The sequence below is a fragment of the Sciurus vulgaris genome (genome assembly GCF_902686455.1).
Source record: "Sciurus vulgaris genome assembly, chromosome: 16".
Taxonomy (NCBI): Eukaryota; Metazoa; Chordata; class Mammalia; order Rodentia; family Sciuridae; genus Sciurus; species Sciurus vulgaris.
In genome coordinates this window covers 25,290,838-25,362,926 of record NC_136477.1, presented here as the reverse complement: position 1 = coordinate 25,362,926, position 72,089 = coordinate 25,290,838, and the positions used below count along the sequence as shown (strand labels likewise).

The 72,089-nt window shown below is 41.2% G+C and overlaps 1 protein-coding gene across 3 annotated transcripts; it reads left to right on the top strand.

Moving 5' to 3' along the window:
* Window positions 1-23,525: 23,525 nt before the first annotated feature.
* Window positions 23,526-59,455, top strand: ENTPD3 (ectonucleoside triphosphate diphosphohydrolase 3). 3 transcript variants are annotated; one of them, XM_079115807.1, is made up of 11 exons: window positions 23,526-24,046; window positions 24,787-24,839; window positions 27,689-27,816; window positions 34,686-34,803; window positions 47,981-48,131; window positions 49,816-49,975; window positions 51,134-51,367; window positions 54,599-54,871; window positions 55,040-55,150; window positions 55,804-55,941; window positions 58,168-59,455. In XM_079115807.1, the coding sequence occupies exons 2-11, from the start codon at window positions 24,800-24,802 to the stop codon at window positions 58,402-58,404; spliced, it is 1,590 nt and encodes a 529-aa protein (XP_078971933.1). In that variant the 5' UTR covers window positions 23,526-24,046; window positions 24,787-24,799; the 3' UTR covers window positions 58,405-59,455. The 3 variants fall into 3 exon arrangements, with proteins under 3 accessions (XP_078971933.1, XP_078971932.1, XP_078971931.1); XM_079115806.1 differs by having other exon boundaries at window positions 23,529-23,988; window positions 24,713-24,839; XM_079115805.1 differs by having other exon boundaries at window positions 23,529-24,046; window positions 24,713-24,839.
* Window positions 59,456-72,089: the final 12,634 nt, after the last annotated feature.

Sequence of the window (72,089 nt, the reverse complement as noted above, 5' to 3'; positions counted from 1 at the left end):
GTAGCTGCCGTGTGGTCACCAGTTGGGCTATATTTGTTTTTTGTTTTTTTGTTTTTTTTTTTTTTGGTGCTGGGGATCAAACCCAGGAACCCAGGACCCTGTGCTTGTAAGGCAAGCACTTTACCAACTGAGCTATATCCCCAGCCCCTATATTTGTCTCTGAATCCTGCAACAATCTGGTATTGTCAAGTGCTCTGAATGGCTCTCTGCAGGTAATGGTCTCTGGATTCAAAACTTATTTTTAACTTTCTATCTTTAAATATATATAACATATATTTAAAAGTTAAGTGACCTGAGAGAAAAAAAAAAATGAGTAAATGATGAGCATCTTCTGTTCACCAAAACAAACAAAAACAGCAAATGGCTGATAAAATATGAGAAGACGATTTCAAAATACTGTTCATTTTTTGATATGCTTATATCATTCTATCTTTGTTATAAGAGTTAAAAATTGTGCATGCTGGCAAAGATGTGGAGAAAAAGGAACTCCTGTACATTGTTAGAAGGAATGTAAATTAGCACAACCACTGTGGAGAACAGTATGGTGGTTTCCCCCCAAAACTAAAAAGAGTCAGGTGTGATGGCCCATGCCTATAATCCCAGGAACTCAGGAGGCTGAGGCAGGAGGATTGCAAGTTTGAGGCCAGCCTCAGCAACTTAGCAAGACCTTGTCTCAAAATAAGAAATAAAAAGGGCTGGGGATGTGTCTCAATGGTTGAGTGCTGGAAGAGAGGAGATTGAAGGCTTCAAACACAAAGTAATGATAAGGAGATGGAAACATTCATTACCCTGATTTGATCAGTACCCACCATATACATGCATCAGGTTATCGCACTGTATCCCATAAGTATTTACAATTAAAATAAGAGTCCAATTTAAAAAATAAATAATTAAACAATATTTTGATTTTTTAAATTTCTTCAGGTCCCATATTTTCATTGATTTTTCTAAAGTCAAGAAATGCATCTCTCATGGCCCATCATATTATCTTCTATGGGAAGAGCAAGGTAGGCACATAACTTCAAAGTAAAGACCAACTCCAAGAAAGAAAAGTCAACATACATCGACTTCTTTAGTCTCTGCCTGTTTTCTTTGATTCCCATTAACCACAGTCTGAGTTATTTTAGGTATTGAGTTCATGCTAATATCTGCAGCTGTCAGTATAATTACCAATGTCATCTCACTGTGATGGTTTTAGAACTTGAAATTTCTATATTTAAAAACAACATAATACCTCACATGAAAATTAAAAATTTAAGTTAAAAGTAGTGTCTAGCAGGCTACCCAACAATCTCCTGACTTTGCTCTGGAGTAATTTTTAAATTATTTGAAGGAGCTCATTTTGTTCTATCCTCTTCTCTAAAGAGACAGGAATTTTAAAATGGAAGAACATGAGCAAGGCCTTGAGGATGAAATGTGATTGGTTGATCCACTTCTGAAATTTTCTTCCTTCATTTCATGATTTGGACTCTAGAAGGGACCCCAAAGAACCGGAGGCACAACACACCCAGCATCTGAGCTACATTAAGACCTTTGCAGGCCCTGAATATCTTATTTTTGAAAGTCCCACTCACAGTCCCACTCAACTCTTTTGTTCTGGGAGCATCGTTTTTGGAGTTTTGCATACATTAGTGAACCAAAAACAGACCCCTACTTTTGTGGAGCCTTGATATCCAACTAAGGAAGAATCAGGCTGAACTGAAGGTAATTGAATGGCTGTCTTGTCATGTAGACACCTACATTAGTCATGTTGGTCTAGACTATGCTGAGGTAACACACAATCCCGAAAACCTCAGTGGCTCAAGACAAGTTTAATTTCAACTCAAGACATGCGCAGCCTCCGTATCATCCTTGGGGAACCCAGACACCAGAGGCATTGTGGCTGCATCGGTGAAAACAGATGACCTCTTTGGTTTCCTTAACTGGGAAGGAGGGAGCTGGAGGGTCACACGCTGACTCTTGAATGATTCCTACTAATAGTGGCGAAGGCCACTTCCAGTCACACCCAATGGCCAGAACTAGCCACAGGCCCTGCCTAACTGCAAGAGGACTAGAAAATTCGGGAAAGCCCAGGGATGTTGCAGTAAACGTCCCTGCAACAAAAGTTACTTAATATTTAATGATTTTATTTTGAAATTTACCTTTTGTATTTAAAACCCAATAAATGTTTTCTCAAGTGTCAAAGACTTGCATGAAGATCTCATAGGCCTACATACTGTTCTAGCACCACAGAAGCTTGTATTTCCTAAAAGTTCATTGTGTGCCAGGCATTGCTTTGGGTAATTTTGCAATGTACATACATGTGCTGCCCATTTACTCTTTGCAACAACACTGTAACACAGGCACTATGCCTGGTTCCATCCCTGAACAGAGGAAATGAGCACAGAAAGTCACACAGCCAGTGAACGGCAAGGTCTGTGTGTGTGCCACCTACGAACACTCCCTTTAAGACACGTAGGAGAAACAGCCTGTGGGACATGCAGTGTTTGTTCTTTCTGTCTCTACCAACACTTATGGTAACAATAATGAGAGAGGAGAGAAAAGAAAGAGGAAAAATCAAGACTTCTCCTGCCTAATTCAAGACCTGTAGTGAGGGGTTCTCATTCTCTCTTGGGTGTGTTTCTGCCCAGAACAGTGCTATAAAGAGATGGGAGAAACAGGCAATGACCTTCATTCATTATAACTGTGAGCCTACAATACCCACTGTGCTCTGTCTTCTGAAATGGGAATAAGCTACTCAACAGCGCTGCCCTAATGCAGTTTATTTTGTCTCCAAATAAGCATCTAATGTGATTAAAGAAGGGAAGTTATTAAACAAAGTTTGCCAAGGCATTGATTTTCACTTTTGTCCCTGAAAGAAATATAAATGTAGCCAAGTCACTCGAGATGCTGCCTTACCCCAAACCTGGCAATTAGAGATGTGCAGAACATTCATGACTCAGCACATCCATTCACAGTGCCTGCTGTTTATTTAAGGGTTTGTATCCAATGTGTCACCAAGAAGGGCAAACAAGACTCGGCAGCATCCAAGCGTGCACTAACTTGTACACACCCATTACCCGGAGTCAAAAGCCACACTCGAGAGCACATACCATGTGATCCCCATTTATAGGAGATTTAAGAACAGGCAGAGCTTGCTGATGGGTTTGGACATCAGCATAGAGGTGAACTATGCGAGGGAGTATCAGACAAGACTCTGGAGTAAAGGAAACACCCTGCATCTTGAACGAGGCAGCGTTTCACATCACAAAGTCATCAAACTAAGCACTTCGGATTTATGCACTTTACTATATATAAAGTATACCTCAATGAACTTACTCTCCTCCTCCCAACACACACACACACACACACACACACACACACACACACACGAAATCACTAAGCAGATAATGGGATTAGACAACAAGGATTAGACAACAAGGATTTACCTTTACCATTCAGCTGGTACAGACGGCATCAGGTGGATGAGGTTGGGCAAATCATTCAACATCTCTAAGCCCTAATTTCCACATCTGTAAAAGGGGGCTGGTCATTGTGTCTCTTCCAGATGTTCCTGCCTGTGCCCCCTTTCGTCCTAGTCACAAAAAACTCTATGCTATACAATCTAAAATATACAGCACATCCATATATGCACGCATTTTGTTAGTGTTTTAAATACAACAAGCTTGATGGCCTATTACTATTGCTATTAGAGACAGAATCCTTAGCATTCAACAACCGGTTCATAGTTCCTAAAGGCAAGAAGAATTTAATCTCCAAACAGATCTAAAGACTAGTGGAGAAGGACTCAGGGAGGTGGACACACCTGGGCCTCAACTTTGACAGCTGCTCCTGTAGAAGTTATGAAGACAAAAAGACGCAAAGAGGGGAGGGAGGGGAGTCTCCCTGGCCAGAAGCCTGTGCACCTGGCCGGGACCAGGCCCTGTGTTTGGCTGGATAGGTGGCCCACCGCACAGCTCCAGGGCTGCAGTCCACAGGGAGGGTTCTGCCACGTGAAGCCGTGATGTGAAGATCACCATGAGCACTGGGGGGCAGAGGTCTCTCCAGATGAAGACCCGGCCTTCTCCAAAGGAAGGCCTCTCAAGTCAGAGCCCTATCCTGGCTGCATCAGCTCTTTACCTGGTGATTTCTCAAAGGAGCAGATCCCGGTGCTGCAATGACTTGGTTCCATCACGTCTGCATGCCCCTTTCAATTCCTCCCATGAATATCCCAGGAAAACCTAGGCCCAGTGATGCCCTGAAACCCTGTAATTATACTCAGGGCATGCGGTCTCCTGAGCTAAGTCATGTTAGTGACACACACCACTCCCCTTTGTGACCACTGATAGTATTACTATCGTCAGAACCTGCAACTGTGGCTCATGTGCTCTGACATGGCAAAATGCATGTGGACAGGACTGAAGACTTATACCGGAACTCATCAATATTTGCATTTTTTAGATTCATAAGACTTCAGAAAACATAATCCTTTGTGCAAACTTTTTTTTTTTTTTTGCGGTACTGGGGATCGAACTCAGGGCCTTGTGCTTGTGCAGCAAGCACTCTACCAGCTGAGCTATCTCCCCAGCCCTGTGCAAACTTTTTACATATGTCCCTGTCTCCTCATCACTCAGTGAAGTGCAAACTAAAATAGACCTTAAATCCAAAGCATTAAAAAATGGAAAATAAAAATAAAAACGACAAGCATTTTATCTAAAGGGGCAACGCTGAATTTTATGGTCTGTCTTTTCATGCCCGGAGCAGGGAACACTTACAAGGACGTACAAACCTCCTGGGGAGGGGCCCTAGATCTTTAGGCCTTAGGAGGTGGGGGCAGGCCTTCCTTCTCTGAAAATCTTGCTTTCTTCTCTGTAGAAACATGCTAATTTCAGAAAGAGAAATGAAGAATGACTGCCCAGCTGCAAGAAATAAAATCATCCATTTCTCTCGCTCTCCTATTTTTTTCTTTTGTCTGTACATTCTTTTATAAAACTCTTGAATTTGGTATCAAAATCAATTGCTGAAACAATTTTTTAAAATTGCCTGAGAGGGGTTGGCTCAAATTTTCATAACTGTCTACATGGATCCTAGATGTGCCCTAGGAAAACTAGAGTCAGATGTATCTGTGAACGTGACGGAAGGAGAGTTAGTGGTAAAAAATTCCTACTTGGCAAGTTCTGTTTTTGTATCTCTCAAAGTGTGTGTGTGGGAATATGAGTGTGTTTGCTTTATTGTTGTTACTTGGGGGGTATTTGATGGAATCAAAACTCTCAATGGAGTTGTTCACTGCAATCATTAAAACATCTTTCAGTTCTTTTTAAATGTTCATTTGCCACATGATAAACCCCCTTTAATTTGTTATCACAGCACTGAAACCAATATTCATTGAACCCGTATTATGTTTTAAGTCACAAGTTAAGTGCTTCACATTGTTTGGTTATTCAATTGTCCCAGAATTCTAAGCATTATACATAATCTTCAAAAAGATCACTCTTTGTAAACTCTATGTATTATATAATCCTTAGGAAATCATTTTTAAAGGGCAATTTATAAGGAATTTACAAAGAAACCAAAGTGCGAAGGAATCAGATAATTGATTTAATGTCATTCTGCAGGTACAGGATGTAGCATTAACTCACAGGCAGGCAACCTGTCCTCAGAGCACAGTTCTGACCCAAGACATTAGCTAGACTGGTTCACGGCTCCATCGTGAGGCCAATCACAATGACAGTTTCCTATCTGGGACTCTCACAGAGGGTGAGAACCAAATGCCCAGGGATTCGACTCAGTTCAAATTAGTGTTCACTCTGCTCTGTGCTATGAACTGAGACTAAGGAGCTGTCAAGGAGTTCACAGTCTGATGGAGGGAAAAAAGACATTCACAAATCACCGTAACACTAGACTGCACTGCATAAGTAACAGAAGAGAACAAAAAATTGAGTTAGGTCTTCTATCAACACGGCAGGCTGAGTTGCCACAGATGATTCTATCCTCCAGACAAACACACAGAAACACTCCACAAAACATGATGCAAGCAAATGGTTAATATACAGCTAGCTGAAGTCAAACTAAAGAAGGGTCATTCCCAGATGCCATAAACAAAGAGAGACTCAGGGGCCATTGGAATAAACATGACCTAAAACCTACTTAGCCCAAAGGGATTTTAGGCCCCAGTATAGAGTTCAGAAGCTGGTGGATGGAATTCCAAAAGACACAGGGGCAAGGCAGCTGGCAATGGAGTGACACAGTTTGTAGGCCTGCAGGCAAAAGGAGTGTAGAAAATGTGTAGCAGTATTTATGACTGATGCAAAGGAATTTAAAGCCAAAAACATCACTGGGAGTAAAGAAGAGCACTGCTTAGTGATAAAAGGAACAAGTGATTGGGAATAGACAACAGTCTTACCAACATGGATCCAACAGGGCTTCAGCATGTGAAGAAAACATAACAAGTGTTACTAGGAGACAACAAATATTCTCTCATAGTGAATGCTTATACATCTCCCAGAAAAGGATAGATTCAATTTTTAAGCTATAGAAAATATAAGCAACTCAATATTCTTCATATAATAGATGAATATCAGATTTTACTCCCAATAATTTAAAACAGTGCTACAGGAAAACATCCTAATGTCTTTTAGCTGGTGAGTATATAGACATACTGTGGTATATCCATACAATGGAATATTATTCAGCAGTGTAAAATAAATGAATTGCTGATATTTGCTACAAAGCAGAGGAATCTCAAATGCCTTATACTGAGTTAAGGAAGCCAGATTCAAAAGGTCACATACTATATGATTCCATTTAGATGACAAAACAAAGGAATAGAAAATAGATCAGTGGTTGCCAGGGGCTGTGGGTAGACAGGGCTGAGAGTGACAACAAATAATTAATAAAGGGGAATTTTGGGGTGGGGTGATAGAAATGTGCTTTATCTTGATCATGGTGATGATTGCAAGACTCTTGGCATCTTCTAAAACTCAGAACTGTACACCAAAAACTGGGAAATTTACTGTATGTAAACAAATTTTAATTGAATTTTCAAGTCTTTACAAGCTCAATAAAATATCTATGAAATTAACCAAGTACATATTGCACAGGAAGCCTTAAGAACTGCCAAAGATCAACATCGTACACCCCACATTTTCTAACTATAGTGCAGTAAAACTTTAAGGAAGTCATAAAAACTTAGCTCTCAAACCTCACATTTTTGGAAACTAAGACAATACTTTTTAAGTACTTTTGAATAATCAAAGAAGTTCCGATGGCCATCACCACCTATTTAACATAGAATAAAAACAGAAGCATTAAATATGAAAATTTGTGGAGCACAGCTAAAGTGGCATTGGAAGTAATGAGTACAGCCTGAGATAGATGGAGAGGAGACAGGTGTTTCTTTTTAAAATTAATAAGCTGACCATTGTGCGCAAGAAGTTAGAAAAAGGACAAAACGTTTTTAAAGTTGAAAGGAGAAAATGGTACACATGAAAACAAAAGGAGCATGCAAAGGCACAATAGAGAACCATTAGCAAAATGATATTAGAGTTGTGGCTGAGCGCCAGACAAGAAAACTATGAAAAGAATGCAGAATCCAATCAGGTGGAAAAGAGATAAACCGAAGCCAGTCGAGTGAAGCAAACTGGGTGTATTCCAACTAGGAGAGCACAATTTTGTTTCCCCAGATCAGATGATATAACTTGGAAAGAGATTACAGTTAAAATTGGTGACCGGGAGACAAGGGAGGCATTTATTTGTAAATAGTCCCACTGAAAGTCTTGGTCTGAATCTATCATGCCAGTCTGACCCCTGGCATAGACAGAGCCCAATTCTAAAAAAGACCTTAGTGTGTGCTAATCTGTGACTTGGGCAGAGCTGTCTTAGCACAGAATTTTCTATCATTTCAATTATTGAGGTCATTTTTAATCCTAGTGCATTAAATATTGACCTAGCTACATGCACTAGGATTTAAGGTTGGGAAGTAAAAAATGTATATATTTGTTTATTTGTTTAAAAATAATAATAACAAAACCAGTAGGTATAACATTGTTTGCAAGAAACGCAAAAAATGAGGGAAAAGTATGATTAAACCATAGTTTATTATACAATAGAATAACACACAGTTTATTTTTAAATAGATCTGTCAATATCAACATGGATAAATTGGGGAGGGCGTTTGAGAGAAAAAGACAAGTGGCAAAAGGAATAAAACTATACAATACTATTTATATAAACTATTTTGGACTTTTTAAATTTTTTTGATTCATTGTACACATCCGGGGTACAACTTTTCATTTCTCTGGTTGTACACAGAGTACAGTCACACCCTTTGTGTAATCACACATGTACATAGGGTGATGATGCTTGTCTCATTCCATTATTTTTCCTTCCCCCACCCCAAACTTTTAAAAAGTAGAAAAGAATAAATAGGTTGAAGAGGATCTTTGAATGCCAGGTTGAATTTGAATTTATTCCAGTAAACAGTAAGAACTCATTATTAAAAGAAAAAGTTGTAGAAGGAATTTGATCAGTAAATCCACACGACTTGACCTCTGCCATGAGGAGATCAGTCTAGCGTGGTTCTTAATCTGAGGTCTACGGGAAGAGTTCAGACTAGAACATGAAGTTACACCATTAGTTGTCTTGATTTTCAGAACTTTGAACTAAAGCTAGAACTGTATCGTTGATTTTCCTGGGTCTTGAATTTGTTAACAACAGACCCTGGGATTCTTCAAACACATGAGCCAATCACATAAAGTAAATCTTTTTGTGTTTGTGTGTGTGTGTGTGTGTGTGTGTGTGTTCTGCTTCTCTGCACTAACATAGATTTTTGGAAATAGTAGATAATACATACCTCTAGCCTTGAGCTTCCAAAAATGGTCGGGGGCAGGGGATAGAGCTTAGTAGTAGAACATTTGTCTAGCATGCATGAAGCACTGGGTTTACTACACACACACACACACACACACACACACACACACACACACACACACAGAGAATCAGGCTATTTGATTCTACCCAAGGCCTTCATTTCACAGGTAAAAAAGCAAAAAACAAAAAACTGAGGTCCAGGTGTGATGGTACACACCTGTAATCTCTGTGAATCAAGAGGCTGAGGCAGAAGGATCTCAAACTCGAGTCCAGTCTGGAAAACTTAGCTAGTCAATGTCTCAGAATAAAAAATAAAAAGGGCTGGGGAGGGCTGTGGCTATAGCTCAGTGGTAGAGCACTTGCCTAGCACATGTGAGGCACTGGACTTGATTTTCAGCACCACATAAAAATAAGTAAATAAAATAAGGGTATTGTGTCCATCTACAACTGAAAAAAAAATTTTTTTAAAAGGGCTGGAGATGTAGCTCAGCAGTAGAGTGCCCTGGATTGAATTCCCAGTGCCACAAAAAAGAAAGGAAGAAAGAGGGGAGGGAGGGAGAGAGAAAGAGAGAACTAAGGATTCTGCAAGTCCAGAGGTGTGTCCAGGGTCACACCTCAGCTGGTAACAAGTTGAGATCAGAAGTGAGGTTTCCTAATTACTAACAGAGTATTCTCTCTGATAAACTGACTGTCCCTCTGGCCTATATTCTAATTAGCTATGAACTATCTTCAATTATATAAATTAGGTATCTTCTGTTCTCGTCACATACTACAAGCTTAAGGAACATTCAGAGAGACAGCTGTCTGTCACTTGTAAAAGTGGCAAGTCTTAAGTGAAAACCTGGAGGAAAGCATCATATGAAGTAGTCAAAGGGTTAATATGCCTGATTCATAAAAGAGCATCCTACTCATTCAACACGTATTTATTGAGAATTGCTAAGTACGTGACTATGCTAGGCATTGAGAATACGAAAGTGGTGTCAGAACAACACGATTTCTACTAGCACGGGGTTTTCTGTCTAGTGTGCTGAGAAAGACTAATCAGAGAATCACTGCTGTGAAAGCTTTCTTGTCCCCTGCTTTGGGCTTAGAACATTTCGTTGCAGAGGAATAGTCTATTGCAGTCTCACAGTCTGTACTAGGCATCTCTTTGTTTGGAATATCTTTTCCTGTGCTGGGCTTGACGTGTTCTTAGTTCTGCTTTAGTCATGGATAGGGTTTTCAGGCACATCCCCAGATTTCTGTATTTCAGACCCCTTGGGGACAGGTGGGGGACCTGCAGCTTAAGAAGGGAGTGTTCTGCAACAGGTGAGGAGTGAGACCTGCTGCCTTGGGGGCCGATGCTCAGTACTGGAGTTGATCTTGCTCTCTTTCCAATGTGAGTAAATTGTTCTGGCCACTGCCTGTGTGAATTTTTCTTGACAACCCCAACACCTGCAAACCAGGCATTGTGTTGACATGCTTGGATGGCTGCTTCTGACCGTAAGCAGCAGGTGACACTCATTTGACAGTTTGGCTCAGCAATCATGGTTGTCTACAGAGCATGCCATGGTGTGGTGGATGCACAGGTGTTCTTGAGTTCAGTCCCCCCAGGGTAGAGCAGGCTTCCCAGGGGCAACAGGCTGATGGAAGTACTGGATCCACACCCACCACACAAGAACGGAGATGTCAACAATCTCTCTGTTGACAAGGATAAACTGAAACAATGAGTGAGGGTGGAGATGGAGAAAGTGGATCCTAGAAAAAATAGGAAGACCATACCCTGGATCTTGGCTGCTTACCCCTTCCCATGCCACCTGCCATCTCCCACTGTATCACAGATAAGATCGATTTTACAGATCAACTTGACCGAGCTACAGGATGTACCGGTAACTGGTTAAACTTTATTTCTGGGTGTGTCTGGAAGGGTGTTTCCAGACAAGAGTAGCATTTGAATCAGTAAAATGAGTAAAGCAGGTGATCCTCCCCAATTTGGATGGGTAGCATCGTTCCACTAAGGGCCCGAATACAGCAGAAAGGTGGAGGAAAAAGGGAGGGTTCGCCTGCTCTAGTGGACTGCCTGAGCTGGAACCTTGGTCTTCTGCCCTTAGCTTGAGACTTACTAAACCTGAATGGCCCTCATTCTCAGGCTTCAGACATGGAATGAAGTTATACCATTGACTCTTCTGGGGCTCCAGCTTTTATAGACTGCAGATCGTGGGACTTCTCAGCCTCCATGTTCATGTAAACCAAAAACCTCATAATAAATAGATAAATATTAATAAGTGTGTATGTGCACACACATGCATTCACCTGTGTGTGTATCCTGTTTCTTGGAGACTCTGACTCATTCATCAGGTGCAGTAAATGATGACCAAAGGAAGTCAGGGACCCTGTATGGGGAGCTCTACCCAAACCTGGTCACTCATGGGCTTTAAGTAAGACCTGCTTTCACCCAATACAGCATCACCACAATCTGGCTATGGTGACTTGAGCAGCTATGAACATTGATGTGGCTGTTTCTCTGTAGTATGCTGATTTTAAGTCCTTTGGATATAGGCCAAGGAGTGGGATAGCTGGGTCAAATGGTGGGTACATTCCAAGTTTTCTAAGGAATCTCCACACTACTTTCCAGAGTGGCTGCACTAATTTGCAGCCCCACCAGCAATGTATGAGTGTACCTTTTTCCCCACATCCTCTCCAACACCTATTGTTGTTTGTATTCTTGATGATTGCCATTCTAATTGGGGTGAGATGGAATCTTAGGGTAGTTTTGATTTGCATTTCTCTTATTACTAAAGATGTTGAACATTTTTTCATATGTTGTTGATTGCTTGTAGATCTTCTTCTGTGAAGTGTCTGTTCATATCCTTAGCCCATTTGTTGATTAGGTTATTTGTATTCTTTGTGTAGAGTTTTTTGAGTTCTGTATATATTCTGGAAATTGGTGTTCTATCTGACGTATGAGTGGCAAAGATTTTCTCCCACTCTGTAGGCTCTCTCTTCACATTGTTGATAGTTTCCTTTGCTGAGAGAAAGCTATTTAGTTTGACTCTATCCCAGTTATTGATTCTTGCTTTTATTTCTTATGCAATGGGAGTCCTTTTAAGGAAGTCTGATCCTAAGCCGACATGTTGAAGATTTGGACCTACTTTTTCTTCTGTAAGATGCAGGGTCTCTGGTCTGATTTCAAGGTCCTTGATCCATTGTGAGTTGATTTTTGTGCAGGGTGAGAGATAGGGGTTTATTTTCCCCTCAATTGATGAATGGATAAAGAAACTGTGGTATATATATACAATGGAATATTACTCAGCATAAAGGATAATAAAATTATGGCATTTGCAGGCAAATGGATGCAGTTGGAGAAAACCATGCTAAGTGAGATAAGCCAATGGTAAAAAACCAAAGACGAATGATCTCGCTGATAAGCGGATGATGACACATATAGGGGTTGGGAAGAGGGCAAGAATGGAGGAAGGAGGGACTCTATAGAGGGATAAGAGGGGTGGGAAGGGTGGGGGGAGAAAAAATAATAACAGAATGAATCAAACACCATTACCCTATGTAAATGTATGATTACACAAATGGTATGCCTCCACTTCATGTACAAACAGAGAAACAAGATGTATCCCATTTGTTTACAATAAAAATGAATTTAAAAAAATACAACATCACCAATGCTGTTGCTGAAGATGAAATTACTGAAATAATGTCCTTTTCTAAGAATGAAATACAAAAAATTGAAGTATACATTCAGGCAGAAGACATAGGAGTCCTAAGAGAGCGAAACTTTTGGATGAAAAGTTTCACCCAGAATTCTCAGGTTCCATGGCATCATCTGGGGACACTAACCACTGATCTTTGTTGCAGGACATTTTTGCCCACGTTGCACAGGACAACTGTTTTAGTCAGTTTTGCTGCTGTGACCGAAAGACCAGACGGGAACAACTTAGAGGGGGAACAGTTTATTTTGGTTACAGTTTCACAGGTTCAGTCCATAGCTGGCCAATTCCATATCTCTGGGCCCAAGGTGAGGCAGAACATCATGGCAGAATGGCATTGTGGAGGAAGCAGCTCAGGACCTGGCAACTAGGAAGCAGAAATAGAGCTCTTCTCACCAGGACAAACTATAAACTGCAAAGTCACACCCCTAGTGATCTATTTCCTCCAGCCATATCCTACCTGCCTATAGTTACCACCTAGTAAATTCAGTGGATTAATCCACTGATGAGGTTATATATCTCATAATATAATCATTTCACCTCTAAACCTGATAATAAGAAGCCACTCCAAAGGTCCAAACTTGGAGGATGATGGAAAGAAGAGAAAGGAGGAGCAGGACCTACCCTCTCAGCCATGTGGCTCTACTGCTGACATGCAAGAGACAAAACGGAAGTTGACAGGATTCCCACAGAAGATCTCCACCAGGATCCACCTAAGTTAAAAGTAAGGCCCTGTTTGGAACCACAGAGGAGCAAGACGAGGAGGGCCTACAGGGCTGGAAAGATCTCCAGTCCCACATAATGACCCTTTATGCCCTGGAACATGGTCCAGGAAAGGGGCAGATACAAATTGCCATAGTTTCTCTGCACTCTGACAGGGACAGTGAAGAACATGACTTTAACTGAGAGCATGATGAATTAGATAAGAAGAATGACCATCCTCACATCTACCCTCACCCCCTTCCACAGGAACAGTGAGAGCGGGGTCAAGTTCTGAGTGGGAACCAGCAACCCTACGCTCCTAAGAGGGTAAAAGGAGAGAAAGGACAGGTTCAGACTTTTATGGGGCTCATGGATTCCGGTGCTCACATGACAATAATCCCAGGCCCTTCCAGGTACAGAAGTAAATGGTGCCATTGGCAGGCTTTGGGATTAACGGTGAGGCCATGGCAGGCATGGTGTGTTTATAGGTAGGTCCTTCGGTACATTTCAAGTGCTGGTGATCGTGGTTCCCACTGCTAAGTACATTTTAGGTATTGATATTTTTGGCTGCCTTGTGGTGCAGAACATCACCACCACATCAAGGAATCTACTCATTCACAACCAAGGATTCAAGCAACGACAGCAGGGCACGTCCATTCCCACCTACCATTTAAGTTACCCGATCTTCAATGGCTTCTTCAGAAAAACAAAACAAAACAACAACAACAACAACAACAACAAAAACCTAGGTGGAAGAGAAGACATTACTCTGTAAGGAAGAGCCAGGAGCAATACTGGAGGCTGCCCCACCCTCTACCTAAGTGAGGCCCATGACTCAAAGATGTTCTGGCTGATGGTGTGATTTGGTTCACTGAGGCATCTGAGAAAATCAAAGCTGATGGAGTCTAGGGGGCCACTGTGGCCATCCACCCAAAGGATGGTCATATTTTGACTGAGACAGACAAAGATGCTCTACCCAGTGGTCCAAACTCCATGCAATACTCATGGCTGTGCAGGCTGCCCTAACAGCAATTCCCTGTTATATATTTACAGACACATGGACTGTTGCAAATGGACTTATGATATAGTTCAATGATAAATTAATGATTGAACCATTAAGGGCTCCTCTGTGTGAGGACAGGGACTGTGATAACACTTGAATATTTGGAAAGAGATCAAATTATTATCTATGTTGATCCCATAGGGGAAAAAAAAAGTTGAAATGGAGCTTGACTGGAACTCACAGCTGCCCCAGAATGTGCTCATTCAATTGCTATTATTGTCCTTTGAGTTAACACTGAATAGGGCATGAAGTCCACCTCAGATGCAATGATTTGCCAAATCATAAGACCTCACCCTAAAAGAAACAGAAATCAAAGATACAGCATAGTCCTCTGATGCCTGCCACTAACCAGGCCATGTACTCTGGAAAGCAAGGTCAGATCAACCAAGGAAATTTGCCCCATACCAATGTGTCAAATCAATCACAATGGATTGTTAGTTCCCAGACATGAATTCCAGCAATGCCTCACTACCATGGACACATCTGGAGATGGGACCATCATTCCAGGGCACCACAGAGCTGCAGAAACCACTATTAAACATCTCTTCTGCCAGGTGCAGTGGTGCACATTCATAATCCCAGCAACTCAGGAGACTGAGGCAGGAGGATTGCAAGTTCCAGGTCAACCTCAGCAACTTAGCAAAACTCTCAGCAACTTAGTGAGACCCTATATCGAAATAAAAATAAAAAGGAATGGGGATATAGCTCAGTGGTAAAGAACCCCTGGTTTCAATCCCAGTCCCAAAAAGAAAAAAGAAAAGAAAAAACACCTCTTTCATGTGTTTGGATATCCGGAATGATTTCAACCCATCAAAGTACCACATCTACTGTTAAGACCTACACAATAATAATGGCATGCTCCCGTAGCATAAGATGGACCCTTTATCTTCCTATCACTCCCAGGCAAGTGGGATGATAGAGTCATGGAGTGGAAGAATCAAGTAAACACTATGCAAAGGCCATCAGAAGGGATGGCTTACCAGGTATTACAAATCCGTTGGACACTACATACTGCACTCCAATGGAAGAGAAGCAGTGTTGCAATGCCTGTTGGGAAATGTTGAGCTTGGAGAGAGTAGAGGACCAAGCGGTCACCTGACTAGACTGTGCCTGTGAAATCCCAGTCCCAGTATTGCCAATCATTCTCTCTCTCTTCCTTCTTCTCACTGAAACGTGCTACCCAGGGTGATCTGTGATCTGGCTGCAGCAGCACTACCATTGGACCTTCTGATTCAAAGCTGAAGTGAATGATACCTTCAGGAACCTCCTTCTTGTGGGACTTCACAGGAACAAGAGAAGAATTGACAGAATATAGGGATCCTCTGTTCCTTCATGGGATTCCCGATCCCTTGATACAGCTAGAGAATATTAGGATATGCCAAATTTGTTCAAGATGTGACTTCCTTTCCTAGGTTGGACTACCAAGGGCAGAAAAGTTTAGGCCGTAGGAAGTAGTGGGACCCAAAAGAAATTGTAACCGCAGGACTCAGACCCCTAGTCTAGGTAGCTGTCCCAGGCAGCCCTCAACCCAGGTCATTAGACAAGAGCATCTCCAGCCTCCGGAGTTTCCTCTGCCATGCTTGGCACAATCCCTGACAAGAATCAACAGCACTGACTGTCCTGTGAGCTGGAACAATGCTGAATTTGTCACTGGGACTAGAGTCTCTTGGGTTCCACACTTCTGCTTTAGTGCTCTGCCCAGGACATAACAACTCACACCTTCCTCAAGCCAAGATTAACTGAACTTGCTGACCTCTAACCACGGTGGTGATGGATAGCTGAGTAGCCTGCAATTTTGTGCAGGGGGAAGAAGTAGCATTTGTGTTATTGCCCACACCTGAGTCTGTGTACAGTAACAATTCAGGGAAGAGGAACACTGAGATGGAAAATATATGCTCAGTTAGATGCTTATCATCTGTATACCCACAGCAACCCTAGACTGACTTTTTACCTCATTAGTTGACTCAGTCCAGGAAGTTGGAATTCCTGATTGAGACCATCCTCCTTAGTCTGATTCTCCTAGTGACTTTAATAAAGTGCTGTCTCAAAAAGAGAGGCGCCCTGCCAGAAGTAAACCACATCCACATGGATTGTTTAGGGGCTCCATGGACTCAACTCTACCTTCACCACCACCTGAGAATTCTGGGATATTGATGTCCCACTAGATTTGATAGACTTTGTCGGCCACTGGAGTAAACTATCAGGAAGGCAGTATGCACAGCTTTTCTCCCTGCATGGTGCATAGACCTGGAACATTTGCTTGCAAAGAAATAAAGTGTCCTTATATCCTGTACTAGGCATGTCTCTGCTTTGTGATATCTTTCCCTGTTCCGGGTTAGATGTGTTCTTCTTTGTTCTGCCTACGTGTGTGGGCCAGGGGCCCTCAGGCACATGCCCAGCTTTCTGTATTTCAGATTCCCCTGGAGGATGGATTGAGGACCTTAACCTACAGCAAAAGAGGGGTGTATGCAGACCACCTGCCTGCATCAACGGGAAGGAAGGTGAGCCCTGCTGACCGTGGGGGACCCACGCCTAGTATTGCGGCTGATCTTGCTCTGTCCCTCTGTGTGTGTGAGGAAAGGGTTTCCCGTCCAGTTCCTGCCTGAGTGCTATCTGCCTTGGCCAACTGACACCTGCAAACCATTCAGTGGGTTGACATCCTGGGGCTGCTGCTCCTGGTGGTAGAGAGCAGGTATCGTTTGCTTGACTATTGCCATGTTGAAACTCCGGCTGGAAGCAAGGAATGCCTGCTAAGAGAGTGCACAACTCCAGGACCTGGCCCAGAAGGCTGTGTGATCCAGACTGGGGAGTGCCAGTGAGGTGACAATGGCTCAAGTGAGAGAAGAATAAAACAGAGCTCATTGGAGGAGGATGAAAGAATGGGAAGGCACAACAGGCAAAGGAAATAGGGGCAAAGGCCCTGTGGCAGAAGCAAACCTGGTACATTTGAAAAACTCAAAGAAGGTTGGTTTGCCCTCAGGACACAGATGAGAAGTGTCATGGGACTTACAGGCTGTAAAGGGAGATAGATCTTTGAGGTCACAAGGAAGATTGATTCTGTATCCAATAAGAAATGGGCAGCAGAGAAGAGGTTTACAGGGAGGATTTTGGCATGGTGAGATGCAGCTGTATAAAAAATTGCTCAACATCACAAATCATCAGGGAAATGCAAATCCAAACCACAATGAGATAGCACTTCAGTCCCATTGAAATGGCTGTTATCAAAAAGACAAAAATAAATAGAGCTGTCAAGGATATGGAGAAAAGGGAATCCTTGTACACTGTTGGTGGGAATGTAAATTAGAACAGCCATTATGGAAAACAGTATGGAGGTTCCTCAAAAAATTAAAGCTAGAACTACCCTATGATCCAGCAATCCCATGACTGAGTATTTATCCAAAGGAAGTGAGAGCAGTACAATACAAAGATGTCTTTTCTTTGTTTATTGCAGCACTATTCACAAGAAATGGAAACAATCTAAGTGTACATCAATTGATGAATGAATAAAGAAAATGTGGTACATTACAGTGGAATACTATTCAGCCATAAACAAATTATGAAATCCCATCATTTTCTGCAAATGGATGAGCCTGAGGATATTATGTTAAGTCAAATAAACCAGGCACAAAAAGACAAATACCACATGACCTTACTCATTTATGGAATTTAAAACAAAGCTGATCTCATAGAAGTACCACATAAAGTATTGGCTGCAAGGGTCTGGGGAGGGTAACAGAAAGAGAGGATAGAGAGAGATTGGTCAATAGGTACAAAATTACAATGGGTACAAAATTAGAAGAAATAAGTTCTGGTGTTACATTGCACAGTTGGGTGATTATAGTTAATATTCTATCATATACTTCAAGATCTCTAGTATCTCTCTACAATTTATGTTTGTTTGGATATCTTTCAATACAGTGATTTTCCATTTTTAAATTTTTTTTGTTTTATTTGTTCTAATTAGTTGCACATGACAGTAGAATGCATTTATACATTTTGATAGATCTTATGTAAATAGAGTATAATCTCTCATTTTTCTGATTATACATATTGCAGGATCACATCAGTCAACCAACCTAGATGCTCTTCAACAGATGAATGGATAAAAAATATATACATATATATATATATCATGGAATATTATTCAGCTTTAAAGAAGAATGAAATCTGGCATTTGCTGTAAATGGATGGAGTTAGAGAATATCATGCTAAGTGAAATAAGCTAAAGTAAAAAAAAAAGGTCAAATGTTTTCTCTGATTTTTCATTTTTAAGGATTCAAACAAGTTGACTGTTCCTTTCCAAGTATCATAAAAATTTTCTTTACAGGATTTTGATAAGTTCTAACCACAAGAAATGAAAAATGTCTCAGGTGATGCATATGCTAATTACCCAGATTTGATCATTACACAATGTATATGTGTACATATATGGGAACATTTCACTGCACCCATAAAACATATAACTATTCCAAAAGGCAAAATAAAATAATGAATAAATAAAGAGATGGGGCTGGCAGCAGTGAGAAAAAATGGATCAGAAAGGAAAAAAATGGTCACAGAGAGATTAGTTACAAGAGGAGACCTCTGGGAGAGAGTGTACAGTAGCTTAGATCAGGGGTTCTCACCAGGAAAATTTTATTACTCAGAAGACACTTAACAATATCTAGAGACATTTTTGTTTGTCATGCTGGGGGCAGAGGCAGGGAATGGCATTACTGGTATCAAATGGGTAAAGATCTGAGATGCTACTAAGTAACATCCTATAATCCATAGTACTTTTTTTATTGACCAAGAACATACTAATCTGTGTGTGTGTGTTGAGAACACTGAAAATTTACTCTTAACAATTTTGAATTATTTACATTATTTTAACTATAGTAACCATGCTGTGAAATAGCTCCCCAAAACTTATTAACAGTTGCTAACTGAAACATTTTACTTTTGACAATACCTCTCCAATCTCAACACGACTGCCACTATGCCCAAGCCTAGTAACCACCATTTTATTCTTCTACTTCTATGACTTTGACTGTTTCCATTCCACATAGAGAACGCATGGCATTCTTTTTCTGTATCTGGTTTATTTTACTTGTCACAGTGAACTCCAAGTCCATCCATGTTGTCCAAAATAACAGGATTTCCTGCCTTTTTAAGACTGAATGATATCCTATTGTGTATCTATATCACATTTTGCTTATCAAACTATTGATGAATACTTAGTTTTATTCAATATCTTGGATATTGTTAATAATGCTTCAATGATATAGGACTTCATGCATCTTCTTGACATACTGATCTCCGTTCTGTTGGATAAATACTCAGAGGAACTGCTGTGAACCTTTAATTTTTTTTTCTTTCTTTTTTTTTACAAAACAGAAATAAATTGTGCTTCCTTCTTGAGATTTGATTTACAAAAAGAGGCTATGTTGAATTTTGATTCTTTTTCCTCCCCTACCTCAATACATTCAGTCGATCAGAAAATTCTCCTAGCTGTACTGACCATTTCTCACTAGATCCACCACTCCATCAGCATCAAACTGCTCTGGTCTCTTACTGGGATTTTTTATCCATTTATAGCCAAACATCTTTTTGTACTTATTTTAACCCTTTCATTCTCCACACAGTAGACAGTGTGAGCTTATTAAATCCCACCCTTCAACTTTCCCAATGACTTCTTGTCTCACTCAGAATATAAGTGCAGGTTTGTATCATACCAGATAAGCGTCTCCATAATCATAACCCCTGTCTCCCTTCCCTTTCCAATGCAGTTCAGGTACAGCCCCACCTGAGACTCTTTCTGTCTGCTGTTGCCTTATTGCCTGTGACACACTCTTCCCCTACTTCATTTGGTTTAAGTGCCCACACCACGTTCAGGATGTTATGCAGATTTTAATTTCCAAGTGTTATGGCTAAACACACACACACATACACACACACAGTTTTGTTAGATTTTACCATACTACTGTTTTTTTTTACATGCACTACTCATGTCAACTATATCATATATTTACTCATTATTTTTTAGTCTTTTTCATAAAAATGAGGACAAGGAGTTTTTGTCATTTTTGATCACTGCACTATACCCAATTCCAGAAGAGAAGAAGACATATGAGATACTCCACATTTGCTGAATAAACCTTACATCAAATATATATATGTGTACCTATATATACATACATATATATGTATATATACATGTATATATATACACTCAGAATTGTGCTTAGCACAGCACATTAACATGTTTACATTATAAGTAGCATGAATGGAATCATGTTTCAATATTGCTTCTACTATTTATATTCTTATTTCCTGCCTTCTTTTTTTCATTTCCTGTGGATTGTTAACATATGAAAATTTCCAATCTTAGTCCCTGTTTGGTCATGAGGGCTAGTTTGGATTTGTCTGCTTGGACTTTTTTCCCTTTCTTTTTTTTTTATTAAAATATTTTTTATTTTTACAGACACATTTTGATTCATTATACACAAATAGAGTACAACTTTTCATTTCTATGTTTGTACATAATGTAGATTCACGCCATTCATGTAATCATATATATATATATATATATATATATATATATATATATATATATGGTACATAGTACAACTTCTATTACAAAATTATTCAACTTGAAATGTCAATAGCGCCCAAATGGAGAAACCCTGGCTTAGATCATGGTGGAGAGAAGGATGTACTGGGGAGATGATTAAGAGGTTAGAATTGGCTATAATTAGTGACTAGCCGATTACGAGGAATGAGGGAAAGATTATCAAACACAAAGCTCAGGTGGTGGCCTTGCTTGCCTGGATGAGTGCGAGAGTCACTGAGATAAGGAACATTTGAGGAGCTGATGATGGTTTGGTGGGGGGAGGTAAAGAGCTCAGTTTGAGACTTAGGAAAGGCGAGATGCCTGTAAGACACCCAGAAGAAATCAAATGCAATTCACCAAGTTCTCAAGAACAGAAGGAGAGCTTGAACAGGAACTACGAATGCAGAGGCTTCTGTGAGTGGGACAGAATGAGTCAAGAAAAGGGGCCCAGGCCTGAGCTGTGAGGAACTCCTGGGAGAGGTGCACACACCAGCCCAAAGTATCTGGCAGAGAGGGCATGAGTAGCAGAAGCCCCTAGCGGGCCTGCTTCCCATACCCACCTTCTCCAACCAGAAACCTACCATCTTTTTAAACTTTGCTAGATTCATCAGTTAAAAAAAATTTTTTTTTGTTTAAAGATATTGAAGTTTTAATTGGCATTATTGGTAGATAATGGGAGTAAGCATCTTTGTCAAGTTCACTGGTCATTTATATTTATTTTATAAATTGGCCAGTGCATGTCATTTATCCATCTCTCTATTTTAGACATTCCTCTATTTTTCTATAGATTCACAGGACCTCAGTCTATATTATGATTTTTAAATTACTGGCTTTCACATTCTTAAGCATTTCCCCCCACAATTTATGTTTGGTTGGATATCTTTCAATACAGTGGTTTTTTTTTTTTTCATTTTTAAGGATTCAAATTGGTTGACTATCTTCCTGCTTTGATCTCATGCTAGGAGAGACTGTTCCTTCCCAAGTATCATAAAAATGCTCTACATTTTCTCAGAACATTAAATTCTTTTTCATATTTAAATTTTAATCCATCTAAAATCTTTTTCTGTGCTTGGTGAGTGATTGGGATTTTTTTCCCAAATAGCAGTTTCGATGCTAGTTATTGGATAATATGTTCTTTAAACCTCTTGATTTTTGTATACTAAATCCCACACCCATTAGTCTGACACTGGAGTGTCTTTTGTCCTTTAGATCTCTTGGTATATTCCTGTGCCCAAACTAGGCTTTTCAAAAAAATAATACAGCTTTGATAGTATGCTTTGATATCAAGTAAAACAAATCTGTATTATTTCATAATCAGAAAGAGCTATAAAGGAGTATGTATATGTGTTGGTTTTTCTATGTGGGGGTGCATGGGGAAGTGTGTGTGTTTACGTGTGTCTTCTTACATAGTGAAGATGGTGAAGTGCCTTTGGGTGACTAGGACCAGCTGGGGGCTGCAAAGAAGTTGGCATAGTACCTGGAGCAGAGAGTTTCCAGGAAAGTTAGGAAAAATTGAAGGGGAGTTAGAGACTGTAAGGTTCTCAAAGGAGGTTGGTGCTTACACTTATGAGGTCTGCAGATTGAGGAAAGCAGAGAAGAAGGCTGGAATGGACCAGTCCCTACTATTTTTGGATACTAACACCAACTGCATTTCCAGATTCCCTAGGATATCACTTTTCCCAGTTCCCAGGAAATCAATCACTGGAGAGGCTAGGATCAGCATTTATCCCTTGGAGAAGATCTTACTGACCTTAAGTCTGGGATACTAAATACAGAGGGACACTCAGTTCTTTCACATGCCTTATCTTTCACTGGCCCACAGTTTTCAAAGAAAACAAGACTTATAATGCAGTCAGCATTCACTGAATGTCTGACACCTCAGTGCAGATCCTGTACCAACACACCAGCAAGGGCCCATTCACACACACGCATGTGTGCATGTGCACACGCCCAGAGCCCTCACTTGGGACCCTCCTCTCCAGGCTCAAACACTTCTCTCTTAAGGCACTCTTCTCTCATAGAGGCTTTTGGTCCTGACTGCACAAGATAGGAAACTGGTGTATCTCTAGGAAAGAGCTGGCAGGCTCTCCAGGAGCCCACAAGGAAGGATGGACCAACACAGTCCACTCAGGCCTCTTCCTGGGATAATTCAGGGTCCTTGGAATTACTCAAAGGGACCAAGAGGTTGCCTGATACTGCATTAGAAACACTCCTGGGGTTTGGGGTCACTGCTGCCCTAATATTGCTTTTTTTTTCCCCCTCATCTTTCCTATTTGGCCTCTTCTAGGTTGAGCTAGTCCTAAATTTTGGCTTAAGGATGCTCATTTAAAAATAGGGAAGGGGAGAACATTGCTGAGTAACCACTGGGGATGTCCCTGGGCGTAGCCAAGGTGGTTCTGCTACAATACCAAAGGGAATGTCAATGGATTGCTTTGTGCTTCAGACTCAGGTGACCCAGGGACCCATCTGCCTATGCCTCATCTCCAACATCATAGGTGTTCCACTCCAGCTCCCAAAGAGAGCACAGGGCCCTCCACCTGGGTGGGGGAACTGCAAAAAGTCATGCATGCCCCAAGAATGCCTAGTCACTACATGGCCCCTGGCCCTTTTTTTCCTCCACCTAGGTTTGGGGTGACGGTGGAAGAAACTAGAAGAGATCAAAAGCTTCTTTGCCTTACCAAAGATGGAAGCGAAGCAGGCAATGGACAGGACCCTTCCTCCTCCCCTACCCAGGCTTGGTGGGGATGAGGGCTAAGTCTGGCCCCTTCCTCTTCTACTTTGGGTTGAGGTGATAGCAGAGAGATCTAGAAGAGGGGAGAGGAGGGGAGGTGCTGTGTGCCTAGAACTGGGGCAGGCAGGGACCGTCTTCAGCCCGGAGGCGCTCGCCCTTCCCTTCCGCTTCCACCCAAGACGAGAGCGACTGAGAGCAGAGGAGAAGGTGAAGAGGTTCTGGGCTTTGACACCGCCGAGGGGGCGGTCCCCAGCGGAGGCTGCGCCACCCCCGCGCCGCCTCGCCCCGCCTCCTCGACGCCTCTGCCAACACTTCCAGCGCCTGTCGCCTTTCTCCAACCCGCAGCGCACAGGTAAAGTCAGGGGACCTGGCACCCGAACCGCGGAGGAGGGAGCGGGCGGCTGCGCGAGGTGAGAGCCGGGAGGGAAGGAACCGAAATCAGATTCCCGCGGAGGGCCGGAGGGACCAAGCGAATGGCGCGAGCCCCAAATCCACGGGCGGTGCGGCGGGAGGTGGTCCCTGCCCTGCCCGCGAGCGGCGACGCGTCTCTAACCCCGCGTCCCTGCGGTGCGGAGATGCGCTGGGCGCTTAGGTGCCCGCGGCTGTGTAGAGACGCAGTCCGGAGTGACCCCACTCCCCCGATCTGGGGGCGCTGGCAGCCGGGGCCTGGTATGCTCTGGCAACCGTCTCCAGCCAGCAGCTGAAGGTACCCCTGCCCGGTCCTTAAGGGGCGACTCCGAGCTCGGGGGCCGCGGACACACACCGACATAAACCTGCCTTGCTGGTGTGCTTGAAAGAAAAGCCCTGCCGCAGCCTCGTGAATGCTCACAATAGAAGGAAGGCTCGTTCTGCCCCGGTGGTGTGCACAGGTGGAACAGTCTGCAGGGGGGAAAGGATTTGTGAATTTTCTTAAATTGTTTTCAGTGTAAAGTTTCAGCAGAGCCATTCTTCTTTGCCTTGCATTTGGTGGGTGGGTGAGGGTGGTGACGCTTTGGGTCTTTCTTGGAAGTTTCTGGGTTCTCATTGTCCCGAATGAGGTCTTGATTTGGAGGAAATGAAGTGGGTTTGTGTTTCAGTGTGTGCACGTTTTTGGAACTTCTGAAGTCCGGGACCACACGCGTGCTATCTTCCTGTGTTCTCTTACCTGCAGCTGGGAAGAAAAGATGTTCTCTGTGGTGACCCGCCAACCCTGTGAGCAAGCAGGTTCGTGTCCCTCAGTAGGCAGCAAGCATGGTTTTATCAAAACCATGTCCCAGCTTCAGCTCAGTTCTCCCTCCCTGTCCCCTGCCAGTGACTGTTTAACCTCACGGGTTCGAAAAACTCAGGTGCTCACCCGGGTTTCGCCACTGGCGTTCCTCAGGTAAAGAAAAGTAATGCTTTTCATCAAAGCCACACAAAACAAGGACTAACATGCATGTTTCACTTGAATGGTTTTTCCGGTTTGTAGAATCCATTAATTTGGCCTTTGTGGTTTCCCTTCCCCAGCAGTGTGTAAATATTGTGCTTGAGAATATTGTTAATTTTGTGATGAATTGTAATGTACTTAGACCTTTCCGGTATTTCCATCCCAATGTTGTTGCTGGCACAGTGACTACAACACCCTCCACCCCCCACCCTGGGTCAGTGTTGTGGTTGATACTGCAGGCACAAGTATGGAATGTTTTCTCTCTCCAATGCACACTTCCAAGCTCGCCCTGCCTGCCTCTGCAGCACTTTTAGAGTTGCTCATGTGGAAGCTCAGAAGGCTCTGGCTTCCCGACGGTCAGGTAGGCACCTTGCAATTAGTGTTTGTCCAGCCCTAATGACAGCACAGCTCTAGGCTGCATTTCTTAAATGAATGAGAGCTAGCTGAGTCCGTTTTGCTTTGTAACAAGCTTTTCTGCTGGGGCAAGGGTTTGCTTAAGGTAATCATAGCTTTTTACTTGAAAACTGCTGAAGCACAGAGGATTTAGGAGGCCAGCCCCGTGGCTGTGGTCAGGAGACTGCTTACATATCACACCCCTCCTCCCCCTTCCAAAGACGTTCCATGTCTTCAACCGGGTATTCCTGTCTTCCAAGTGGATATGATTTTAGGAGATAAAGGGCCATTTATGTGATTTTCTTTTCTTTTTGTAAAGGGAAAATCGTACTTAAGGAGCTGGTTTACTTTGATTTCCAGGTTTTCCCCCGAAACACTTTGAAATGTTAACACGTATACTTTAACATCCCACACACAGACTGATCTGTAACATGCCTTCCAAAGTACAAGTTTAACTTGGCAGATTAAATCTATACCATGCCTTGTTGAGGGGCAGCAAATTTTCTTAAACCTCCATTACTGACACCAAGATGAAATTGTTGAAAGCTGAGGCAGATGTTTACCTCTGGATTAACTAGCTACTGTCTGAGTCCTGTACTTTCTCTGGAATGACAGAGGAGCGATCTAGAACCCCTTCAGATGCTCTGAAAGGTCAGCTCACAAAGGCTGGCTCTCCTCCAGTTGCTATTACAAATGATTCTGCAGTGAGGAACCTTATGCATAAGTCATTTCATACACGTGGAGCTAGTTATGTGGGATAGATTCCCAGAAGTGGGAATTCGAGTCAGATGGTATGCTCATTTACAATGTGGTCCATATTGACAAATTGCCCTCCCTTGATAATGTACCTGTTTACACTCCCAATGGCAAGGTAGGAGAATTAGGATGTGGAGTGACCACCTTTGACATCAGGAAGTATCTGTGACTGCCTCTAGACTATAGGGGAAACAGGGCTGAAAGAGTTAGCTATTCTGAGCCATTGAGATCGGCTGCATGGCTGCCCTCCCCAAGTAGTGAGTGTTGTGATGTAATTGGATATTGGAGCTGTATCTAATTCTATTACGATGACATATACAGGCCCTTGTTTATTTAATGAAAATGTCTCCTAGAAACAAAGAAACAGTAAAGCATAGGATATGATGCTCATAAGTGTAAATGTTCTGGAATAAGGCAGAATTTACCCCACTGTTGTTCAAAAGAACTTTCTGTAGTGATGGAACTGCTCTGTAGCTTCTCTGGCCCATGTGGGTGTCAGAAGGTCACATGTGGTTATTGGATACTTGAGATGTGACTAGTAAGATTGAGGAAATGAATATTTTATTTTAACTAATTTACATTTAAATAGACAATTGATAAGAGACATATCAGGATTCTCTGAATCCAGTGATCTTTCTGTTCTACCAGTGTTTATTATATTTCAGTCATTTATATTTATGCCTTATTAGCTCAATCAAGATTATGGTTTAGTCAATTATTTTAGTTGACCCTTTTACCTTTTTAAAAAATTAAGTATAATTTATGTATGGTGAAATGGATAAATCTTAAATTTTTACCCTTGAATTGGGTATTCTTGCCTTCTGAGAGTATGTTTTAGGATAGTGAAGATGATTTATAAGAATCTTTTTTAAAAGGGAAATTGTACCTAAGAAGCTGTTTTACTTTGAAAGGCTTGATGTGTTTTGACAAATGCACACACCAGCACACCCCACAGTCTTTTTACTATAGAAAGCATTTCCATCACCCTCAGAAAGTGCCCACATGCTACTTCCCAGTGAATGACTTCAGGCAATCATTATTTTGATTCCTGTCATCCACTTGCTTTAGAATTTCACATAAATGAAATCATTTTCACTTACAAATTTCCATACAGTACTAACTTCTTTTACCTGAGACCATTTTAAAATAAAATATTATATCATCTACTTTAATAGCAAAGCCAGATGTTTTAAGTCTATGTTAAAAAAAAAAATGTTATCTCAAATGTCTTAGGGGTGACCAGTAACATGCATAATACATTTTGCGAAATACCAGAAAAATAGACCATGCACACACTCCCTGCAAACATTGTCTTAGTCTGCAATTTGGGGGGAAGGATAATTGGGTATTGAAGCCAAGTTGCTACTCCATTTTAAAATCATGGGTCTCTAAAGACAGAGGAAATGACATGTACATGATTATGGGCCCTGTAAGTGGATTCCACAGAGACCTGGTTCCTATTGTCCACTCATGTGTCTTCTGGATCTTCCCATTGTAGGCCTCAAGGCCCTCTCCCGAACTCCAGTCATTGTCACTTTGGTGGTCCTGCTTGTGAGCATTGTGGTGCTCGTGGCTATCACACTTATCCAGATCCGCCACCCGGAGATCCTCCCTCCAGGACTAAAGGTAAGAACAAAAGGATTGGCATCGAAGGAAAGAAATCGGCTATGACATCAATCACTGTAAAACCATGAGTTGGGAAATCCTTTCCCCCTGCTGCTAGCTGGAGACAGAAGAAAATGGTATTAAGACACATGGAAAAGGTCCATTCCTGCTGGGCTTATTGATAGTTGAGGCTACAGATTGGGGTGGGGGTGATACTTTCTTCCAAGGACTTTGTGGTCTTGCTACAACTTCTGACTGTAGGAACCAAAGATACAATTTTTAGCCAAGACCGTTCAAAGGCTGTTTTTGAAATAGAAATTTTTAAAGGAAACTAATATTGCCTGGGGCTCCATGATCAGGTTTGATCTAACCCTCTGAGGCTACATTTCAAAAGAATTAGACTGAAATCTCCTTAGATCATGGCAGTTGGTTCTTTGATGGGAAGTTTTACTTAAGAATCTCTTCACTCATGAATAATAGAAATAAAAAAGAAGAAAAATAAACCTATTCAAATGCCCAACCCTGAGAGGAAACAGATTATCTTGTTGTTCTCCAACCCATTAGCTGAAGCCTTAAGAAGCTGTTTTCCCAAGCTCCAGTCTTTGCCTGCTCCTATAAAGTATATAAAATCAGGACTTCAACTAAGAGTAATTAGAAATTTCTCTTTATACTTCATATTGTACTAGTCAGTTTGGTGAATATTTCTTCCTGATTTATCTCGTTTAGCCTTCATTGTAACTATAGAAGTAGACAGTAACCCCCCACCCCCATTTTGCAAATGAGACACCTAGGTGTGCCCAGTGAATAGCAGGATGGAACTGAAACCTGGCTCCTTCTGTTCCCAAGGCCCCTTCACTTATTTCCCACTTCCCCCTGATTCTGAGTTCTGAATGGAATCTTCAGGAGGAAGGATGGGCCTTTGATGGGGGCACACATCCTCTGAACAGGAGGGAAGGTGGACAGGAAGGGTACAAATGCAGAAAGATTTATTGAATTGGGGGAGGGAAGGGAAGGCTAGGTCCACCCTGACACTCCAATGACTGGGCTTCTGTCCTAGGCCTCACATTTCAGGAGAATCAGCTCTAGCTACACTCTGAGTTCTTTTCTCTATCCTCCTGAGGGTTGTCTGAGAGATGACCAAGAGGCAAGTACTTGGCAGGGAACATAGACAGAACAAGAACAGTGGGCCGAAACTGTCCACACACAGGTGCATGAGGCTCTTTACTCTGTGGATCTGCCAGGAGTAGGAAGAGGACAGGTTTGAGGGAGAAGGGGCAGGGCAGACACCTCCATTTATAAAATTTTGTCTCTGATCCTACACATGTTAAGGATGGACTGTTTAAAGGAGTTGCTAGCTGATGGCTTCCACTTGTTATGGGATGTAAGAGGTAAGTCCTCTGCTCATACTGCAGGGATGTGGAAAAATTGAAAAGTAAATTGAGTAGTGAAAAGTACAGTTGGGTGCCATATTAAGTTTTGGTCAACAACAGAACACGTATGCAGTGCTGGTCCCATGAGATTATAGTAGAGCTGAAAACTTCCTATCACCTAGTGTGACATGGTAGCCACTATAATGTCCCAGTGCAGTGCATTAGTCATGTTTGTGGTGACGCTGATGTCAACAAACCCACTGCCCTGCCAGTCCTATAAAAGTGTAGCCCATGCGATGTTGCACAGTGTGTGATACTAGGTAATGATAATAAATTACTGTGCTATGGTTTATGAGTTTTCTATACTATGCTTTTTATTCTTATTTTAGAGTGTACTCCTTTTCTTATTTTTTAAAAAAGAAAGTTAACTATATAAACTAGCTTTAGCCAAGCCTTTCAAAGGGGATTACAGAAAGAGGTATTGTTACTCTAGGAGGTGACACTTCATGTGTATAGTTGTCCCGAGAGACCTTCCGGTGGACAAGACGTGATGGTGGGGGACAGTGATACCAAAGATCCTGAGTGTGTATAGGCCTGGGCTAATATGTGTGTTTGTGTCTTCGTTTTTTATTTTTTATTTATTTTTTATTTTTTTATTTTTATTTTTATTTTTTTTTCCCGCTACAAAACTTTATTTTTGATTTTGATTACGTGTCTTCGTTTTTTAAACAAAAAACCCTTAAAAAGTAAAATAGGAGAAAAAAAGAAGAAGAAAAAAAGCTTGTGGAATGAAGATATAAGAAGCTACTTTTATGCAGCTGTACAATGTGTTCACGTTTTAAAGTATGATTTAAAAAGAGCAAAAATGCTTTCAAAATTTTTAAAGTTTGCAAAGTAAACATTTTACAGTAAGCTTAGATTAATTTATTATTGGAAAAAGAAAAAAAAATTTTTCTAAATTTAATGTAGTGTCCAGTGTAATTTCCTTGGCCGTCACGATCACTTCCCACTCCCTGACTAACCCAGAGCAAACTCCAATCACGGTAAGTTCTCTACACAGGTGAAATATTTTTTTATCTTTGATGGCATATTTTTTCTGTGTCATTTCTATGCTTAGCTGTGCAAATGCTTACTGTTGTGTTGTAAGGGCTTATGGTATTCAGTATGGATGACCTGCGATACAGGCTTGCAGCCTAGAAGGAATAGGCTATACCACATAGCCTAGGTGTGTAGTAGGCTATCCATCTAGGTTTGCTCAGTACACTGCGTGGTGTCCCCTCCATGATGAAATTGCCAAAGAATGTGCTTCTCAGGATGAACCCCTGTCATTAAGCAGCATGTGACTGTAAATCCTGGGTATCCCTCTGTTGGAGGAGAGGGCCACTGTCTCAGGTTGGGTTCCTCATCAAGATGCAAGTGTGAGTAGATCATCTGGGGATGATCCCAGGAAGCATGGGGAGAGGAATGGGGAAGTCAGTCAGGATGTATGGCAGCCAATAGGGCCCAGTAATCCAATAGGTTAGCACTGTGGGCAACTGGGGTTCAGTCCTAGTGATATAGGGAGCCCACACATCATTTGCTCAAGAGTTGTTCCATATGTTGGGACACAGAGGCAAGCACCTCACTCCTGGTTGTCCCACAATTGGGCCTAATTATGCACCAACTTCCATCAATTATTGGATGACAAGCTGCTCCCAGGACCATTACATCTGATATTTCTGGCATACTGTGCACTCAGGTAGGCTCAGGTCACCAGAGAAAGCCTTTAGGCTTGGATGTTTGTGCACCTCAGCAAGAGCTGAGGGGACATGGGCAGGGAACCGTCAGCAACAGATCCATGTAAATAAAGAGATTATTATCCCCAGCTTCCAGAGGAGGAAACAAAGACACAGAGAAACAGAAAGGACAAAGGCTCGGGCTGAGGTGGTGGCTCAGTGGTAAAGCGCTTGCCTAGCATGTGTGAGGCACTGGGTTCGATCCTCAGCACCACATAAAAATAAAGAAATAAAATAATGTATTGTGTCCATCTTCAACTAATAGTAAAATAATTTTTTTTTTTAAAAAGAAAGGGCTGGGGCTGGGAAGATAGCTCAGTTGGTAGAGTGCTTGCCTCACAAGCACAAGGCCCCGAGTTCAATCCCCAGCACCGCAAAAAAATAAAAAAAAATAAAAAAGAAAGGGCAAAGGCTGAAACATAGCAGAGCTGATATGAAAGAAAAGAACAGAAACAGTGGCCTTAAGCAAGAATTTGAAGGGACCGAACACACCCTCCACCAATTAATTGACAGCTAAGAGGGAATTTTAAATATCTTCAGAATCTTGCTCTCAGGCCTTAGCCCCCCTTGCAGGAGACAAGACGTTGTATCATATGGGAAGATTGGCTCAGAAGGTGCATTCTGCTGAAGTGGGTGGATTAAATGTGAGGAAAAAACAGATGTTTTGGGCAGTTGAACCAGGAGCAGAACGGCAGCCTTGGCAGATCACATACCATATGCAAGTTTTCTCAGGGGATTGAAACTTTGGTCTCCTTGGGTTTTGCAGTGTGTGCTGGGAGGCAGGGAAGAGAATTGTGAGGGCGAATGAATATGGGGGCTTTTTAATCGCCACATTTGTGTTTTCAATGCCATGAGCCCTATTTTTGTCTTCCTGTGCAACAGTTGGTATGAGGGGCAGCCCCCCCACGGCCTGTGGAGGGCCCTCATGAAGGGGCATGTTTTCTGGCTATTAAATCCAGCCTTGACTTGCCTGACCTTGGTTCATGAGTTTTAAGAGCAGAGCCATTAAAACTCCATCCAGGGTCGGAACTGTCCCCAGTCTCTTGGGTTACTGGTCTGACCTGCTCCACAAGATTGAAGAATAAACATGATGCCATCACTATTATTTTTCAGTCTCCAACTGCTTGGTTATCATTAAGTCCAATAGCTTCCTCTTGAGACTTTGCCCTCCCCACCCCCACTCACAACCGTCTAAGAATCTTGGGCCTTCTTGATCCAGTGACCAACATCCCAGTGCCCGTTGTCTCTTGCAGCCATATGATGTCACTGCTGAAAATAGGTCCTACACAGTCCTAAGGTTTCAGGGACTTTTCCTGTGTGACCTGCTGAGTTCACGTTAGTTCTCTACACTGAATTCAAGATTACAGACTGTTGTAGTTTACACTCCCTTGCTCTGTCAGTGCTTCCCAAAGACAGTCACTGGACCAGGCTGCATAGAAATCTGTCTTTCCAACCCTTACAGAGAGAGCCTTGCTCAACAGCCTGAATTTCCCATGCCTTGGGGCCCACTTTGATTTTACCTCTTAGAGAGCAAGTGTTGGATAATTGGTTTCTTCCTTTCTAGAAAGCCCCTGGTCCACCTCTCTTCCAGCCAGTGCTACACATCTTACTTACCTAAGAGTGTGCTTTCAAGGGACTTTCTAAATGAAGAAAGACTGCAATGCCTTATCAGGCACCTATGACTGAACAGTTACCCCATTAAAGTTGGTTTCCTGGGAACCCAGTAAAGGAGGCAGACCATGAATACACATTGTTCCCAGGTCTGTCCCCATATGTCAAATAAAGGCTGATGATTGCACCTGCCTTATAAAGGCAATAGCACTTATTAAAGTACTTTACACAGTTCCTAGTGTATCCTAAGTGCTCAATAGTGTTGATTACGATTATTATTTTTTATCATTACAGTACAGATAATAAGCAAATCTAAGAGAGCTGACCTTATGAACTTTGCTTTTGCTTTTGACAGACAATCACAGTCTTTTTTTTTTTTTTTTTTTTTTTAAGTATTGGACCAGGGGATACAATACAGAAGACTGCTTCCTTTCAGTTAACCCACTGAGTGTGTCTTTGGATCCACGTGCAAGCCTTGCCTTTTTTTCTGATACCACATTAGAGGGTTACTTGTTACTTTCCGTCCAAGCATACAGTCACCTGACTAGCTAAATTGAAAAACAAAAAAATGCATTCCCATCTCCTCTCCTCCAGTAGATCCACATGAGTTCCACTAATTTCGGCAAATTAGCTCTGAAGACTGGTTAAAGACTAATTTTTCCACATTTAAAAATATCAGTGGGGGATAGATCAGTGTCCTTGAGGCTGGCCCTGTCTGCATTTCAGCAAGTGCTGGAGGAGTAGCCACTGAGCAGTCTCTGGAACCTCTTCTGAAAGCTGAACCCCAGTTGGAATAGAAACAAGAATAGACACTCTCCCTTCTTTTCTTTGCCCAGAAGCTCCAGCTTCCTACACAGAGAAAACATGCACCCATGTGAATGGGTGGAATAAAGATTTGGGGAGTCTTGTTTTATGGGTCAGCAGCAGGCGTGACAGATGCTGTGGGAGGGGTAGTGATCAGGTGGGCAGCAGGAAGGAGGAAAGGGCATGGGCCAAGACACTGAGGATTGGACCTCTGTGGCGCCGTTTCCTTCCTACCTTCGGTTCTGACCTGCACTTTAATCTTACCGTGAAATCTCCACTTGGGACGATTGTGAACAATGCTACCCTTGTTTTCCACAAGGGATGTCATGTCGGGATCCAGATCAACATTCATCAGACTGAGAGGATGAGATTAAGAGGCTGCCCAAGCTCAAATACCAATGTACACCGGATTTCCTAGTTCAATACAATGGAGAAGCTATGATTCAGAAGCTGAAGCAACTTTTAAAGAATTTGGTCCCATTCACATGAAGCAAGCATTTGTAATAAGAGAGGGTTGTCCATAATCAGGGAATTGGGAAATTGGTTAAGCAAATTGTTCCACATCTCACAGTGGGTGTGATGAATATATTGAAATGGTGATACCAGCCTATTTTTACTGGCAGGAAGAAATGTCCATGACATACTATTAAGAAAAGAATGTCTCAAAAAACTATGTAGAGTATGCTCCTGTGTAGATTTTAAAACATACATCTAAATACATATGTATATACGTAGACAAATACACAGAGGGACCATTAGAAACAGAGGTTAATACAAATGATTAGAGTTGTAGATTTGAGGAGCATATTTTCTTTGTTTTTGTTTTTTGCTTTGTGATTTTATTTACTTTGCTTACCTGGCATTTCTATATATGATAATAACCTGTTTTATTGAGTAGTCACTAAGCATTGGACAGCTGGTCTTCTATTTATTTCTGAAAGTAAATCATCTAAAGATGAGGGAAACCAGAGAGGTTGGACATTTTACTCGGCATTAACTGAGAATCCATTGTGATTCAGCCTGCCTCCATACCCAACTTTGTCTTCTTCCTTCTGCCCACCTGGTCACTGGAGTTTAAGGGTCCCTAGGGGACTCCCAACATGGCCAAGATTGAGAACCAGGCCCCAGAACCTCATCTCCCTTACCTTTCTCCTTTCCACAGTCCAAGGAGCCAAAGATGACTTGGAGACAATCATTCTCTCTTTTTGGTCAGCCCCTCCCTAAGCGAAGCAGTGTGGATTAAGGTATTCAGGGTTCTCAGTGGCCCGCTGGGAAATGAATCCCCCGTGAGGCCCAGCCTATTCTCATTCTCACTCTCCTTTTTATTCAGTATGGAGTTGTGCTGGATGCCGGGTCTTCCAGAACCACTGTCTACGTGTATCAGTGGCCAGCAGAGAAGGAGAATAATACTGGAGTGGTCAGTCAAACCTTCAAATGTAATGTGAAAGGTAAGGACTTAAGTGTGGCCAGCAGACCTAAGGAGCAGCAAGGTCAAGTCCTAAGTCTTTTGGAGACCTTGAGGCAGGCCATGAGCCCTGGAGTGGCAATCAGAAAAATACAAGCTCCCGTGCTCAAGCTGCTGCTCATCTGTGGGGTCACCTGAAGCCTCTCTCTTTTATGCTCTGGGCCTTGATTTCTTTCATCCATAAACATGGGAAGCTTTTAAGGACTGTGAAGAGTCTGAGACTTTACCCATCATACTTTCATAGTTTCTGGTAAAAGACACAAGACTCCTGGCTCAGAAACAAAAGATAGTTTGTTACAGTAATAGCACTGGCCTGAGTGACAGCGTTTTCCTTCATTGGTTCTCCAACTCCCAGTTTACACAGGATAACATAGAGAGCCAGGTAGTGGGTTGTGTCAAGGAACAGAAACCCTGAGATTAGGGAACCTGAACCATTTGTAATGGGGGGCAAGCCTGACTGCCTTTTGTTCTGGAAGGAAACACTGCCTTTCTGTTCCAGGGCTGTTTGCTGAGAAGATAGTTCAGAACCAAGGGCAGTCAGCACTTCTGCTCATAAGACATGCTGAAACATAAGAAATACATGGGAAAATTTCCAGACGGGGAGGGGGCAGATGGTATGAGGAGGAAGTGGGCTTAGAGGGGCATGGACAATTCATAAACGGACATGACTCTATGCCAGTCAAACTTTATTTATGGACAATGGAATTTTGAATTTCATATAATTCTCACGTGTCACAAAACTTTGTTCTCTTTTCATTTTCTCCCCACCATTGGAAAAAACAAAACCAAAACAAAACAAAAAAACCTTCTCAGTTTTCTGAGGTGGGGAACTGGATTTGTCCCATGGACTGCCATCCTCTGAAATAGAATATTGTCAGCAACTTTAATTACCTTCTGTTTAAATCCCTGCCTCCTCCACAACACATGTCCTGAATTTTATGTTATCTGTTCACTTTTCTTCCTTTCTTCCTCTCTTCCTCTCTCTCTCTCTTTCTCTCTCTCTCTCTCTTTCTCTCTCTCTCTCTCTTTCTTTCTCTCTCTCTTTCTCTCTCTTTCTTTCTCTCTCTCCTCTCTTTCTCTATTTCTTTCTCTCTCTCTTTCTCTCTCTTTCTCTCTCTCTCTCTCTCTTTCTTTCTTTCTTTTTCTTTCTCTTTCTTTCCTTCCTTCCCCCTTCCCCCTCCTCCTCCCTCTCTTCCTCCTCCTCCTCCTGCTCCTCCTCCTTCTCCTTCTTTTTTTTTTCTTTTTTTCTTTTTTTTTAGTACTGGTGATTGAGCCCAGGGGCACTTTACTTCTGAACTGCATTCCCAGCCCTTTTTATTGTTTTTTTTTTTTTTTTGAAACAAAGTCTCACTTGGTTGCTTAGGTCCTTGCTAAGTTGCTGAGGCTAGCTTGGAACTTGTGATCCTCCTACCTCAGCCTCCTGAGCCCCTGGAATTACAGGCTCATACCACTGTAACTTGTTCTTTCTTCTTTTTATTTTAAATTTGATTGTACCTATTTATGGGGTACAGTGTAATAACTTGATACATGCACACAATGTATAATGATCAAATCAGGGTAATTGGCATGTCCATCTCCCTAAATATTTTTCTTAATTTTTGATAATAATTGTACATATTTATGGGACACAGTGTGATATTTCAATACATGTGTACAATGTGTACTGATTGAATTAGGGCAATTAATGTTTCCATCTCCTTATCATTGTTTTATGTTTGGAGTGTGATTCAAATTTCTCTTACCTAGTTATTCATAAAATAGTTTATTGTGAACTACAGTCATCCCACTGTGCTGCAGAATACTAAAATTCATCTTCTCTCTGCCATCCTTGCCAGCCTCTAGTAATCACTGTTCTATATTCAGATCTATTTTTAGTTTCTTCACATAAGAGAGAACACGAGGTATTTGTCTTTCTGTGTCTGATGTATTTATCTTACACAATGACCTCCAGTTCCATCCATTTTGCTGCAAATGATAGAATTCCATTCTTTTTATGACTGAGTAATATTCCATACACAGTATATACACACACACACACATTTTTTTTTAATCCATTCATCCACTGATGAGGATACAAGAGAAAAGAAAATTCTTCTCCACTCTTGGTGAGAATGTGAATCAGTATAATTATCATGAAGAACAGTATTGATGGTCCTCAAAAAACTAAAAATATACCTATCCATATGATCTGGCTATTTCACTTCTGGATGTACCAAAGGAAAGGAAATTATTATATCAAAGAGATATCTGCATTCCTGTGTTTATCATAGCACTATTCACAATAGCTAAGATATGATTTCATATCTTGTTCCTCTTTATAGTTTTGGCTTAGGTATTGAATTTTTACTGTTTTTTGGGGGGTAAAATAAAATGTGTATGCTCATTATCAAACATTGTCCTATAATTTGCTTTATTCACTAACATTGGGTTAATGTATAAACTCAGTGTTAAGGCTCATGAATGTTGATATTAATAGCCTTTGGCTTATTCACTTTTCCCTGTTGATGGACATTTATATTTCCATGGTTACTAAGGTTGTGTATCTTTTCATGTACTTATGGCCTTTTCTGTTTTCTGTGAAATGCCTGTGCATGTTCTTCAGTTATTTTTCTACTGAATTGCTTGACTTTTCTTACTGATTTATCAGAATTTTTAGGATACATTCTGAATGTGAATGCTTTGTTAATATTAGTATGGATCATTCCTGATATCTCCTTACAGACTATAGTTTGTCTTTTTTAGTTTCTTCACCAGTCTTGATGAATAGAAATTCTTAATTTTTATGTCAGTGTAGTGATCAGTCTTCTCCTTTGTGCTTTGTTCTTTCATACCTTTTATTTGAGAACATAGTCCCTCATGAGGTCATAGAGATAGTCTATCAAAGTTTTGTAATTTTTCCTTTTACCATTAAGTCTTTAGTCCACATAATCCATCCCAATCAGTATGTGTGTGTGCATGCCTTTTTTGGAAAGCCACTCTCTCCCTCTAAAGCTTTATGGTCTTTGAGCTGGAATTTCCTAGCTAGTGAGTTCTGAATGGGCTACAGGTCCACCCTGGACTACAGGTTAGAGACACCAGGCCTGTCCTCCCAGACCCAAGCAGCCTCCATTATTTCCTTCAGTGGGCTGCCCAAATGCTGTAACTTTTTGGGGATCATGGAATTGCAAAATTTGGAAAGCAGGTTTAACATTTCCCTAAGGAAGACTGAGGATCTTTTTTGTTTAATCCATCTAAGTTCTGATTATCTGCCTTCCCAGGAGGTTGGCCAGAATCTTGCCCTCCTTGGTGCACAGATATTGCAGGTTAGGTTTCTCAGAAGCAGATGTCAAGAGAGTTTGAGGTGTAAGGTGGTTTATGGAGATCCTAATAACTAAGAGTGTTCTGGTGGCAGGAAGCAGGCAGAAGGATTAGATCAAAGAAGTCAAACTTCAGTGCATGCCTGAGGAAGCTCCAGCTGATCAGTCATCCTGCAGGGATTGAAATGCCTGCAAGGACAGGACTGCAGTACCCCTCACCATCGTCACCGGGTGTTTTGGCCCTGGGAAGATCAAGATCTTGAAAGAGACAGCTCTCTGCGGCCCAAGCAAACTCTGAAGGAGCTGAAAGCTGGAACAATGATCTTTGTTTGAAGGGGCATCTCCACGGCACATTTTTGGGTTCCTGGGTATTTTCCGAGCATTGCTTATAAACACGGGCAAGCAGTTTCCTTGCTCTGACCTCGGCCCGTGATCCTGTATCCACTTAGTTCAGCTGACTTATGAGCCATTTCTTCACCTCCAAGCATGAAAGGGCAACAGGTTGCTCCTTTAGAAAAGAGAGGTCACCCACATCAGTAAAAGAGAGGCTAGTGGAGGATTGTGATGGAGACTTCACCTCACCGCTACTGTATGGGCTCTGGATTATTGCTTAATCTCTCTGAGCCTTGACCTTCTCATTTCTGAGATGAGAAAAAAAAAAAAATAGTAAGAGCAATCCTACTCCCATAGAATGATCCGAAGATTAAATTGCTCAATATATATAAAGGAGAAAGCAAATGCCTGGCATACAGCAAGCACTCAATAAGTGTCAGCTGTCTTATTCGTGGAGTTCCATACTCCAGAATGCCTGGTGGATCCGCCTGTGTGCTGTTGTTCTGTCCTGTAGTCACAAAATTTCTCTCCTTAAACCTGGGAGAGCCATTCAGCCAAGTAATTCCCGATGGCCCTACAACTGTAGGGAGAGGTAGGACTGTCATGGAGAAGGGGTCCTTGACCCACCCTGGATGCCACACATGATTTAGGTACATGATTTAGGGAAGGGACATGGTCATGGAGCCCACAGCACATCCAGAAATGGATCTTCTCTTCTTTGATCACAGTAGCCTCAGGGATCCATATATACTCTCAGTGACCAGAAGGCCACAAACTGAAGCTTAAATTAAAGAGCTGAAGTTTGGCAAGTGTTATCTTTTCCAGGACATGTGGCTTTTCCAAGGATAATTTAGGTTTCTGGTTTCTCAGTTGCAAACTTCCCAGGACTCCCCTTCCTTGGCCAGTCTGAAGGAGTTGGTGAATATTTGCTCACCCAGCAGTGATTACCAGGTGTCTCGGCCCTCCAAACTGTCCCTGGGTGTCCCTGGTGGGTATCAATCCTCAGTCCTCAGTCACCCAGTTCCCTGGGCACTGTCTAGGCTGGTGGTCACTGTGCTGGTGTCTGTAGCTCTGCCTTTCTTTTTTCTTTGAGAGAGGGTCTTGCTAAAATTGCTCAGGGCCTCACTAAGTTCCTGAGGCTGACTTTGAACTTGTGATCCTCCTGCCTCAGTCTTCCAAGTCTCTGGGATTATAGGTGTGCACTACTGTACCCAGCAGTGTGGTTACTTTTTAAGAATTATGGTTATGTTAAGATTCCTTATGTCAACCAGGAGCAGGGGCACATGCCTATAATCCCATCAACTAGGGAGACTGAGGCAGGAGGATCCAAGTTTGAGGCCAGCCTCAGCAACTTAGCAAGACCCTGCCTTAAAATAAAAAAAAAAAAAAAAGTGTTGGGGATCTAGCTCATTGGTAAAGTGCCCCTGGGTTCAGTCCCCAGTACAAAAAAAGAAAAGAAAAATTCCTTAACTCTAGAAGCATACTAAAATGTTTTCAGATTGATTGACAAAATATCTGGAGTTTTCTTTACAGTCTAGTGAGAATGAAAAAAAGAAGAATGTAGATGAAAATAAAATTGGCTATTATTCAATTAACTGTTGAAGGTGAGTGATCAGTCTATGGGGACACGTTTTACTAGTTTCATAGGAAACAAAAAGTAACATGAGCACTGACTTGTGACATTCTGCATAGTTTTGTTATTTATTTGTGTTAGTTTTACTGACGTTTTGGAAGGAGAATTTTTTAAAACCCTGCTAACTAATCATATAAGAATTTGTCTGACTCATATGTTAATACCAAGAAACTGATCTCACATTTTCTACTACCAAGACAGTTGTATCTTTTTAAATGTAACTTTCTAATTATGAAGTAACACATTTTTATTGCATGAAAATCAGTGAATATAATAAATAAAATGGAAAGTAAGTCTTCCATAATCCTGCCCTCCAGAAGGGAGAAAATTTCTGCTTTTAAAGTATATCTTATACATTAAAATTATATATACATCCACACATATACACACACACACACACACATATGTATGTGCGATGTTTATTTATTCATTGTTGTTATGAGAGCTCTTTACCCGCTCCTTCCATGCTGAACTCCTGAGAGCACGCTGGGGTGCTCATCCATCTACAGTTTGTTTTACTATCATTTGTCCATGGTGGGTGGCCGGTGGGAAGGCAGAAGGTTCTGACCTTGACCAAAGTTGGAAAAGCCTGTCCTTGCTTCTCTAGCTCTGTGGATGAAATCTGTCCGTTGGGACATTTTAATGGACACATCCAAGTAAAACTCGTAATTAGAGTTCTTGGGATTTTTTTTTTTAAATGGTTTGTGGTACAGTCACCAAGTTACAGACACTAGCCTCCATGCCCATGAACGGATAAATGGATAAAGAAAATGTGGTCTGTATACATAATGGAGTTTTAGTCACTCGTACAAAGTATGGCATTTTCAGGAAAATGGATGGAACTTGAGGCCCTTGTTAAGTGAAATGAGCCAGACTCCAGAAAGTCAAGGGTCATATGTTTTCCCCTTGTATGTGGAGGTTAGGAAGAAAAAGGAAAATAAAGGTGGGGGGGTGCATCCCCTGAAAATAGAAGGGAGTAGCATAGAGGAGGTCTAGTGGGAGGGCAGAGGGAAAGAAGAGAGAAGATACGGGCTGGGGAGATAGCTCAGTTGGTAGAGGGCTTGCCTCGCAAGCACAAGGCCCTGGGTTCAATCCCCAGCACCACAAAAGAAAAAAAAAAAAAGAGGGAAAATACTGGAAGTAAGTTGACCAAGTGGTGTGCATGTGAAAATATGTCACAATGAATCCCTCTCTTATGTAGAATTATACTGCACCAATAAAAATGTTTTAAAAGGGGTGAAGCTTAAGAATAAGCAAAATTATTATATTGAGAGATAAGTGATAAGAATTAGCATACATGAAACTAATGTCTGTTCTTACTAGAGGGTAAAAATAAATTTCTGGATTTTTTTTTTTTGCCAAACAATAAATAAATAAGTAAATTCATATCCAGATAAAATGATGCGTGGTAGTGGAAACAACTGAGAAAGGGCATTGGAAGAAGATACTGGGTCTATCAATTCCCAAAAGACCAAGGAAGGTTGTGGAAGGACAGTATTCTTTCCATCCTCCTTGTCTGTCCTGCATTTTTCCTTTCTTAAACTTGAACTTACTTAAACTCAGACCTAGGCCTGGTAGAATAAACTAAGTTACCTTCACACAAGGGCAGCCAATGCAAGTGTAAAAAGGAATGAGGAAATATATATGCTGCTATGGAAGACTCGCTAGGAAATGTGAAATGCAAAAGAGCCAAGTGGAGAAAGGTGTATATGGTAAACTCCATTCATCTAAGAGGTATGGTGTTACAAAATATGTTCTAAGCAAACATTAGGTAAACCTTAAAAAAGAAACTACTTATAAGAAGAGGAGCTAGATGTCTCCACACCTGGTTTTGTAGGTTTGGTTTTAGAACTATGTAAATATTTTAATAACTATAAAACAATTTTTAAAAAATCAATTCTGAGAATCAAAAGCAAGGCCAGCCACAGTGGCGCATGCCTGCAATCCCAGTGGCTCAGGAGGCTGAGGCAGGAGGATCTCTAGTTCAAAGCCAACCTCCGCAACAGTGAGGCGCTCAGCAACTCAGTGAGACCTGTCTCTAAATGAAGTACAAAATAGGGCTGGGGATGTGGCTCAGTGATCTAGTGCCCCTGAGTTCAATCCCTGGTAAAACCACCCCCCGACTAAACAAAAAAAAAAAAAAAAAAAAAAAAAAGAGAAAGCAAAATGGAATGAACTAGCTTGAGTTTCTATCAAGTTGTTTATGTAAAAATACAGAATATTTTTAAATGGTTAAACATAGTAATTTGACTGTATATCTCCAGTAGGATCCTAAGAACAAAGGGAACTTTTACAAAATCAGAAACTGTTTTTAATAGTGTCACAGTTGATGGGAATGCTGGCACTGTTATACAGAGACTATTGGTGTGTGGATTATGAAATAAAGCAAATGAGTTATGTTGGAGTTTCTTAATGTTTAGCATAGGAATAAGAAGCTAAAAATGTAAGACTAAAATTTTGTACTTTTGAATTTGAGTCAGAAGTAGGTTTTTCCTAGGTCTGCGGTTTGCAGCGTACCATAGCTCTAAAATTCTGGGTGCTAAATACTATTTCACTGTTCAAGGAACCAGGGCTCCTTGAAGAAATAGCAGATTCCAGATCTGGGGCAGGAAATGTACCAGGTCATCTGATCCATCCTGTGGTATTAGAGCAAAGAAGTTTCAGAGTCATCTGGGATCATGTCAAAAGGTCTCAGAGGCCAAACTGAAGAAGACCCTAATTCCTATGTTCCTAAAGACTAAAAAAAAAAAAAAAAGAAAAGAAAATCCCTCTTTGGATAAATTAGATGATGGAGATGTACTTAAAGCTGATAAGTAATTAAGCACATATCCTTCCTCCTCTGAATAAACTGTACCATGGAATAACCAAATGGTTGATGAGGAGGAGGTTTTTCCTCTTATAAAAATATTTTAGGTAGGGCTGGGGTTGTGGCTCAGTAGTAGAGCACTTGCCTAAGGTGTGTGAGGCACTGGGTTCAGTTCTCAGCACCACCTATAAATAAATGAGTTAAATGAATAAATGTCCATTGACAACTAAAAAATATTTTAAAAAATATTTTAGGTAATAATTGAAGATCAAAATAAAGAGTCAAAATATCCCATATTGCCACCCCTAGTGGAATAGTGAATCTAAGCTGTTATCATTGATGACTGCTAACAGCACAGAGAGATAGCCAGACACTATGTCCTGCCTTCTGATGGAAAAGCCCACTCTTGTTGTGTTCTTTCCACAAACATTGAAACTAAAACGGATCCTGCCTCTATATTTAAGTAACAATGTATAGGAAATAGGGGACCAAATATGCTAAATGAACTGTTGGGGTGCAATCAGCAAATCCTAGACTGTGGGAAACTGTAGGACAAACGTAATTGCAAGGGAAATTTTAATAATACAAATAATATTAATTATACAAAACAATTGGTTTCATTGTGGTGTATAAAAATATAATTTGATCGATTTCATTCTCCAAGATCTATCCCACTCTTCCCTCCTCCCTCCACCTGACCCCCTTCCTCTCCCCTAGTGATCTCCCTTCTACTTGCATTATGTCCTATTTTTGTTTCTCCCCTGTAGCTTCCACGTGTGAGAGTAAACATGATATCTTTATCTCTGAGTCTGATTTAGTTCATTCAAAATTATGTTCTCCAGTTTCATCCATTTTCCTACAGGGGACATATTCTGTTGACAGACACCTAGGCTGATTCCATAATTCAGCTATTGTGAATTGTGCTTTGATAAACACAGGTATGCTTGTGTCTCTCAAGTATGTTGACATTGGCTCTTTTGGGTAAATACCAAGGAATCATAGAGCTGGATCATGTGGTAGTTCTATGTTTGGCTTTTGGAGGAACCTCTATACTGATTTCCATAGAGGCTGTATTAATTTACATTCCCACCAACAATGTGTAAGAGTCCCTTTTCCCTCCCGTTCTCCCCAGCATTGATTGTCATTTGTAGTTTTGATGCTTGCCATTCTAACTGAAGTGAGATGAACAATGTAGTTTTGATTTTTATTTCCCTGATCACTAAAGAAGTGAACATTTTTTTCATCTAATTGTTAACCATTTGTATTTCTTTTGAGAGGTGTCTGTTCAGCTCATTTGCCAATTTGTCGATTGGGTTATTTGCTTTTATAAAATTTTGAATTGTTTGAGTTCTCTGTATACTCTGGATATTAAAACTGTCCAAAGAATAACTGGCAAAGATTTTCTCCCATTCTGTAGGTTCTTTCCTTACTCTGTTGTTTCCTTTGCTATCGCCATGCAAAAGCATTTATTTGTTTATCTATTCATTTATTTTTTAAACCAGGAATTGAATCCAGGGGCACTGTACTAGAGCTGCATCACCAGCCCTTTTTATTATTTTATTTTAAGACAGGGTCTTGCTAAGTTGCCCAGGCTGGCCTCAAACTTGTGATCCTTCTACCTCCATCTCCCAAATCACTGGGATTACTGTCATCTGCAGAAGCTTCTTAATTTGATGTCATCCATTTATTGGTTCTTTCTCTGATTCCCTGAGATGTAGGGATTCTACTGAGAAAGTGTATTTTGAAGTGTTTTACCTATTTTTTTTTTTTTTCCTAACAGCTTCAGAGTTTCTGGTTTTATACTCAGGTCTTTGATCCATTTTGACTTGACTTTTGTACAGGGTGAGATAGGACTCTAGTTTCATTCTTCTACATATGGATATCCAATTATTCCAACACCACTTATCAAAAAGGCTTATTTTCTTTATTACTATTATTATTGATTCATTGTACACAAATGGGGTACAACTTTCATTTCTCTGGTTGTACAAGAAGTAGAGTCATACCGTTTGTGTAATCATACATGTACATAGGATAATGCTGTTTGTCTTATTTTATTATCATTCCTTCTCCCACCCCTCCCTACCCTTCATTTTCCTCTATATAATCCATCCTTCCTCCAGTCTTCCTTTACCTCCTTCCCCCGTTATGTATCATCATCCACTTATCAGAGAAATCATTTGACCTTTGTTTTTTTGGGGATTGGCTTATTTCACTTAGCATGATATTCTCCAACTCCATTCATTCTCCTGCAGGTGCCATAATTTTATTCTTCTTTATGGCTGAGTAATATTCAATTTGTATATTTACCACAGTTTCTTTATCCATTCATCTACTGAAGAGCATCTAGGTTGGTTCCACAATCTAACTGTTGTGAATTGAGCTGCTATAAACATTGATGTGGCCATGTCACCGTAGTATGCTGATTTTAAGTCCTTTGGGTATAGGCCAAGGAGTGGGATAGCTGATTTCTACTATATGTTTTTGGCACTTTTGTCAAGAATCAGATGACTGTAGCTGTGTGGGTTTGTTCTCTGTCTTCTATTCTGTTCCGTTGATCTCCATATCTGTCTTTATTGCAAGCACCAAACTGTCATCATTATTGCTCTGTAGTATAATTTGTAATCAGGTATTGTAATTCCTCCAGCAATTGCAAAGCCAACATCATTCTGAATGGGGAAAACTAAAAATATTCCCTCTAGAATCAGGAACAAGACAAGGATGTCCACTCTCACCACTCCTATTCAATATAGTACTCAATATTTTAGCCAGAGCAATTAGGCAAGAGAAAGAAATAAAGGGGAAGCAAATGGGAAAGAAGAAGTCAAATTATCCCTGTTTGTAAATGATATGATCCTCTACTAACAGCTCCACCAGATGACTTCTAGAGCTAATAAAATTAGCAAAGTAGCCAGATACAAAATCAACTTACAAAAATCAATAGCTTTTCTGACAAGGGAATGAATCCACTGAGAAAAACATCAGGAAAATAGTTTCATTCACAATGGCCCCAAAAAGTAATAAAATAAAACATCTAGAATAAATCTAACCAAGGATGTGAAAGACTTCTACAATGAAAATTATAGGACACTGAAGAAAGAAATTGAAGAATAAAAAGTGGAAAGACCTTCATGTTTATGGAAAGACAGAATAAATATTATTAAAATGGCCATATTATGAAAAGTGATATACAGATTCAATGCATTTCTCATCTAAATACCAATTCTTCACAGAACCAATAAAAACAATCCTAAATTCATGTGGAAATTCATATGAAAAAACAAAGGATCCAGAATAGCTAAAGTAATCCTGAACAAAAAGAGCAAGGACATTTACTAATGATTACAAGTAAAATAGGATTGAACCCATAATGAGATTAAAGATCTCAACATTGGAAATTTGTCTAGATCCTGATTCAGGCAGATAAGAGAGGCAAAAGTAGACAGAGGTGGAGAGAAGTAGGGAGGACAAAGGAAGAAAAAGAGACAGGATAAGAAGGAACGTGGAGGCAACGTGAACCATAACTACTGTTCACAGTAACCAGGATGTGGAATCGACCTAAACGTTCATCAGCAGAGTAATGGATAATGAAAATGTGTTCTGTGTACACTGTGGAATACTATTCTGCCATAAAAAAACAACAAAGTCCTTCCATTGGCTACAACATGGATGGACCTAGAGTTCATTGTGATGAGTAAAATAAGTCAGGCACTGAAAGACAAACACTGCATGATCTGACTCACAGGTAGACTCTAAAAAGTTGATCTCATAGAGATTGAAAGTAATATAGTGATTCCCAGAGGCTGGGGAGAGTAGAGGGGAGGGGAGATGTGGAGAGATTACTCAATACAGTAGTTAATAGGAAGGAGAAGTTCTGGTGTCCTGTGGCATGGTAGGGTGAATATAATTAAAAATAACACTCTGATCTCTCAAAACAGTCGAAGGAGAGGATTTTGAATGTACTCACCATAAAGAAATGATTAAAGTTTAAGGTGATAGATATGCTAATTACCCTGACTTAATCATTGCCCAATGCAGGTACATAAATCCAAATATCAAATTGTATCTCATGAACATACACAAATTTTGCCAGCCTCAGTGGGGCATGCCTGTAATCTCAGGGACTTAGGAAGCTGAGGCAGGAGGATGGCAAGTTTGAGGCTAGCTTGAGCAACTTAGCAGGAGCCTGCCTCAAAATAAAAGAAGGGCTGGAGATGTAGCTCAGTGGGTTCAATCCCTAATAACAGGAAAAAAATAGTAAGTATGTATAAAATGTATGTGTCAATCAAAAAATTAAGTAAAATTTAAAATTATTTCTAATTTTTATAGGAATAATAATGAAACTCTATCTATGCTTCTTTCTAAATTTTTTTTAGTTGTCAATGGACCTTTATTTTATTTATTTACATGTGGTGCTGAGAATCAAAACCAGTGCCTCACACATGCTAGGCAAGCCCTCTACCACTGAGCTACTACTTGAGCCCTATCTGTTCTTCTTTGAAAGAATTCTTATATTTTAGTGATATATACTGAGATACTGGAATGAAATGATATGATATGTGAAGTTTGCTTTGTGAGGAAATAATGGAAGAGAGTACAGATGAAGTAAGATTCACTATTCAAGCACACCTGTAATCCCAGCAGCTCAGGAGGCTAAGGCAAGGGGATTGCAAGTTCAAAGCCAGCCTCAGCAATTTAGTGAGGCCCTAAAAGAAAATAAAACAACAACCAAAAAAACCACAGGAATGGTTGTTCAATCTGGGAGGTTGGCGCAAGGGCTTCATTACGCCTCTCTCTCTACTTTTATTTATATTTTAAATTTCCGTGATGAAAACCTTTTTTGAAAGCAGGCCTGGGCTCTTTTTTTTTTAACCTTTTGATTTATTCTCTACGGAGATTGAGCGTAGACTGGTCACAGTGACCACATGACTTAGTACACCTCTCCATTTTCAACCGCCCCCCAACCCAGCCATTTCCAAAGCTGTTTTTGTTGTTGTTGTTGTTGTTGTTGTTTGTTTTGTTTTTGTTTTAATTTAAAAGCCGTGTCACTGTTCTGGGGAATATTGAAAAACACTGATTTCCTCCTCCTCAGGTTCTGGCATCTCCAGCTATGGGAATAACCCCCAAGATGCCCCCAAAGCCTTTGAGGATTGCATGATGAAAGTCAAGGAGCAGGTCCCAGGCCATCTCCACGGATCCACCCGCATTTACCTGGGGGCCACGGCCGGGATGCGTTTGCTGAGGTAAAGGCGCAGGGTGCAAGAGAGCCCACACGACCAGAATGGCCAGGAGTGTGTTCAGTCTTGCCAAGAATGTTCCTCTGCTTCTGGGAACAAACCCGAGAAAGGAGCCCATATTCTGCCATCAATTTAGGTGTAACTATTGGAAAACATTTAGTCTTCATTTTAATTCGCAGAAAGAAACGGTTCTAAAATTGATTTCCTTTTCCCTTGGTGATTTTCCGGAGAACTCTGGAAAAAGGGAGATGACCAACCTCTGCTTTAGGAAACAGAAGTGTTTTGACACCTGCGAAGAGCCACTAGGATGTGCCATAAGTGGGACTGCCTAGCTATGTAGCTTCTGCCCAGGAACAAAATATCCCTGAAACCTGCTTTCAAACAATGGGATGTCTGCCCCTCACTTCCATCAAAGCCTTTGAACTTGTTATGAAACAAACATCCCATTTCATTTAATCGGTTCAGGCTAAATTGGCAGCTATGACTTTTCGCCCCAGTGGTGTGGTTTGTGAATGTCCACCTGCCCTCGTCTTTGACCTTGCAATAAAGGAAACATCAAACATGATCCAGTCACAAGAGAGGCTGCTCCAAGTGTTGGAAGCCAGGCTTGATATTGATCACCAGTCAGACGAGACTTAGTCGGCTCCAAAGGCACTTTGTTCATGATCCCAGTTGTGTAAAATTATGCATGTCTGGGTACGAAGAAAACAGGAACAGACAGAGGTGCTTCGACATGATCATAAAGAGAAATGGCAGCTTGCGTGCAGCTGGGTTGGGTCTTCTCCTTGGAGTTCCCCTATTCTTGCTTGGGGCCTGAAGCATAGCTTTTTCTTCTTCCTGGTTTGCCAAGAGCAAACCAGTGCTCCTGGTTTTCTTAAACCACTGATAAAGGGGAAAATAATCTCCCAAGTGAGCTTCCTTTTGGAGAAAAAAATGCCAGCAGATAGGTGCTATAATACCACGATGTCATGGGCAACATAGTAATGCCAGGTTGCCTCTCCTCTGTGCGTCAGAACCCTGATGGTTTTTAGTCCAGTGACAACTGTGATGACCCTCGTATCCCCTCACAATGAAGCCCTCCCAGAGCGTGAAGCAGGAACAGCTGAAAACTCCATCTGATTTTCCCCCTCTTCTTAAGTGCATCCTTTTGGCTGAATGAGGGCTCCTTTATTTGGGGCCCCCCAGAGATTACTTATGCAATCCCCTATGCCTTCCCTAGTATCTCTCTCTCTCATGTGTAGTACTGAGGATTGAACCCAGGGGTGCTCTACCACTAAGCTACATCCCTCGTTCTTTTTATTTTTTTATTTTTAGATAGGGTCTCACTAAATTGCCCAGGCTGGCCTCAAATTTGAAATCCTCCTGCCTCAGCCTCCCTTAAGCTGACCCACCCTGCCTGATTGGCTGGTTCTTTTGATGAGCTGACTGCTAGAGAGTAAAACAGGAGCAGATGGGATTGGGGAAAATGGAGTGTACTTTTTATGGAAAACTTTTCCTGCTTGGCAGTTTGAGAGGTAACTACCTTCACGGTTGCCTTGGGAGGCCTTGACTTGCAAAAGAGATTGCTTGTGTATTGCAGGTATTTGGAAAAATGTCAGCCGGGGGTTGTGGGGTTTCTCTGATCCCCTGAGGGAGACTACTTAATGTGTTGTCTAGGCACTCAGCCTTTTGTGTTCTGTGCCTCGCATAGGTTGCAAAATGAGACAGCAGCTAATGAAGTCCTTGCAAGCATCCAAAGCTACTTCAAGTCCCAGCCTTTTGATTTTAGGGGTGCTCAAATCATTTCTGGGCAAGAGGAAGGGGTATATGGATGGATTACAGCCAACTATATAATGGGAAATTTCCTGGAGGTGTGTGGAAACAAATGCATGGTTTTTAATCTTGCTGTTTATCTCATCCCCTGTGGGAGATAGTTTAAGCAGAAGTACATGCCAATGGGGCGTTCCTGTGGCATATGCACTAGGGAAACACAGTAGCTTAAAAAAAAAGGCATTTACATAGAGCTGGGAGGGTCATGGATCATAAATAGGACCAAATGCATGCAGGAGGGGGAGTATCATCGCTTTGGTACCTTGTTAGAAATTGGGGAGAAGGGTCTAAATTTAATACTACTCCTGTGCTATGGACCTTTTGAAAGATCCACAGCCATCTGGAATTTATAGTGCCCTTAGCCAGTCTGCTCCCCTGAGTCCCCACAGAGAGAGGGAGTCCTCATTCTGTGTCCCCAGGTCTCTTCACAGTCCAGTCTTTATTCTTCCTGCTCCTTGGGTGCAAGGGAAATTTACATATGTATACAGGACACAAAATGAGGGCACTCAGCTCATACCCTGTTCAAGTCCTATTTTTTTGTGCGTGGGGGGTGGTACCAGGGATTGAACTCAGGGGCCTTCCACTGAGCCACATCCCCAGCCCTATTTTGTATTTTATTTAGAGACAGAATCTCACTGAGTTGCTTAGCAGCTTGCTTTTGCTGAGGCTGGCTTTTAACTCGAGATCCTCCTGCCTCAGCCTCCTGAGTCTCAGGGATTACAGGTGTGCACCACTGCACCTGACTTCAAGTCCTATTTTGTCCCACCTTGAATTTATTTTTAAATTTTAAATTGATTGCTGTGGTTAGTATTTGGGAAATTTCACATAAAAATCCTCACATCGAGCTTCTTCTGACATCCTCCCACCTACAACTGGAGGAACTGGTCACAGCGGACTCCCCTTCCTGCATGGTAACAACCAGCAGGAACAGAGAGTGCCGCTTGGGGACTCGGTAGCTTGTCCCAATCCCCATCAGTCCCTGTGGCATACACCTAATCCCCTTCGCTCATTTATTATCATCTGCATTACCTGCCAAGCTCCTGTAACTGTTTGAATGCACCACCTCTGAAATAAAAGGAAAGAAGTGGTCCTGAATGTTCCCTTGGTAGCAGGAGGAGTTGAGTCTTGGGCGGAGACCCCTGGGCAAGTAGAGATGGTGCCGTTGGCCTTTCCGCTCACTTCCTTTTCCCGCTGTGCAGAAGAACCTGTGGTACATGTGGGTGCATCCCCATGGAGTGGAAACCACAGGCGCCCTGGATTTAGGCGGTGCCTCCACCCAGATATCCTTTGTGGCAGAAGAGAAGATGGGACTGAACACCAGTGACATCGTGCAGGTCTCCCTGTACGGCTACACATACACGCTGTACACACACAGCTTCCAGTGCTACGGCCGGAATGAGGCCGAGAAGAGGTTTCTGGCAATGCTTCTGCAGGTACCTGAGCTGGGGGTTGGCAGGTGTTTCCTTGAGGGTCTGAGCCAAGGGGACTGTGTCCTGATTTCTAGTGTCTGTCCTTCTCCTTCCACTTGGAAGGTGATTGGAAATAACAGCATTTTTACATCTGTTCTTCTGTGTCTGAACTCTGACTGTGTTTTGTTGACCACTTCCAGTGAATTTGAGTTAAGAAGTCCAGGGAAGATCCAGAGTTCCAGATGCTTTATAAATGATTCAAGACCTGCCATCCCTTTACGGACACAGTTTTAATCCAGTAGCTAAATAAGCCTGAGAATTTTGAGACTCCCCTGGGTGCAGACAAAATAATATTCGTGGTCACAAGAGAAATACTTGTTGGAAAGGGAGGAGGCAGAGCTCATGCAGGCTCAGCCTTCTTTCAGATGGGTCTATGTTAGGCATATTGATATTCTTTAATTGGTGGGACTTCAGAGCAACTAGATTCCCTCATGGTGGTCTTGGTCTTCATATACTAAGGCCCCAGGGCACAGAAGGCTACTTGGGGTATCAGCTGGAAGGCTGCTACTAATATCAACCCAACATCACTGCATTCTGTTTCTTTGGAACTTCAGAATCATTTTAAGGAGTAACAAAAAGAAATTATTCATTGAGATTATGATGGCAATTAATTATATTTGGTAAATTTATATTTAAATATATATTAGTTTGGTAAAAATTATTAATGATATTAAGAATTTCTGTCCAGAATCATTAATATCTTCTCATTTATCCACTGTGTGGTTTGTATCCTTCAATAATATTGTTGTGCACATACATGGTATTGGGGATTGAACCCGGGCACGCTCTACCACTGAGCAACATCCCCAAAACCCTTTTTCTTTTTTACTTTATTTTGAGAGAGGATCTTGGTATGTTGCTAAGGCTGGCCTCAAACTTGTGATCCTCCTGCCTCAGCCTCCTAATCCCAGTAATTAGCTGGGATTACAGGTGTGCACACTCCCTCAGCCTTCAATAAAATTTATAGTTTTCATCTTTTCTGTAATTTTATTGTTAAATGTAGTGTGTGTGTTTAATACTTTTTATTGCCTATTTTTAAATTTTTTACTTATAATTAACACATTTTAATTTTACAAATTAACGAGATTCACTGTGATATCTCCGTACATGCATATATCATGCATCCACCTCTTCTACCCTCTTATACGCCCTGTTACTATTAAGAATAGTTTTGTCACTGTTTTTCTTTTCATATTTTTTATTGTCTCTCACTGGTTTTTCTGATTTTAACTGGTTTTAAACCAAGATCACATTATGTGGCGATCTTTTAGTGAAGCTGTTCTCTCTCAAACCCGTTGGTTGACCACGGCAGTGTCCACAAACTCTGAGAATGGTGAAGATTGTTGACTGTTGAATGCCTAAATTGGCACACTGGCTGATTGTACTTAAAGAATGCCATAACAAATAATTCAAAAACAGAAGAGAAATGATAGCTAGTATTTACTGAACTGAACTGCTTCTATGTACCAAGCCAGAAATAATTTGTACTATTTTTTTTTTTTTTGCGGGGGAGTGGGTACCAGGGATTGAACTCAGGGGTACTTAACCACTGAGCCACATCCCCAGCCCTGTTTTGTATTTTATTTAGAGACGGGGTCTCACTGAGTTGCTTAGCATCTTGCTTTTGCTGAGGCTGGCTTTGAACTCATGATCCTCCTGCATCAGCCTCCAGAGCTGCTGGAATTACAGATACACACTACTGCTCCTAGAATAATTTGTATTATTCCAATCATTTAAAAACTATAAGTGGGGCTGGAGTATGGCTCAGTTGGTAGAGTGCTTGCCTTGCATGCACGAGGCCCTGGGTTCAATCCCCTCCACCACACACACACACACACACACACACACACACACACACACACACACAAAAAAAAAAAAACTACAAGTAAGATTCTGAAGTTGATACTAAACAGTCAATTGACTCTTCTTTTTCTTTTTCCTTTCGACAAATATTTCAGCCATAGGGTGACCCAAGTATGCTCTGTTTCAAATTGGCTATAACAATTTGTGGAAAATCACAAATTTTTTTTCACACCAATGGAGCAGAAAGGGATCTTATGACCTCCTTGGCAGTCATGTGAAGATCTTTCTGGAAAACACTCATGCGAGTGACATTGGATGAGTGTTGAACTATAGAATTCTATACAGAATCCTGTTACTGACCTTCGTTAAACAATTGCATCATTTTGTTGTATACCTCAGTTTCCTCATCAGCAAAATGCAAAGGTTGGGTTGAATGTTGTAGGTCAGATTTTACAGTAGGGAAAGCAGTATACCTTAATGGCTCTGAAATTGAATAGAGCTCAAATCCAACTCCTTTATAAAAAGAGAGTCCAGAAATAGAACCAAACCCAGTTAGGAATTTGTCAGAAGATTAAAAAAGAGCACTTTACCCACGTAGATAAAGTTTGGATAGGCATCTAGAAAGAGTAAAGCCAGGTCCCTGCCTCAATTTTTATATAAAACAAATCACAAATGGCTCAAAGATTTATATGGTACAGGAAATGTGGGGGGCGGGGGGGTGCTGGTGAAATGACTGGAAAACAGCCTCATGTCTGTCTACAGAGTATCCCTACTAAAAAGAGGCTATCTATATGTACAATGAATGGAAATATCTCAGAGATATATATTTTAAATGAGAAATGCAAGGGGAAATGTATTCAAAGTGCTATCATTTGTATGTGTGCTTTTTTAAAGGAAAGAAAATTAAAATGGTATTTCATGTGCATATAAGATCCCTGGAAGGTTCACACTAAACTGGCCATAGTGGCTGCTTCCAGAGAGGGGGGGTCTGGTGGCTGGAAGAGTGTGGTGGGGAGCCTTCATTCTCATAATAAGCTTATTTGTACCTTTTTGATTATTTTACAAGGTGGAGAGTCTATTCAAAAATGAAAAATTAAAGATAACGGTTTCTACACCAGAATGGAGTTCCTAAGACTTGCCTGATAGGATTATCATAAGGGCTGGATCAGATAGTGTGAGAGAGAGCCCAGCACCATGCCTGGTACAGGGTAACTTCACATGCACCCTTTCCCACCCCTGTGGGGCTATCTAGACAAGCTGGGACATAGTGCACCCTGGTACAGAATGGTTCAGTGTCCATTTTCTCTCTGGCATTGGAGGGTAGTGATAGTGAGGACTTGCCAAGAGAAATGACCTCATGTTCCACCTAACACCTCACTCTTGCTCCTACAGAATTCTCCCACTGCATCCAATCTCACCAACCCCTGCTACCCTCGGAGCTATAGCACCAGCTTCACTGTGGACCATGTGTTTGACAGCCTGTGCACCGAGAAGCAGAGGCCAGCAAGCTACAACCCCAAGAGCATCGTCACTTTCGAAGGAACTGGGAACCCATCACTGTGTAGGGAGAAGGTGGCTTCCATATTTGACTTCGAAGCCTGCCATGATCAAGAAGGCTGTTCCTTCGATGGGATTTATCAGCCAAAGCTTCAGGGGCCATTCGTGGTAAAAGCAAAACCCCCCTAAAGACATCTGTCTGTGCCTATAGAGTATTTCTCTCTCCCCTTTCCATTTCTCCCTGGCTGACCTGTCAACCTCTCTCTTCTTCTCTGCCCTGAAGCCTCCATGTCATACTCCATTCTGGGCAATCATTTCCTTCTCTACTACTTCCAGGCATTTGCAGGATTCTACTATACAGCCAGTGCTTTAAATCTTTCTGGGAGTTTTTCCCTGGACTCCTTCAACTCAAGCACATGGAATTTCTGCTCGCAGGATTGGAGCGAGGTCAGTATTTATAAGAAAGGAGCAGCTCGGTGTGATGGTGCGTGCCTGTAATTCTGGTGGCTTGGGAGGCTGAGGCAGGAGGGTCACAGATTCAGAGCCAACCTCAGCAACTTAGAGAGGCCCTAAGCAACTTGGCAAGACCCTGTCCCAAAATAAAAAAATAAAAGGGGCTGGGGATGTGGATCAGTGGTAAGGCACCCCTGGCATCAATTCCTGGTACCCAAAAATAAAAGGAACAATGTCAGTACGAGAAGTGTAGCAGCAGATCATAGTCCCTTTGTGTGCATGTGTGTGTTTATTGTGAATTGAGTCCTTGTACTTGTTTACGTCCACATCTATAAAATCTGAGTAATAAGGGAACCTACTTCATACCCGTGTTGTGGATTAATTTTTTAACCATACGCATAATGGTTAGGACATGTTCAGCACATAATGAGCACACAGTGGACTTAGGTATTATTATTATGTGACATTGTATAGGTATATTTTATCATTATATAATTGTATCATTATATAATATAGTCATTTTAATTGCAGAATTCTGGGTGATAAGCTTTTAAAAACTATGACTGTTAACCTTAGGTGTTCTAAATGTGCATCGTAAAATATACCTGCCCACTCCTCCTTTCAGATGTTTTAAACCTCCTTTTCAGCTCCCATTCCTGCTCCCCAAATTTGATGAGGTGTATGCCCGATCCTACTGCTTCTCAGCCCACTACATCTACCACTTGCTTGTAAATGGATACAAATTCACAGAGGAGACTTGGCCCCGAATACGTTTTGAAAAAGAAGTAAGTCAAGACACAAATCGTTTGTTCTTCTTCCTATCAAAAAAGAGTTTTGTAGTGTCTGTGGAAGAAATGTAGACAGTAAGAGGGTATTGCTGATTTAAACTTGCTGGGTACATGCTGATCAGACTGATCACTTGTGACCTTCCTGGGAAAAGAGATAATGGAGACCATAAGGGAGTTGCTTACAGGAGATTCTTTCAGATGAGGAAAGGACTAGAAGCCAAGAGCCAATGTCTCATTATCTTTCTATTTCCAGCCTTCAGCACCAGGACTAGATCCTGGTGGGTGCTTAGGAAACGTTGGTTGAATGATATCTAAATACCTTAAAGATCTGAGACGTTTCCTTCTGAAAAGAAGTTCTAAATATAACTTAATTTTTAAGAGAATAATAATAACTAATTGTTCTCCATTTTACACAGATGTCAGATTAAGATCCAGGCTTTAGAGCATGAGGGATTTACACTAGCACATTAGCATGAAAAAAGAATTTTCTCTTTAAACAGTCCTAAGGTATTATTGTATTTAAACTGTCAAAGACTTTGGGGATTGAGAAGATCTTGGCTCAGTATTATTCATAGACAGATAGGCAGGCAGGCAGATAGATAGACATACAGGAATGAATGTCAAGTGACCAGAACATTTAGAAACTAAAATGGTAGCTGTCACCACCACACCTTGTTTTCAGGCAGGACTCAGCCTTGGGATATATTCAGCCATCATTGGCTTCCCCAATTCTGGAAGGGTTTTCTCATTTCAGGAAGCCTGAAGGATGTTCATAGTTAGTCTGTTCAATACCAGCTTTGGCAGTAATTAGATTAAGCCAATCAATATCCTGCATTAGGCCTGTGGCTGTCTATTTTCACATAAGTAAAATTGAGTCATCTATAAAAAATAAGGATGTCTGGAGTCCAGTACTGTTTGTGGCATGTACTCTTTAAGCTTTGCTTCTAACAAATCTAATTACCTACAGTAAAGCACATCATAAGAATGGAGAATGGCTTTCTATTGAATATCAATTTGAATTGAGAAAACACACTACGTTTAAAGTTCCCTCTCTTTAAGAACTATATATGCAGCCAAGCTAGTATTTAAATATGAAGGTATAAAAAGACTTTGGAATATTTGCCACACAAGGACTTAAATTGAAAATATTTTTTGGAAACAGCAACTAAATAAGAAGAAAAATAAAGCCAGCAGATGTTACAAAAATATAATGACATTTTAAAATAAATGACATTTTAAAAAGAAAATTAATACATCTACCCAAAGTAAAAAAGAAAAGTCCACTGTGCAACCCATGTATAGAAAATATCTAACCTGATAGAGGCATGATAGCAGGTGACAGAATACAGGGACGTAAGAGCAGCCTAAAATTCTGGTTGCTTCAAGGAAACATATAGATATCATCTTTAAGACAAGAAAGGAGGAAAAATTAACATAGGAAAATAGCAGTAATAGGAATTGTTAAAGTAAGACATTAGAAAGAAGTCCAAATATGTCAATAATAGCAATAGGTCATCAGTGGGCTAAACCTACCAATTGAAAGACAGACATAGTTAGGTTAGTTTTTTAAAAATCAGTTGTTGACGACTTATAAGAGAAACAGGTATGCTTTCAGCATAAGAATATGGATGAGTTGAGAGTTTAAATTTTGTTTTTAATCATCAAACAAATGAAAGCTATGTTGTTATTTAGTATATGACAAAATGCTCTTTAAGATAAAGAGCATCATTTAAGATGGTGTTCCACATAATGAAAAATAGCTCAACTCACTTTGAAGAGTTCAAATTCACAATATGTATATGCCTAATAAAACAGTATAAAAACATGTAAAGCAAAAATGGATGGAATTACCAGAAGAAATCGACAAAATTTGTTTCCCATTTGGATTCATCTCCTGTTCTTAGAACCTGGCTTTGGGTTCAGCAAACTGCCTATCATCTTTCTTTGGTCACAAGCTCCCCTGGGCAATAGGAAGGCTTTCACTGTTATTAACCGTCCCTTTTTAGGCTATGAGAATTCATTCTTGTATTTTCTCTGCAGTGCTGAAGATGGGACCCCAATTCTTTGTGGTATTGTGTGGTGTCTGAAGATGGGCAAGCCCTTTGACTTCCTCAGGCCACGTTTCCCTGTGGGGGTCTTGCGGGCTGTACAGTGGTGTGCCCTGGTATAGAATCCCAGCCGTAAGCTTTCCCTGAGAACTGAGCCATCTCTTCTGCTCTGCAGGTCGGGAACAGCAGCATCGGCTGGTCACTCGGTTACATGCTCAGCCTGACCAACCAGATCCCAGCTGAGAGCCCCCTGATCCGCCTGCCTATTCAGCCGACTGTCTTTGTGGGCATACTTGCCTTCTTCACTGCTACAGCCTTGCTGTGCCTGGCGTTTCTTTTGTACCTATGTTCAATGTCCAGGACAAAGAGGCGCTCTGAGCATGTCTTCGACCATGCGGTGGATTCTGAGTGAGCCTTCAAAGCAGCTCCTGGAGCCCCAGGGTTCCCTAGAACCAGCCTGGGCAGCACCACGCAGAGCAAGTGAAGTGGCCACCTTCAGGAAATACTACTAAAGTCAGACACCTAGGTCATGTGCTGCTTGGATACCAATTTCTGCCAAAAGGCCTCTTGGGGAATCCCTCAACTATTCTGTGCGCATCGCTCCTCCAGGCACCCTCCCCCCATCCATTTGCTGATCTATTGGGAAACAGAGGAGAGACAGAGCATCCCCCAGCAGAAGAGGAATTTGAGGATATAACAGTTTTATGTTGAAGAATTGACCTCAGGGCTCAATTTCCATTTTCCCTCCCTCAGTATTCTCTGTGGCAAAGAATTAAGCATTTGACCCAGTCATCGATCTTACCTTGTATCTTTCTATTGGTCCAAGACTTTCTTTTAGCAATCTCATAACCATCGAAATCCTTCATATTGGTAGAATATAGTATCTAGGAGAGAAGATTCCCAAAGATAATGGTCATAGCCAGACTTCTATCATGCAGGTAGAGCACAGAGCACAGAGACACACAGAAGTGTCCCAAAACACTGCAGCCATTCCTAAAACGGAGCTCCCAGCTGGGACTCTGGTTCCTAGGTTTCAACTTCTGTGAGTGTCCTCCTCCACATCTCACCATCTGTTGCTGTGCCCCCCTCTAGAACTCACTGACTCCTAGTGCCATTATTACATTCCAGAGCTTATTGCCTTCTCTAGGCCTTTGCTTCAGGCTGCCTTTCCTTTATTAGCATACCCTCTGTATTTGCTCACCATTCCTATAGGCATCTTTGATACCACAGTACGCATCCTGTTCTATGATGTGCTCCCCAATTCTTTCCTAGGTCTTAGGCCTCTCTGCAAAGTAGCCATAGGTCTTGACTTGGGGAAAGAAACAGAAGCTGCAGGAATATTTGCCTCCAACATGGAATAAGAAGAACTTCAGCAAGTATTATAATAGCTACAAACTGAAAATCAACATTATTTCAGATTGTCATTTGGTAGGTGAAAATGGAATAAAGAACTCTTATTTTGACTTGCAAAGTGTGCATTTGTTAACTTGAGTGTGATGCTCCTTCTTCTAAGGACTCAAGGTAGTATTTATGAGAAGAATTTTTTAAATTAAGAAATGTAAAGAATTTTTTAAAAATAGTGTGTTAATATCACCCTTATTCCACAGAATTCAAAGTGCTTTCACTATGGTGAATCTTTGACTCCTTGAGATAATTGCATCATACAGTTCTGTACCTTAATTTGATGTTCTAAACCTCCACAACCTGCCACAAGGGCTACCTCCCAAACTACCTTTGCTCCCATACTCTTCCCTACGTAGAGTGTGGGTCATCCTTCCACCTTCTCAAATCATGCATATTTCTCAAGGTCCAGGTCCAGTTCTATCTTCCATAAAGCTTTCCTTGCACACACACATGCATATGCATACACACAATGATATATCTCCTGGACCACTTTTTCAAAGCTAGCAACAGAAATTCTTATATTATTTCTATTTTGGTGTGTATATATATGTTTTTTTTCCAAAATAGACAATAGGCCACTAAGGACAAAGCCTGTCACTCATTACTCACTCATTTATTCAACAGACATCTAAGAAACCCTTATTATGGGCCTAACACCTTGCCATGTGTGGGTTTGAATGTGGATAAGTGCTATGAATATAATATTTACTCTTATTAGTTGACTGGAATTGTTTCCACAAATGACTGAGGGATGGATAATAAATTATAAGAGATATCAAATGAAAATAGCATCCAAATCACCAAGAGTTTGCAATAAAAAGAAAAACATGTCTTTGTAAGAAAGAGGGCCAAGACTGCCTAGCCAACATTTCTAATCTATTTGGGAACTTGGAATAAGCTAATGAAGTATTTCTGGTTTTCTGACCCATCAGTGAATTCTTATCAGATGCAGTATGGTCATATCTGCAGTCTGAGTAAGATATCAGTTACCATGGTGAGCAGAATTCTAAAATGGTCTCCTGCACCTTTGCCCTCTCTGACACCTCATACGTAATGTGCTTCTCCTGTGATTACATGACTAGGTGGTTACATGGCAAAAGAGATTTGCAAATGTAATTGTAATCGGTTGATCTTAAAATGGACAAGTGATCCACATAGGCCTATTTCATCACATGAACTCTTTCAAGACAGGGCAGTTTCTCCAGAAGAGGAAGTCAGATTCAAAGCATGAGAGGGTTTCCACATGCTGTTGCCTGCTTGAGGCTGGAGGGGACCGTGTGAAAAGGCCTGAGCACAGCTACTAGGAACCAAGGGCAATCCCTGCTTGGCAACCAGGGACAGGAACAACTGTAAGGAACTGAATTCTGCTAACAACCTGGATGATCCGAGTCCAATCCAGGTGATACCTTGATCTCAGCCTTGCATGCCTTTAGCAGAGAACCCAGTTCAGCTCACCCCAACTTCTAACCTACGGAACTGGGGGGTAAAAAGAGGGCATTGTTTTAAGTTACTGAGTTTGTGACAATTTGTTATCCAGTCACAGAAAATGAATATGACTATGGAACCCCAGACCCTACGGCTCCAACCAGAGCAAGTGCTTACATCTGAAATATGTGGTGAAGTCAAAGGCAATGAGGAATCACACATTGTGTCTACTTAACAACAGGCATGGAAGAAAGGCTGGGAGTTAGTGGTGAAATCTCATGCGGACATAGCTTAGCTAAGAAGTGTCTTTGGAGCTGGGGACCGTGGGTTCAGCTTCTAGCCTGGTGAGTCTAAAACCCATCACATCATATTTCCTTTCTCAAGTGGCAGCTAGGAGTTTAGTTTTAGATTTTGTCATTCAATATATCTGTTCACATGTGACAGAGGTATGGTGTATGACAAAGGTGTCATGTCAGAGGGGTATGAAAATATGTAGAACAATTTGACTCCTTTCTCATCACTCCATTTGCAAAAATTATTTCCAGGCAGGTTAAAGACCTCAGCATGAAAGACAAATGTGTAAATGTTTCAAAGAGAAGGTCGGAGAAAGATTTTAGGGCTTCTTAAACATTACACAATGAGCAGTAGTCAGGACAGAACACCTGCTACTCTTGGTCACATTCAAACTAAGAACTCTGCTTACCCAGTGACACCATGAAAAGAGTAAAAAGACAAGCCACAGAGTGGAAGAAGGGATTTGCAACATATGCTACTGATAAAGGAATGGTTTCCAAATTATATGAAGGACTCCCACATATCTGTGAAAAAAGGCCAAATATCTAGTGGGTCTCAGCGGACAAAGGGCTTGAAAAGATGGTTTGCAAAAGGATAAATCAAAAAGTCGAGCAAAATGCAAAGTGGTGGTCAATCTCATTAATAGTTTGGGTGAGGACTGGGGTTGTGGCTGTGGTGGAGCACTCACCTAGCATGTGTGAGGCACTGGGTTTCATTCTCGGCAATGCATAAAAAAAATGAATAAAATAATGTGTCCATCCACAGATCTACAGGTAAAACTATTTTTAAAAATAGACTGGGTGATACAAATTACAACTACAATGAGATGACACAACAAAGCTTTTAGTTTTGCAAAAATTAAAAAGTCAGAGGCTAGGGCTGTAACTCAGAGGTAGGATATGTGCTTAGCATGCATGAGACCCTGAGTTAAATTCCCAGGACTTTAAAAGAAAAAAAAAAAAAAAGAGGTTTGACAATACCAAGTGTCAGAGGGATGTAGAATAACTGGAACCCTCCTACACCACTGGTAGGAATGTAAATTAATGCACTCGGGAAACTATGGTATTGTTTAATAAGGTTGAAGATAAACATATCAAACAATCAGAAATTCCAACAAAGGTATATACCTCAGACATACCAGTATACACACCTGTAGATCATTTCGAGCAGCAGCTGATGTGCCCAGCCCATAAAGTGAATGAATAAACAGTGATATATCTACACAGCAAAAATATCATATGCTAACGAAATGAAAAGAACTGCAAATACATGCTTGATATGGATGGAGCTTACAAACATAACGCTGAGGGTAAGAAGCAAGTTGCAAAATACTTCATTTAATTCAATTTACATCATGTTCAAAACAGGCAAAACTAAACACAGAAGGTAAACTGTAGAGAAAAGCAAGGAGATTATTACTCTTAAATTTGGGGGAAGATGAATTTGTTTGGAAAGGGATCGATGGGTGTCTTAGTCTGCTTGAACTGCCGTAACAAAATATCATCAATTTAGTGACTTAAGAGAAATTGATTTTCTTATGGTTCTTGAGGTTGAAAAGTTCAAGAGCAGATTCAAAATCAAGATCAAGACCAAGACTGAGGAGAACAGTCAATTCAGTTCCCTTCCAGAGCTCTCTCCTTGACCTGGCCTTTCTTCTGAGCTCTGGGGTGGGAGGAGCTCTCGGGTCTTTTCTTCCAAGAGCACTAATCCCATCACGAGGTTCCACCCTCATGACCTCACCTCCCCATAATTACCTCCTGAAGGCCCCACCTCCAAATACTATTACATTGCAGGTTAGGGCTTCAACATCTGAATCTGGAGGACACATTCAGTCTTTAACAATTGGGCTTCTGCAGTGATGGGGCCATTCTATAGCTAGGTAGGGGTCATAGGTTCTTCCTTTTTCAATCATTTATGCACTTTCCATATGTCCTGTATGACCCTATAAAAATAAAGTTACAGATCTAGTTCAGCTCAAGGATTGACCACATCATACCTCTGTGACCTTCATAATGTTTTTCAATCTCTTCGAGCCTTGATTTCCTCAGAGATGAAAAGGGGATAATACCTACCTCCTGGGATAGTTGGAAAGATAAAACATAGCATTTAGCCATTGCCTGGCACAGAGAGTAGCCGATAATTACAAGTTTAAAAAAGTATTTCTTTCACCCATCTATTTATTCATTTGTTTGCTCTTCATACATTCTGCTGTGAGTCCTACTGTGAGCCAAACACTGAGCTAAATGACTGAGGTTGGAAAAGAAATGAGACAAACATCTGTCCTCCCGAAACACATGAGGCTTGAAGGCCCTCTGCTGGAGCCCTGCAGAAAATCTTTCCATGACCGTGCTTCCCCCAATACTCCTCTAATTTAAGATACTGAAAAAAATTACTAGCTCAAAAATACTCGTAATATTGGACTGAGGTTGTGGCTCAGTGGTAGAGTACTTGCCTAACGTGGGAGGCACTGGGTTCTATTCTCAGCATCAGGTATAAATAAATAAAATAAAGGTCCACTGACAACTAAAATTTTTTTTTTAATATTTGTAATATTATAAAATAAGACAGTTGGAAATCTGAGTATTTAACGTTAAGGAATTACTGTTAATCTTTGTTGAAGTGAGATAATGGTTTTGTGAATTTTTGCCCCCTAGAATCCTTACTATTGAGAATCACGTTGAATTACTTCCAACGGAAATGATATTTCTGGCATAGCTAATCAACATTCCACCAGAGCAACAGAACCAGTCGGAGATACATATTAACAGATTTACTGTAAGGGATCAGCTTACACAACTGTGGGGCTGGCCAGGCAAGTCTGCAAGGCAGGCATCAGGAAAGGCAGCTGGAAACTTAGGCATGAGCTGAAGCTGCTGGCCACCAGCAGAATTTCTTTTTTCTCAGGCTTTAAGATCTTCAACTGATTTAATCAAGCTGACCCAGATTATTGGGATAATTTCCTTTACTTAAAAATCAATTGATGCTGGGTGTGGGTATACACACCTGTAATCCCAGCTACTCAGGAAGCTGAAACAGGAGGATCACAAGTTTAAGGTCAGCCTGGGCAACTGTCTCAAAATAAAAAAATTTAAAAGACTGAGGATGTCACTCAGTGGTAGAGTGCCTGTGGATTCATCCCCCAGTCCTTCAAGCAGACAAACAACAGATTATGTGCTTGAACCACACCCAAAATATTCCTTCACTGCTACTCTTAGCTAACAAATAACTGGGGACTGTTGACATACAAAATTGATCATCACATTTGTGAATTTATTAGAAATAACACTGGAGAGAAGATGGAGATGAGGTAGGACTGGCCCATGATTTAATGGTCCTTGAGGATGAGGTGATGGAGACATGGAGGGTGTTTTGGTTTAGAAGTAAGGTGTCCCCCAAAAGCTCATGTGTGAGACAATTCAAGAAGGTTAGAGGGAGGAAGGGAAAGAGAAAGAGACAGAGACAAAGAGAGAGTCAGTCTTTTATAATCTAATTCCTGAAGTGTATCCCATGGGTGTTGTTATATCCTATGTATTAGAAGGCAGTCACTAGATCTGGCTCTCTCTATAGGGGCAGGAATTATACATAGGTATGAATACCAGAGGGCAGGAATCACTTGGGTTCCTTTAAGAAGTGCCTACCATAGATGCATTGCAGTCATCCAAAGAAGGGATCATGGGGCCTTTCACAAGTTTTATAGTAATAAAGAAGTAGTCTAAGTCTGCATAAGTTTTAAAGGTACAATCAACAAGATTTTCTATGTAATCGGTTGTGGGCTAAGAAAGAGAAAGATCGAGGGTGACATTAGAGTGTGTGTCCTGAACAACTGGATGGATGGAGCTGCTATCGACTCAGATGGGGAAACCCAACAGTAGAGTCTGAAGGACAGAATGCTGAGGATCAGAGCTCTGTCTGGGCTTATTACGTTTGAGATGGCTATTTGATAACTAAGCACATCACTAGTCCAGGAGCCATCTTTCAGAGTCCCCATATTTAACTTTAATCCTAACATCTTTGAAATCTTACTTTTTAGTAGAAACAATTTTATTCCTTAACCAAGATTTCTGCCAGGGCTGGGGATGAAGCTCAGAATAGAGCACTTGCATAGCATGCACAAGGCCCTGAGTTCAATCCCTAGCACTGAAAAAAAAAAAAAAAATTGTCCCTAATTTCCTCAATCTAATTGAATCTACCTAACAACTTTGCACCCGCAGTGCTCAATGAATTCTGCATTGTTAAAAGTATGGGTTCTTTTTTAATTTTTTTTTTTTTTTTTTTTTACTTTTACAGACTGCATTTTGATTCATTGTACACAAACAGGGCATAACTTTTCATTTCTATGATTGTACGCAATGCAGATTCACACCATTCATGTAATCACACATATACATAGGGTAATACTGTCTGTTTCATTCTACTATCTTTCCATCCCCCACCCCCTCCCACCCCAGTTTCCTCTACACCATCCAAGAGCATGGGTTCTTGTTCTGAATCATGCCACTAGTTATGGAGCCACATGACAGAGCACACATAATTTAAAAAACCCTGTGATAATAGTATTACCTCTACTCTAAAAACTAAATTTTGAGTTTTTATAAGAATCAAATAATTTAGGGCTGGGGATATGGCTCAGCAGTAGAACACTTGCCTGTCATGTGTAAGACCCTAGGTTCAATCTCTAGCACCACACAAAAAAATCAAATGATTTAACATTCTAAGGCATTCAGAATACTGCCTGATATTGGTTGAAATTTCACAAATATTATCTACCTAAATGTTTTCTGTGCATGTGGCTGGTTCTCATCCATGGTTCTGTGGTTATTCTCTAGAGATTTAAATATAGTCTCCCTAAATCTGATATTGTCCACTGGCCAGCTTCTGACCAACTCCAGAATCCCCAGAAAATATGGACGAAGTATGAGGACAATATTTGGTCAAATATTTGAAGATATTAGGGAATTTTTGTTGATTTTTTAGATGTGATAAGGAGACTGAAGTTGTATTTTTTTAAAAGAGTCATCTTTGAAATAGCCAAGCTATGGAAACAATCCAGGCATCCTCCAACAGATGAATGGATAAAGAAAATGTGGTATATGTACACAATGGAATATTACTCAGCCATAAGGAAGAATGAAATTATGGCATTTTCTGGTAAATGGATGGAACTGGAGAATATCGTGATAAGTGAAATAAGCCAATCCCCACCGCCCCCCCCCCAAAAAAAAATAAGCCGAATGTTCTCTCTGATTTGTGAATGCTAACCCAAAACAAGGGAAGTTGGGAAGGGAAATAATAGAAATCCATTGGGTTAGACAAAGGGAAATGAAGGGAAGGGAGGGGGAGGGGAATAGGAAAGGCAGTAGAATTAACTGGTCATAACTTTCCTGACCTTATGTTTGTATACACGACAGGGTAACTCCACAGCATGTCTGATCACAAGAATGGGAACCTAAATAGAATAAGTTATACTTTATGTATGTATATTCTACCAAAATACATTCTACTGTCATGTATAACTAAAATTAAAAAAATAAGAGTCATCTTTGAGGCACACTGAAGTATTTATGATGAAATATCTCAGATTTGCTAACATGTACATGGGAGTTTGTTATACTATTCTACTTGTATATATGTTGAAATTCTTCATCATAAGTGTTTTTGATCCAGGAACTATGCCAAGAGGAACTGAAGGCCAAGTACAGCTTCCCCTGGTACATATGTGGTACTACTTAGGTTCGCAAAATTTGGCTGACTAGGGGATTGGTAGTATAGTTCAGTGATAGAGTGCTTGTCTGGCATGCTCAAGACCTGGGTTTGATTTCCAACACTGCAAAAAGACAAATAAATTTGGCTTAAGAGCACACTAGAGACTTCTGAGACAGCGTCACTGCTGGTACAGAAATGCACAAAAATCCAGTTTTCAGGCCCTGCGCTATCCGTTTTACACATTGCCACTGTGTTTAATGCTAAATCATTTCATTCTCCATCTAACTTGTGTCCAGATGCCATCTTTCTTCCTTAGTCTATTCTTACCCACCAGCAGGTGTACTCTCTAAAACACAAGTCAGATTGTGTTGTCCCTTGGCTGAAAGTTTCCCTGGGCTCCCATCTCACTCAGAATAAAAGCTGGTCTTTTCTGGGTCTTCCAAGGTTCCAGATGCACGGCTCCCTCCTTTCACATCACCTGGCCCTCACCCAGCTTTTAGGGTCTCCTGAGTCCTCCTCACCCATGCTAAGAGGGAACTTAACTCCTCCCTCTGCCTGGACATCCATGGTTTACTCCCTCACCCTCCTGAAGGTCTTTTTTTTTTTTTTTTTTTTTTTTTTTTTTTGTGGTGCTGGGGATTGAACCCAGGGCCTTGTTCCTGAAGGTCTTTAATCAAGCGTCACCTTCTCCTCAAGGCCTTCCCTTCCAACCCTATTTAAAATAGTCACCGTTGCCTCTTCCGGCAATGCCACTCTCACATGCCCCACCCTCCCTTCTGCTTTATTTTTCTCAGTAGCATCCATCTATATATTTGTGTATTGTCTGTGTCTACCTCGTAGAATGAAAACTCTGTGAGGTGCAACTCTTGCCTATTTTTGTGCACTTCTGTGTCTTAAGTACTCCCAACACACAGTAGGCTATCAGTAGTTGCTGAATGAATTAATACATGAGTGAATGAGTCTCTTCGCTGCTTCCTGGTGGCACTGCACCAGCATCTCTCCCCCCAGATGCCTTTGTCACTCATTCTGCAGCCTTGTTTACCACCAAACAGCATTCCCCAGCATGTTCTCCTTCTAATATCATTCTTTCAGGGGAAAGGTGTTTCCATGGAGATGCAGGAGCTTTTCATCTATTCAGCAGACCAAGTAAGATCTCTCCGAAAGCTCTTTGCAGCAAGGTTCTATTTCTAGTGCTGTTAAGACTCCAACACACTCGAAACTTTCCATTCCTATCCTGGAAAGTATCCTCTATCGGTACAGCTAGCTAGGTGATCTGCCTGCTGCTTTTCAGTAGCTGTGTTGGCTAGTTTATTTAAGCAGACCTCTTCTGGTGGACATTTACTATATTGCAGAGCTTTGGATATTCATTTTTCTACTTGGAAAATCTTTATGCAGGACCTATTCTATTCCAGGCCCGGTTTTATGCACTTGGCATATATCAGTGGCCCCACCCTAGATTCCTAGTTCTATCATAAAATTATTTAGCCTATTATTTACGTTATGAATAATGTTGATGGTCTTGATTTTGCTTGCTGATCTCTGGCTCCAAGTCTCACAGCCCATGAATACAAAACACATAGAGAACCAAAGCACATTTCCTCCACTTCCTAGGGGGGAGAAAAGGGAAATTATTCAGGATCATAGTTAAATAACAAGTCATTAGTCCTGGAGGCTGTAGTCATTAGAAAGAGCCAACTTTGGTATCTGACCTTGTGCTGAGAAGAGGAATAAAACAGGGTTAACTCCATGTCTTTTGACATGTCTCCCCTGAAAAGACATGGATTACACCCTGGGTTCCACTTTGAAATATTACACACACCACAGATACATCTGTGTGACACATGGTCACCCACCATGCTGTCCAGAACTCTCAAGCCACCCATATCTGTGTCCCTCCTACAGAGACACCCTGCCCCTCTACCCCACCCCAAAACCCATGCCACCAGACACTCCTACTTCACACACACACACACACACACACACACACACACACACCAGACACTCCTGCTCCCTAACACCATTGCTGCTCACATTTAGACACCTTCACTATTTTTCAGATACTCACATCCACTCCCTGAGTCAGAGCTGTGCACATTTATACTGAGCCCAGCCCTTTGCTCTCTGATCTCAACAGCAGCAGGGACCCAAATGGGCAATCTGGAAAGATCAGCATAAGAGTAAGCCAGGGACAGATGCAGTCCCCAAGGTCATGCCTCCAGTGACCTACTTCCTCCAGCCACACTTGACCTGCCTACAGTAACCACAGTAGTCCATTCAAAGTATTAATCCATCAGATGGATTAACACACTCATGAGCACTCAGCCCCCAATTGTTTCACCTCTGAACACTCCTGCATTGCCTTGCACACGAGCTTTTGGAGAGACATTCCAGATTCAAACCATAACACAAGTGAATTCAACCCAGGCTGCAGCACTGAGCTGCCAGAGGGTGTGTTTCACCAAGAGAAGAGCAGTCCCAGGCTGGAGTTCTTTGAGGCAGGGTTATTAACCATATGGCCTTCTTAGCACAGGTTTTTGCACACACACAAAAAAAGTGTCCAACAAATTAGAGTTATGATCATTACATATACATAAATTTGCTAAATTAATTAATTAGTAAAAAAAAAATGGTCTCATTACAAATATCTCAGTACCAGGGCTGTTAACTATAAATTATTTACACATGACCCAGCTATCCCACTCCTTGGCCTATACCCAAAGGACTTAAAATCAGCATACTATAGTGACATAGTCCCATCAATGTTTATAGCAGCTTAATTCACAATAGCTAGATTGTGGAACCAACCTAGATGCCCTTCAATAGATGAATGGATAAAGAAACTGTGGTATATATACACAATAGAATATTATTCAGCCATAAAGAAGAATAGAATTATGACATTTGCAGGTAAATGGATGAAGATGGAGAATATCATGCTAAGTGAAAAAAGCTAATCCCAAAAAACCAAAGGCCAAATGATTTCTCTAATAAGTGATTGATGATAAATAATGGGGGCAGGGGGAGGTAAGAGAAGAATGGAAGAAGGATATTGTATAGAGGGAAATGAGGGGTGGGGAGTGGGCAGGAGAAGGAAAGATAATAAAATGAGACAAACATCATTACCCTATGTACATGGTATGACTCTACTTCGTGTACAACCAGAGAAACCATAGTTATACTCCATTTATGTACAATGAATCAAAATAAAAATAAAAATTAAAAATTATTTACACATCACGAAGTATTTACAAAGTATTTTTCACATCACCCATCTCAGTTTACCCTTCTAACAATGTTGAAGAAAATACAGAGAACTCTTAAACCCCACTTCACAAGGAAAGGAGATTAAAGAAGTTAAATAGTTTGACCAACATCACATGGCCAGAGAGGGACAGAGGGAAGATCTGAGCCCAGGGATGACTCAACAGACAGTATGTCTTCTAGCAAGACGCTCTGCCTCTCTGCCAGTGTTCAAGCAACGCCTGAATTCATTTGCTCACCCGCCTCCATGGACATACCTTTCTTTTTCCCCCTGTGTCTTCCCTTCTAATAAGGTCCTCTTTTTCCCCATTCTCTCCTGTCTCAGGTTCCATCCTGTCTCAGGATCCTTCGCTGTATTGATTCTATACTAGATATTTTTGCCTTTTACAAAGAACACCTGGGTTTCTACCTAAGGTTCCTCTGCAAAGTTTTATATTCTAATAATAGAAAGTGAAGAACAATTAAAAACCCACTTAGATCTAAGAGCTCCACATATATCTTCTTTCTCTACTAAACCATAGTGATTGGATTTTAGATGCATTAAGCTGATCAGTGCCTACTTCTTATTCTACTGTCTTTCAACATTACTGCATTAAAGGTTCACAGGATCCACTTCCCCTAAAAGAATATAGACATTACAAGTTCCATTTACACTAGACAGTTTTTTAGAACAATTATATAAACAGACAGCAAAATCCAAAAACATGCTTAGCAGATACATTGGCCCTGGGACAAGTACCCAGTTCCAGTAATTCAAAGTGTACCAGCTAGTGTCACTGGTTCAAAGTCACCTAAGACCTGATGTACATTGACTTTGATGACCTGAGGAATACATGTCAGGGTCGGACTCATCAAGTCCTTGCTCTCATCCAGAGTACCTCTGTCAGCTTATAATTCTCTCTACCACCCCCTCTGCCAGGTGGAACAGTGGCCATGGACAGGTTTGGGGCCAGAATGAGGAAGCCTGAATTAATGCTGGGATAGAAGATGAGGTTAAAACGTTGCAGGGCAGTAAGGATATTTGGCTGCTGTCATCTGGGGACACCCATCCACTCAGCCATTCACCTCTGCAGATCTGCTCTACACCTGTCCAAGTTGAAAACATCTCTTTTGAATGCCTCATACAGTGCCTCTCAGGCTCGTCACTCTTCAATCAATGCACATGGTTTGGGATAAAGCACTGAGCGATGAATTACAGCATTTGAACAGCTGCTCCTGTGGTTTGGAAATGACATGGTTCAGAAAGGCAATGAACAAGGCCTTTTCTGTGGCTCACTATGAAAACACTGTGAACTTCTTGGCCAGGCAACACAAGGATTGGGAGAGATTCCTCTATTCTCACGCTTTACTTCACTGTATAAGGACACAAAGTCTGGGTCCCAAACATCTTTCACTTTCAGGAGTGTCTGGATGACAAAGTTGCTTTCATTAGACAAGTGAAAGAGGACAGTAGCAGACTGCTATCTTCCCTGATGCAAGAACTTGGTACATGGAAAAATGTACACACACTATCATCACTATCAATTCTGACTTGGTGAAGGAATATAAAAGGCTTTTAAGCATTTCTGTGGGTGCCTGTTTCTCCATTGAGGATGATTACAGATTTGGACTTGAACAAGTTCAAATACGGAGAGATTGCTCCACCTGGCCTCTGCTGCTCTTCTCTCTTCCACCTCATCCGAGGATCACCCTACTCATTTAGAAGCTCCAGCTGAATGGTGAAAAGTTCTGAGCATCTCCTCAGTAGTGCCATGACTTCGTCCGCAGGGTCTGGAAGTTTGGTAACTGGTTCCACTGTATGGGAACATATGCATGTCCATCTCCCACATCTTAGAGGCCAAGTAAAAGGGCTTAAGAAAGATGTCACAAATTCTTATCAGCTAACTCTTCATGTAATTACCCTCTAGGAAACCTTTGGTAATCCCCAAACTGTTAGGATATTCTCAGTCACGTTAGGGGTCTCTACAAAATCAACCAGGTCTTTACAAAGCTCCATCTTACTTTCTTCAC

Bases quoted from the DNA above. Each gene is read 5' to 3' on its own strand.
- ENTPD3 (XM_079115807.1), top strand. From the start codon at position 24,800: ATGTTCTCTGTGGTGACCCGCCAACCCTGTGAGCAAGCAG. The intron at 27,817-34,685 runs GTAAGAACAAAA...CTTTTTATTCAG, and splicing joins TCCTCCCTCCAGGACTAAAG to TATGGAGTTGTGCTGGATGC. The intron at 55,942-58,167 runs GTAAGTCAAGAC...TCTGCTCTGCAG, and splicing joins GAATACGTTTTGAAAAAGAA to GTCGGGAACAGCAGCATCGG.